This window comes from Nicotiana sylvestris, chromosome 7 (assembly GCF_000393655.2).
Source record: "Nicotiana sylvestris chromosome 7, ASM39365v2, whole genome shotgun sequence".
In the NCBI taxonomy this organism is placed as follows: Eukaryota; Viridiplantae; Streptophyta; class Magnoliopsida; order Solanales; family Solanaceae; genus Nicotiana; species Nicotiana sylvestris.
The window spans coordinates 121,249,767-121,321,855 of record NC_091063.1 but is presented as its reverse complement, the minus strand read 5'-3'; the positions used below and the strand labels follow the sequence as shown (position 1 = coordinate 121,321,855).

At 38.8% G+C, this 72,089-nt stretch overlaps 3 protein-coding genes across 3 annotated transcripts; all 3 read right to left on the bottom strand.

Moving 5' to 3' along the window:
• Positions 1-16,478: 16,478 nt before the first annotated feature.
• Positions 16,479-17,033, bottom strand: LOC138873703 (uncharacterized). Its single transcript, XM_070152180.1, has one exon. The coding sequence runs from the start codon at positions 17,031-17,033 to the stop codon at positions 16,479-16,481; it is 555 nt and encodes a 184-aa protein (XP_070008281.1).
• A 5,189-nt stretch (positions 17,034-22,222) lies between these two features.
• Positions 22,223-24,567, bottom strand: LOC138873702 (uncharacterized). Its single transcript, XM_070152179.1, has 4 exons — positions 24,324-24,567; positions 23,670-23,734; positions 22,838-23,116; positions 22,223-22,696 (listed from the first exon to the last, which is right to left on the bottom strand). The coding sequence occupies exons 1-4, from the start codon at positions 24,565-24,567 to the stop codon at positions 22,223-22,225; spliced, it is 1,062 nt and encodes a 353-aa protein (XP_070008280.1).
• Positions 24,568-33,305: 8,738 nt separating this feature from the next.
• LOC104236544 (uncharacterized) lies at positions 33,306-35,649 on the bottom strand. Its single transcript, XM_009790487.2, has one exon. The coding sequence runs from the start codon at positions 34,574-34,576 to the stop codon at positions 33,620-33,622; it is 957 nt and encodes a 318-aa protein (XP_009788789.1). The 5' UTR covers positions 34,577-35,649; the 3' UTR covers positions 33,306-33,619.
• Positions 35,650-72,089: the final 36,440 nt, after the last annotated feature.

The window sequence follows — 72,089 nt, the reverse complement described above, 5'->3', positions numbered from 1 at the left end:
CAATCGTACCGGAGTCTAATCCTTTCATTTTTTGGACAAACCCAGATTGTCTAGTGTGTTCGCTTCCACATTCTCTTCCCTCGAGATATGCGTCATTGACCATTCCCTAAACCGAGCAAGCAGAGTCTAGACTTTCACAACATACTATTGCATGAGTTCCTCTTTGGCTTCGAATATCCCGTAGACCTGATTTACTACCAATTGAGAATCACATTTGATTTTTATGACAAGATCAAATCTTGTAATCAAAGCTTCATGCTCTGCTTCATTGTTAGTCATAGGAACAGTTCATATGGCCTGCCTTAGGGTTTCTCCTGAGGGCGTGGTTAGCACTATACTGAGCCCAGACCCCTTTACGTAGGAAGCTCCTCCCGTGAACAAGGTCCAAACTCTTGATGTCGATTCTCACACCATTACTACTTCTTTGATTTCAAAAGGTAACAACCCTGGACTAAAATCTGCCACAAAGTCGGCCAAAGCATGTGACTTAATCGCAGTCCTAAGTTTGTATTCTATGTCAAATTCACTCATTTTGATGGCCCACTTGGCCATCCTACCTGAAAGTTCAGGTTTATGAAGAATATTCCGTAGGGGAAAAGTGGTCACCATGGCTATTGGATGTCACTGGAAATAAGGCCTAAGCTTTCGAGCGGCGACTATGAGAGCTAAGGCCAATTTTTCTAGATGTGGGTAGCGAGTTTCTGCTCCCGTTAAAATTTTATTAACGTAATAAATAAGAGATTGCATACCTTCATCCCCACGGACTAAAATGGCACTTACTGCTACCTCTGAGATTGCTAAGTAGATCAAAAATTGTTCACTTTCCTCCAATTTTGACAATAATGGAGGACTTGACAATACCTTTTCAAATCCCTCAAAGCCTGCTGACATTCCGAAGTCCATTCGATGTTGTTCTTCTTTTTGAGTAGTGAAAAGAAATGATGGCATTTCTCCGAAGAAGGGGAAATGAACCTTCTCAAAGCGGCTAGTCTCCCTGTCAAACTTTGAACCTCTGATAAGTTATGGTACTTTGAGTTTTGATGATTTGCCAAACAGTCTTGAGGAACCAGTTGTGATCAACTCCTTAGGTTCGATTCTCATAGGGAATATGGCTGATTTGTATGGGGAACAATGTTGAGATCTTGTTCTCATGGGGAATATCAATTCTAAGTTTGTCGTCATAAAAAATGGGGAAATTGATAGGTTACAAGTACCTTGGGCATAAGTACTTTACTTTATGTTTCGATGATCTAACAAACTACCATCCAGAACCAGATACGGAACCTGTTACACATCTACAAGACCTTGAGATCACAAAGTTCCAGGTTGGGATCCAGCGTGAGATATAACTCAACTCTTTAAGAGGAAGGAACAACTGAGGAAACAGGTCCCTACTAGTTCCCAAAGAGACTGTATGAAGTCAACTCTCCAGTAGGTAGTTGTAAACTTAAAGGAAACAATTGGGGAACTTAAAATGAAAAGTAGGCCTGAAAATTCTCAAAAGGGAAAGGAAGTTGCAAGTGAGGCACACATTAAGCTTGAAAGTGAGTTAAATTAAGTGAAGTCTAGTCTGTGTGCTAAGCTTGAGAGAAACAAACAACTTCAGGAATAACTAGGAAGAGTGAAAAGTGATCTTAAAAAATCACTTAAGTGGACCTGGTCCTCTGATGCTATCACAGCCTTGTACACAAACAATGGGGGAAACAGGCAGGGAATCGAGCTCCAAAGGGAAAAGACTCCCTACAACCCTTATAACAAGTACGTTACTGTACCTGACAATTGGCTTTGCACTCACTGTGGCAACGCTGGGCACTTTAAAGAAAATTGTAAGGTCAGAATTCAGTATCAACAGAAAAATAAAGTTTTTGCTGAAAAAGTAACTACTGCTACGGAACATGATCCTTCACATAAAAAATGTATAATGCCTGCTTGGACCAACAGAGACCTCATTCACCCCTTTTCTCATTGCAAGGACTCCTATAAAGTTAAAATTCAGTCGCTGCAGAACAATAAAGTTTTTGTTGAAAAGAGGCATATTGATGAGGAACCTGATTCCCAGAAAAGAAAATATGTGTTGCCTGCATGGGCAAAAAGAAGTTTGATCCACCCGTTCTATCATTACAAAGGACCCAGACTCGTTTCGTTTCCTAAGTCTAACTCCTGATTTTCTTGTGCAGGGAACAGTGAAAGGGAGCAGCCTACAATGGTACATGGATAGCGGCTGCTCAAAGCATACGACTGGAAGTACAAATGATTCTCCTTTCACTTAAGGCCTTGCAAGGAGAGAGTGTACCCTTTGGAAATAGCTAAAAGGGGTACACTCTAGGAGTAAGAAGGATTGGGAAGTCACTCACTCACTCAATTGAGAATGTATACTATATCAATGGCCTGAAGTACAGTCTCTTGAGTATTTCTCAGATATGTTACTAGGGAAATAAAGTGGAATTGGTATCAAAAGATACAAGAATGTTTACATTGCTAATTTTAAGTCCCTGCACAGTGGTGATCTAACATGCCTAAGTGTCGTTGATGATGATGCTGAGTTATGGTGGAGATGACTGGGCATGTGAGTTCTACTTGTTGAACAAATTGGTTATGGAGGACCTGGTTCATGGGCTGAAGCAGTCAACACTGCTTGATACTTGATTAACATGTGCATGATCAGGTCCCTTCTCAAGAAGTCTCTCTATGAACTGCTCAATGGGAGAATTCACAAATTCTCCTGGTAAAGCTATAGATATTGCAAATGGAAAGACTGATTTGATGAGTCAAGTCAAGCAGAAGGATAACGGAGATGTAGTAGAATCTCGAAAAGGCACAGAGGAACCTGGTCCCTTTATCACCTCGACTTGAGCTGAACACAGGAGTGCTGATGCAGCATTAGGTACTCCTGATGTAGAACAAAATAGTGGAAGTCATAATTCTGTTGATGTCAATGATGATTCACATATGAAGAACCTGGTCCTTCAAATTCTGAAGTTCAAGTATCCAACTAGAAGCAAAAGAGTTCACACCCCTTCAAAATGTAATCACATCCTTAGACTCTGGTATTCAACCTAGTTCTAAGAAAGACCGCTTCTGGACCGGCACACTTTCTGGGTTCATGCTTGATCTCATGGGGTACAAAGAAACAAACAATATGACTCTTTCTATTACTGAAGCTGAATATGTGGTTGTTGCTCCGTGTTGTGCTCAACTATTACAGATCAAGCATAATCTTGAATACTTTGGTGCATTTATAGCTTGAACCCGGTACAACACAAGAGGACAAAGTGCAATGACGTGCACATCACTTTTGAGGGATAATGTTGAAAAGGTTCTGATTTATGTGAAGTTCTAGAAGACGAAGGATCAAGTAGCAAACATCTTCACCAAGGCGCTGCGTAGTGAACATTTTGAAAGAAATCGTCTGGAGTTGGGGTTGATCAAGCTCAACAAAGGACCTGGTCCCTCGATGATTGTCTATGATAAGAAGGAAAGGTACAATGCTAAAAAGTGTTTTTAGGCGACATCTAATTCAAATATATATTGTTACATGTATACACATATGGCAGTTTCAGTAGAAAAACAAGCAAGAGTGACATTGCCTTTCTAGGAGTCTTTGCTCAAAATTTTCAAAAACTGTCATGGAACATGGTTCTTGTGACTCAGGTTAGTAGTTTCTTCAATACTTATATGCCTTTTTAAGCCGCTGAAGTGTCATGTCATTAATTTTTTTCTGCCTTTCTCCTGCCTCTCCTCCTAACTTTTGAAGTCCAAAAAAGTTAAACCTTTTCTGAACTGACCCATTACCCCAAAAGGCAATTCTTTATCTTACAACCAAATAAAACCGATTCTTTTATTCAAAACCAAAATCAACCTTGTCTCTAAATAATCCATCTTTCCAAATATGCCAGAAGTGAACCCAACCTCTCACTTTCCAAAATCCTAACTCCATCAGAATCAAAACCCCAAGAAGTCTTTGGTAGATTTTGATGGAAGTGTATCTCAAAGGGAACAGGGTAGATCTAATATTCTAGAGCATGAGGCTGAAGTTGTTGGATTTCTAGAAGCCTTGAAGGATGAAGAAATTGCTAAATGTGAGGACTAAATGAGGGACCTGATCCCTCAAGTCCTTCTCATGAAGTTAATTTTAATGATGATCTTTTTATCCTTGAGTTCTGTGTATAAACGGACTCTCGATCCAGTAAAAAGAATTGATGAAAAGTAGGCTGATTAATGATGAAGTGGTGTGACCTGCTGATGTAATTGTGGAAGAGAGAATGAAATAAAATCTTTACCTGTGAGAAAGAATTAAAAAAAGGGAGGGAGGGAGACATGGCTGAGAAAGATGCAGCAGATGATAAGTGTAAACAGATTGAGAAGAAGAAGAGGGAGACATGGCTGCTCAGGGATAGAAAGGGTAGTGTAAGTGAGGAACCTGGTTCCTTACAGAAGCAAAAGGTTGAGTTATCAGGTTTGGAGAGGTAGAAGACTCTAAAGTCTCAAAAAGTTCTGTTAGGCAGAGTGTTGACTCTGATATTACTGAAAAATGGAGGAACTTCTTGACATTGTTGAGTTTGAAAAATAGAACCACCTCTTTGTTCCTCCAAGACCCAATGTTTATGAAGCAGAAGTAAAAAGTTCTATGTTTTATGTGACACTCTGATGCTATATGGCATGGGACTGAGTTTGTTCTTGATGAGAAGAAGCTTGGGGAGATTTTTGGTGATCTGATTGATGGCTCAGCCTACTCAGATAGGTTGAGCACCAGGTTCTCATAGACCCTCGGTAGAATAGAATGCTAAGTTGAAGGGTGAGAAAATGAAAGGTTAAGGAAACAGGTGGAAGAACTGAGAGAGAAAATGATTGTTGATCAAAGGAGAGTAAATGAACGAATGGACAACCTCATCAAGGCCTTATCCCCTTACTTTTCCTCCTGCCTAGTGATCCATGTCTTTCACTCCTTCCAAATTTCCTTGACTTCTTATCTTCTTTTGATCCCCATATTTGATGACATTGGTACTTTTTTTTAAATTGTCATATTCTGTATTGTTGAATCTACTGTGCTTTTATTATAATTACTCCACTATGGGCAACCACTCTATTTTGTGCACTGACATTAACTTGTTGTTCTTGTTACTGTTTATGCTATGTTGCCCAAGTGGCACGAGTTAATGTTGCTGAACTTCTTTTTGGTTGTGCTTCTTCTGTTATTCTTTTCGATGATTCCAAAAGGGGGAAGTTATATAGGTGTGTCAATTTTGGGGAGGAACAGAATCGAATTGATATATTGCGTTGTGCATGAAAGATGGCTCTGATTCGCAGGGGGAACATTGTTGATGGCTCTGCTTCGTAGGGGGAATGTGCTGATAATATGTTGATTCTAGGTTTGATCTGCAGGAAAACATGTGAAGAATCTGTTTCTCAAGAGGAATATTAATTTTGGGTTTGTCATCATCAAAAAGGGGGAAATTGCTCTAAGTTACACTATGTCATGTTTTGATGATGACAAACGTTTTCAATGTACTAGGTACGGACCAGATGTGATCAGTACAGATAAGGAACCTGATTCTCAAGGGGAATAATTCTTGGTTTGTCATTCATCAAAAAGGGGAAAATTGATAAGTTATGGTACTTTGAGTTTTGATGATTTGCCAAACAGTCTTGAGGAACCAGTTGTGATCAACTCCTTAGGTTTGGTTCTCATGGGGAATATGGTTGATTCGTAGGGGGAACAATGTGGAGATCTAGTTCTCAGGGGGAATATAAATTCTAAGTTTGTCATCATCAAAAATGGGGAAATTGATAGGTTACAATTACCTTGGGCATAAGTACTTTACTTTATGTTTTGATGATCTAACAAACTTACCATCCAGAACCAGATACGGAACCTGTTACACATCTACAAGACCTTGAGATCACAAAGTTCCAGGTTGGGATCCAGTGTGGGATATAACTCAACTCTTCAGAGAGGAAGGAACAACTGAGGAAACAGGTCCCTACCAGTTCCCGAGGAGACTATATGAAGTCAACTCTCTAGCAGGAAAGTCACTGCCTACCACACTACTACACAGGAATAGTACAGCAGTCAACTTTCTATGGAAGACTTTTTACCTACCTTGCTTACATCATTGTAAGTGATGTCACACATATATAAATACCATCAAGGAAGGTAAAACAACTTACTTCATAAGAGAACTAGATAAAGGACATGAAGCATGCCTGGTACAATCATTCAAGTTAATCGACTCAAGATAATCTGGGCAGTGTGCTTTAGATTCACAGGAACCAGATTAGGGACCTGATCCCTTGGTGTTCCCCTGACAAAAGTATAGGTCAACTGTATAGATGGAAAGTAACTATAGAAAGTGACTGCTTGCAATAGTGCAGCAGACAATGCAACAGTGACTTCCCATTGAGATTGGACATCACTAAGGTAATGTCTTTTGTAGTATAAACCTTATGCAAGGCACAAGATTCAGGTTCCAACACTTGAAGAATCAGAAACGAAAATACTCTCTCAAAGTGCTTGAAACAACCTCTCTCAAGAACAAAGCTACTGCAACCTCAAGGACCAGATCCAAGATTGAAGATATCTTAAGTCCTTAGGTTTCTTGAGTCTTTATTATTTGTTCTTCAATTGTAACTCTTATCTTGCTTTCTTAGAAGCTGTGTTTTAAGAAATCCAAAATCACAAACCCTCCAAGTTTGTGTCTTGGTTAGAGTTAGTCGAGTTGTAAAGCCTTTGTAATAAGGGTTATTACAAAGTGGCTTGTAATAGGGTTATTACAAGTTAGATGGTTTAAAGTCTTTGTCACTAGAGAGTGACAAAGTGTCTTGTGGTGAGAATATCTCAAGTTAGTCAAAGTATTTGTAACTAGAGAGTCACAAAGTGGCTTGTGGTAAGAGTTCCACAAGTTAGTTGAGTTGAATCCTTTGTAATAGAGGTATTACAAAGTGGCTTGTAATAGGTGTTTACAAGTTAGTGAAGTTGAAAGCCTACAAGTGTAGGTCGTGGGTTTTGTCCCCTTGAGTTAGGATTTTTCCACGTAAAAATACTCTATGTTCTTTACTTACTGCCGAGCTACTGTGGTAACAATTAGAGAACCTAATTCACTGTACTGATTGGTTGCACAGTTTGTTGCTTACAGTAGGAACTGCTAGAGAATCTGGTTCTCTATACAGTGGGAACTTATCTTGTGTCTCATCTACATACTGGTTCCGCAGTTAGCACTGTACCAAGCTGATATAGGACCAGATCGCTATACAGTTTGGTCCCTTAGTATTTTCAGTGGAAACTCATAGAGAACCCGGTTCTCTATACAGTCTGGTGGACGCTAAGTTTCTAACAACCTCTTTCACGCTTGATAATTAGTCTGGGATGTCTTAGATGGCTTAAATTTTGTCGGGGTTAACCTTGATCCCCCTTTGTGACACCAGGAATCCCAAGAACTTACCAGAGCTGAACTCGAATGCACACTTTTCGGGGTTAAGCTTCATGTTATGCTTCCTTAATATGTTAAAGGTTTCTTGCAAGTGTTTAAGATGATCACCTGCGTTCAAAGACTTAACCAGCATATCATCTATGTAAACCTCCATAATTTTCCCTATTTGTTTTTCAAAAATTTTGTTCACGAGCCTCTGATAAGTGGCTTCGGCATTCTTAAGCCCGAAGGGCATCACATTGTAGAAACATCTGCCAAAGTTTGTTATGAACAAAGTTTTTTTCTTGATCCTCCAGGTTCATCTTGATTTGGTTGTACTCGGAGTAAGTATCGAGGAAACTCATTAACTTATGTCCGGCCGTCGCATCAATCATTTGATCGATATTTGGTAGTGGGAACTTCCAACACTCTCCACTGGATGATATTGGCCGAACTTCCTAGGTCCACCAACACACATTTAATTTTAAAATCTAAGAGATTTAAAGAGATTATCAATGCATCATTGTGCGGCAGCAATGGACTATCTGTGTCTTCCTACATGAAAGTAATGTCATCCTCAGCTTCTTCCCAAAGTCTCTTACTGTGGGTCACTAACACCCTTGTCTTTTTTGCTGTCGAAAATGTCACACCATTAATCTCGTTCCCCCCCGAAAATCATGTGATTGTCAAGCATGGGGGATCTTCTCCTACTTTCGAAGGTTCTGCATTATCAAGATTGCGACCATAGTTGCTTTTAGCCCGGTCACTTAAAAATGCTCTGAGATGGTGATTTTTCAGCAATGTCACCACCTCCTCGTGCAGATAACGTTGGTTCCATGATATTCGCACCACAAATTAGGATACCTTTGGATGGAATCAGATCTCATTGTCTTCAGGACCCATGCTTCTTTGATGTTCCTTATAGCCGACACCAGCTCCACTACGCTGACGTTAAAGTTGTATTTGGAAAGCTTGGGGTAGGAAGAATATTGAGAACCCGATGTCTCATTATCATGCATTGACATATTATTCTGGTCATGATCTATTATCCTTTCCGCAGCGAATCTGTTACACCCCATGTTTTCGTACATGAGAATGTTCGTAAGTCAATTGATGTAAGCTAGAAAATGAGATCAACTTTGAAAGTATATAAAGTAAGTTAATCATGTTACAATGAAGGTTACAAATATTTAAGATCATGAATACCAAGTACCAAGAGGGTTTGAAGGCTTCGAAGCTAAATGAATTGAAGAAAATAAGTTTCGTCGAAAGTCGACAAGTTGGGAATGTTGTAACATGTACTTTTTGGGCGAGAATAAGGTGTTTAAAATTATAAATAGATTATGTTATGAGTTATTTTAGTCGTATGATAGACGTGTGTTATGATTTAAAGTCAAGCGAGTTGTAGAACAAAAGTTGGAAAAGGTCATCACAAGTTATATTCATAAATGTGTTGAAACTTAGGTCAAATGTAACTGCGATTTTCTCCCAATATACTTAGAGTTATGGGGGGGTTTTGTTAGTTTATACGATTCCACCAAACTATAAAGTACCTGGTCCTATATGAGATGATGTTGAGAATGCTATAGAGACTGAAAGTAAAGAAGACAAGGGATTTTTACGTGGAAAAATCCCACACAAGGGGATCAAAAAACCACGACCTACTCTTGTAGGCTTTTAACTTCACTAACTTGAAATCTCCCTATTACAAGCCACTTTGAAATAACCCTATTACAAAGACTTCAACTAACTTGTGATGCTCTCACCACAAGCCACTTTATAACTTTCCTAGTTACAATGGCTTTAAACTTATGACTATTCCTAGTCACAACATAAACTCGGAAGTTTACAAATTTTTTGGTTTATTCCTAAGACATAGCTTCTAAAAAATCAAACTAGGAAATACAATGAAGAACAAATGACAAGATTACAACTCAACTACAGATGTACATAAACTCAATAAGAAACTGATCCTTAGTGGAGTTGTCTTCTTGTTCTTGACACACCAGTGACTTCAAGGCCGAATAATACATTGTTATGATTGAGAGAATATCACTGAATGCACAAAGATGTTGTTCCTTACACCAGGTTGATATATCACAAAAGACACTACAATAGATAGTGATGTCAATTCTTAGTACACACTTCTTCCCAGTGAGAAGTGACTGTTGTACTGTCTGCACAACCACTTTTGTGCAGTTGTGTTCCAGCTGGATAGTCGATTTGTACTTCTGTTAGAGAACACTAACGAACCAGGTCTTAGTTGTGTTCCTCTTCTGTAGCAGTTGCGAGATGGTCACCTTCTGCTGTTACGTTCCAACTGTTCAATTGGCATGTACTTCTGTCAAAAAACCCTAAGGGACCAGGTCCCTGTTGTGTTTATCTTTATAATGATTGTGTATAGTCACTGAGTTTTGCTTGCATCAGAGAACCCTAAGGGACTAGGTAACCAGGTCCCTGTTGTGTTCCTCCATGTGGTATTTCATTCATTTGCGGATACCATGTGGGCCAGGTTCTCTATCTGGTTCTTCACAACAAGTTTGTTAGATCATCAAAACATAAGAAGCATAAGGCAAAGACCTTGAAAACCCATCATATTCGCCCTTTTTGATGATGACAAACTTAGGCATGAATAGTATTTGTTTAGAGCAGAAATAACCAGATAAGATACCAGAAACTACACAAGGTTCCCCCTTAATCTCAGATCTCTTTTTTTTGTTGATTCCCTCTTAACCCCTTAAGAAAAGTTCCCTTCAATATTTCCCCCTGAATCTTATATTCTATTCTTCCCCCTTTGGCATCATTAAAAAGAGCACAAGCAGGTATTTAGAATAAAGAAGTCTAACACAGCTATCTCATGCTACATATGTGCACACAACATGACAGAAAAGAGAAGTCAGAGGAACTCAGCATTGCATAGGCAAAAATGGGAGCTGTTTTATTAATGTTTACAATGAACTAAGCAAGACAGGAACAGTAATGGTGAATTCCAACATGCCATCACAAAAACAAAAGCAAACAAAAATAAAACAGTAGCCACAGAAGATTAGAGCAAAAATAGTTGGTCACTAAGAAGATCCTAGGGGACACTAGAAGAAGGAGGCTTGGAAGAAGAGACAACAATGGTTTTGAGAACCAGGTCAAGTAGAGCATTTGCAGACAGTTGTTTTTCAAGTAATTGTGCCCGAAGTCTATCATTTTCCTTTGTCAGTCGTGCAACTTCTTCATTAACAGAATCAATTCCTTTAACTGCTTGACTGAGTTGTGTCTCCAGTATGGCATTTCGAGCCCTCAACCTTCAGATCTCTTCAGAAGCTACATTTTGAGCGTTGATCAACTGAGGAATTGTCGAGATGCTTCCACCAACTCTTTCTATACACTCACATTCTTCTAAAGTAGTCTTGGAGAAGGTTTGCTTGCGTGTTCCTACTCTGGGATTCCCCAAGGGGACCTTGTAGAATCTGAACACCTGAGTGAGGAGAAAGCCATATGGTAGCCCATGATTCCCACCTTTAAAGTTTGCCACCTTTTGCATATGATCTATCATGATTGCTGGCATTGATAGGGACAAATGCATCCAGTGATTCCATTAAGACCATATCCAATTTTGTAGCAATAAATCGCCTCTCATAACGAGGTAAGAGCACCTTATTGACCAGTTCAAAGAGAATCTGATACTTAGGAAGCAATACCTTCTTATGCACCTGTTCCCCCTGCTAAATAGCTTGCTCCTTCATGATGGCTCTCCTAAGGTTTACACTACAGACACCCTTGACAGAAAACATTCCTTCACATGGAATTCTGAGAAACTTTCCCAATGTTGAAGCATAGAGTACAATGTCTACTCCATTTACTAGCGCACAAATGTGTTCCCCCTCAACAGTGAAGAGAGATGCGTAAAATGTTTGTACCACATCTTCGTACACCAGAGGCATGCTCCCTTCAAATAAGTGTTCCCATTGTTGAAATTCCACAATCTCTAGAGTTTGTCTCATACCGGCTATATCCAAAATTGCTGGATCAAATGTACAACCCCACAAGACTTTCTGAGTTCTTAATCTCTGCTACCAGAGACCACTATCACAAGGTATAATCCTCAGTGCACCAGGTGCTATAACAGTTTCTCGTTTCCATTTGCTAGACCCTTCAACAGACTTGCCTTTCCATCTTACTATCCATACAGTATCATCTTCAGACATAGCTTGCTCAGTTTGAATCCTTTTTGACTTGCTACTTCCCCTCACGGATGACCCTTTTTGTTGCTCAATAGTTTCATCGGAAGCTTTATCTACAGACTTTCGATCTTTCAAAGATTGTTGTACCAGGGAACCAGGTTCCCTTGGAACATTTTTGTCAATCCCACCTACTGGAACACTCTTGTTAGTGACAAATTCCCTTTGATTCATTATCCTTCTATTCCTTTTAGTGACACTTCTCTTACTTTTCTGTAGTGTGGACTCAAAACTCTCTTGCTACTGTGACCTGATAGTGGGTGACTTGAAGCAGAATTCTACGAACATAGAATGATCAGGAGGTGTAGGAGTGGGTTTGCATGGAAAAGAATCAGGTTCTTTAGAAGGTTTTTCTGAGAACGTCTCATGAGCCAAGGACTCAAGGAGTACTGTGGTTTTTACATCTCCTAGGAATGAAGTTTCTTCCCCTTGATACCCTGATGGGAGATATGCTCCTTGACTCATCAAACTCTTAGCAACAATAGCCATGATGCTATGTGCTTCTTCCTTTTTTGGTGACTCTAAGAGAGTCACTAAGTCCAAAATAGAGGAGTTCAGGTATTGGTCAGGATCATCCTCAGGAACTTCTGACACTTGAGAGGCAAAACCTCATGAGTGTACGTTGATGAGATTAGAGGAATGGCTACACATAGGGTTTTAAAATGACAGAGAATAGGGTTTATCAGAAAAAGGAAAACTATAGGAAAGGAGGAGGCGCTAGGAGTGGGTAAAGTAGTAGAAGAAGTTAAATAGTGAAGCTCTGGGGATGATTTCAAGGATGATAAGGAAGTGGGAGTGGTGTTATCGGTGGGAGAACGAGGTGATTATTCAATTGCCATTATAGGAGTACGTAGAAGATAAGTAGAGTGAGAGTGAGAGATGAAGAAAGGATTACATCTACCCAAAAGAGATGAAGGTTGATGGCTTGTTGTGAGAGAGAAAGAAGGTTTTATTGGAAGAAGGGATAATGATAGAGGAGAGAGAGAGAGAGAGAAATAGGTTCTGAATAGTTTTGAAAACGGAAGTAGGTTTGTGGGAAAGCGTTACCGTGCAGAGGGGGTGAAGGGATTTGAAAGACAAGACAGGAGATGCAGACTTTGAAAAGTCAGATGGTGTGGCAGTTGAGTTAATTTTGTTTTTTTTTGTTTTGAGAAGGCATGCAGAATAAGCACATTACTACTAACATGGGTTAGAAGAACCTGATGCCAGAACAATTTTTTAAAAAGGTTTTAGCAGCTCCTCTCTCGCAGTTCATACTGTACCTTTAGCTTCTATGATCGTCATGCGTGTTTACCTGCAACGGTATTGATGTGAGTTAGGCTTGGTCAGAAAATGCTTTGGCTAACTTTACCTAATGGTGTCTTGCATAGCCAACTGATGAAGAATCAGGTTCTTCATTAGACTCTCATGACCCTATCTTCACCTTGTCTATTCCTGAATATTCTCTACTCAACGCTTTGATGAAGATATCTAGAATTTGGTCTCCTGTTCTGCAAGACTTCCTACAGATCAACCCTTTCTCCATATTGAACCTCAGAAGATAATGTCACTCCTCAATGAGCTTGGTCCTCTTGTATTGAACTGCTTGGAGAAGACATACCATCAGTTTCGAAGATACCCCATGGTCTTCCAGTTGCTGCTCAATTCATAGGGTTTGAGTACATCAGGATGCTCCCGCTACACATTCTTCTTCAGTTGTTGACGTGACCATTGAGTTTTGTTTCCTTGTCTCCCAAGGGATAAGGCATGACATGTCAAGTGAACCGTTCCAGAAGTGCTCTTCCTTTTCACAATACAACCTGCACAGTTAACATCATCATACCCAACATGATTAAAAACTGTCACCTGAGGGGTAATACAGGACCGGGTCCTGAGTTCCCTTAAGGTATCTCAAATTTCTTTGGGCAGCCTTCAAGTAGGATTCCTAAGGACTTGACTTTTTATTCTATTCTGGAGTGGGGATACAGAAGGGAATTTTTTTTTAAGTTTTAAAATTCTTATCTAATTCTAGAATACAAAAGAGTGATTGAATTGTCACATAGATGAGAGTTTTGTGTTTTCATTTTGGGACTGAGGTTTGATTGGTAAGGGAAGTTGGGAGGTTAATTTTGATTTCCCCACACTCATGTTCTATTGCTTGTGGAGTGCCATGAGCTGCATCTCCACTCTTTCTTCAGCTTCAGTGGTAGTAAGTGAAGTACCAGGTTCCTTGTGAGAAGTGGAAGATGATGTTACACTGTCTTTCACTTGTCTCCTTCATCTTATTCATTATGTCAGCCTCTTTATTTGAAGCCTCATATATTTCCCAGGTACCTAAGTTGGTTCATCATATTGATCATCACTGTTTCTTCCTTGGTTAGAGGAAGATGTCTTGTTGAATACCCCATGAGCACTCCCTTCCACTTAGTGTGCCCTTATTGTAGACTTTGTGGCCTTTGCTTTGTGGAGAGTATCCCAGAAGGATTTCTTCATTTGCCTTTTGCATTGAACTTCCCAAGCTGGTCCTTCCAATTGTCGAGAGCATGCCATTTTTTAGTCAAGAAGGTATTTTATTCCATTTGGCAGTTCACAAAGGGTTTTGATTCAGGAGGGACCTGATCAGACACCTGTTCACCAAGTAGAAAGCAGTATTTGCTACTTTTGCCCAGAATTTCTTGACGATTCCATAGTCGATGAGCATTGTCCATGCCGCATCTTCTAGTTCCGTTCTTTCTTTCAGCAATACCATCTTGTTGTGGAGTTCTTGGTGTGGAGAAGTTGTGCGTGATCCCCCTTTTTTTGCTTTCACTTGAATCTTTTGACAAGAGCTATTAACACCTCGAGAGTCTCCTCCTTTGTTTTGTGAACCGTGTCCAGGCTTGAGTTTGGCAGACCACACAACAGGTCCTTCTGAGTTAATTTATTCAGAGGTGATAAGCTTTCATACACCAATCTTTCATGCCAAGGTTCCTACTTCACCCATCTCATACCACCAACTTATGGAGATTCATAGTTAAAAGAGTGGATGTTCTTGTTTCTTTTGTCCACTGAGACCACTTGGCTAGTTATCATATTGGTAAATGTAATTTTAGGCCATTCACATAGTACACGTTCCCACCTGAGTGCCAAAGAACCATTCCAACTTTACATTCACCGAGAATGTACCCTCTACTTCCTTTTTAAGGATACATTCCCTTCAAGCAGGGCTTTCAGTGAGAGAAAATTCATGATGTTTTCAATCACATGCTTTAAGCATCCATAGTCCATAGTCTATCGCAGTCCGCTTCCTCTTACTGCTCCTTGCACATGCAAATTAAGGGTTAGGTTTAGGAACCCAAACTAGTTTGGGTCCCTTGTTATGATAGAAAGGATGAATGAGGGCTTTCCTAGTCCATGCAGGCAACATCGTCTTCTTGCGAGTGGTACCTAGTCCTTTGTTAATAGTCACTTTATCAGTAAACACTTTGTTTTTCTGAGCAGACTGAACCCTGGCCTGGAAATTTTCTTTAAAATGCCCGTTGTTCCTACAGTGGGTACATAGCCAATTATCAGGTACAGTGGTATACTTGATGTGAGGGTTGTAAGGAGTTTTCTCCCTTTGGAACCCGATGCCCTGCCTGTTTCCACTATTGTTAAGATACATGGCAGTGACAACATCTGAGGACCAGGTCCACTTTAGGGATTTCGCAAGATCAATTCTTACTTTCTCCAATTTAGCTTGAAGTTGTTGATTCTTCTTGAGTTCAATACATAGACTGGTTTTCACAATAGTTAATTCTTTTTCAAGCATGATGTGTGTCTCACTAGCTACTTCCTTCCCTTTCCCAAGAATCACATTCCTATGTTTTCTATTGAGTACCTCAATGGTTTCCTTTAGATCGGTGCATATCACTAAAAGGTCATCCCTCTCTTCCTCAGTAGCTGCAATTTTTCCTCCTAAAGAGTGTTTCTCATTGCTAAGACCTTCTATTGTTTCTTTTAGATCAACAACTACTACCATCAGGTCGTCTCTCTCATTTTCCACACTAGTTATTCTTTCATTCAAGGCTTCCTTTTCTTTTTCCAGATTAGCTATGGTCTCATTTAGGTCTATTACACATACCACCAGATCATCTATAGATTGTTTGGCCTCTCCTAATTCTATGGTCAGGATCTCCTTATCATTAACAAGGCTATAATAGGCATCAATTAGGACATTAGCTAACGGCCTTAGCTTCTTAGAAGAGTAGGATTTCAGATTTCTCTGAACATCCTTGAAGTTTACCTCATCGTCTTCATCTTCTTCATCATCATCAGACTGAGCCATCAGTGCGAACAGTGAATCATACTTCATTGCTTTAGTTTCCACTGCCATCATGGAACTGTTTTCTGCATTTGGTTCTCTTTCGGATTCACTAGAGGAGTATCCCCAAACAGCAAGAGCCTACTTAACAATATTGTTAGCAGCACTTTTTCAATTGAATCATTTGTCTGGAACCAGGTTCCTTTTTGCTGCTTTGTCAGGATTTTGCTTGTATTGCTCCTATTTCGCAAGTGGGCAGTCTTTGATGAAATACCCTAAGTTTCCACATCTGTGATAGAGATCATTGTTCCTTGCTTTACTTTAACTGCCCCACTTTGGTATACCAACATTTCTTTGAACCATCTTTTGAAATCTCTTAGTAAGATAGGCCATGTCGCTATCTTCATCACTCGAGTCACTGCTTTCAGCTTTGAGTACCAGGTTCTTTTCCATCTTAGGCTCTCTTCTTTCACTGTCTTTCTTTCTTTTCATATTGTATGTCTTTATATTACCAATCAACTCATCCATGGTCAGAGTTTGTAGATCTTTAGCTTCAGTGATGATATTTACCTTACTTTCCTAAGAACCTGGTAGAACACTGAGGATTTTCCTTACAAGCTTGTTTCTGGGAATGACATCTCCAAGTGAATAAAGATCATTTATGATGGAGGTGAATCTTGTGTGCATATCTTGTATAGACTCTTCATCCTTCATCCTAAAGAGCTCATATTCCGAGGTGAGCATGTCGATCTTGGACTGTTTGACCTGAGTAGTTCCTTCGTGTGCTGTTTGAAACACTTCCCATATTTCTTTGGCAGTGTCACAAGCTGAGACTCTGTTGTACTCATCAGGTCCTATGCCACACATCAAGATTTTCTTGGCACGATAGTTCTTTTCTACAGCTTTTCTGTCAATGTCGTTGTACTTTTTTCTACCTTTCGACACCATTGGTCCTGTTTCTTCAAGCTTCTTCATGGGGACATATGGATCATCACAAATGATATCCCATAGTAATGAGTCTTCTGCCATCATAAAATCATGCATGCAGATCTTCCACCAACCATAGTACTGATCATTGAATCTGGGAGGTCTGTAGGTTGATTCTCCTTCCTCAAAGTTGGGTGGAGCAGCCATTGAGATCCTTTATAGGTGTTAACCTTTTAGAAAGAACCCGATCTGATACCAATTGTTAGCTAATATGATTCCACCAAACTATAGAGTATCTGGTCCTATATGAGATGATGCTGAGAATGCTATAGAGACTGAAAGTAAAGAAGACAAGGGATTTTTCTGTGGAAAAATCCCACACAAGGGGATCAAAAAACAACGACCTACTCTTGTAGGTTTTTAACTTCACTAACTTGCAATCTCCGTATTACAAGCCACTTTGCAATAACCCTATTAAAAAGACTTCAACTAACTTGTGATGCTCTCACCACAAGCCACTTTATAACTCTCCTAGTTACAATGACTTTAAACTTATGACTATTACTAGTCACAACATAAACTCGAAATTTTACGGATTTTTGGATTTTTCCTAAGATACAGCTTCTAAGAAAGAAAACTAGGAAATACAATGAAGAACAAATGATAAGATTACAACTCAATTATGTATGTACATAAACTCAATAAGAAACTGATCCTTAGTGGAGTTGTCTTCTTGTTCTTGACACACCAGTGACTTCAATGTCGGATAAAACACTGTTATGCTTGAGAGAATATCACTAAATGCACAAAGATGTTGTGTCTTACACCAGGTTGTTATATCACAAAAGACATCATAATAGATAGTGATGTCAATTCTTGGTACACGCTTCTTCCCAAAGAGAAGTGACTGTTGTACTGTCTGCACATCCACTTCTGTGCAGTTGCGTTCTAATTGGATAGTCGATTTGTACTTCTGTCAGAGAACACTAACGAACCAGGTCCTAGTTGTGTTCCTCTTCTGTAGTAGTTGCGAGAAGGTCACCTTCTACTGCTACGTTCCAGCTGTTCAGTTGGCATGTACTTTTGTAAAAAAAAACTAAGGGACCAGGTCCCTGTTGTGTTTCTCTTTATAATGATTGCGTATAGTCACTAACTTGTGCTTGCGTCGGAGAACCCTAAGGGACCAGGTAACCAAGTCACTGTTGTGTTCCTCCCTGTAGTCGTTCATTCATTTGCGGATACCATGTGGGCCAGGTTCTCTATCTGTTTCTTCACAACAAGTTTGTTAGATCATCAAAACATAAGAAGCATAAGGCAAAGACCTTGAAAACCTATCAGTTTTCCACTAATCAAATTGAAGCTCTATGAGTCTATTTTCTAACGCATTAAAACTTTTATCAATACGACATCGGAGTAGATATATATGTATTTTTGTGAGTTAGCACAAGTTTCTAGGTGAAAAGTAGGTGTTCACCTACTTAGTTAAATGAGATCCCAAAAAGAAGCAATATTGAGTCAGCCAAAGAGTCCATTTAAGGGCTTATCTCCTGCAATATAAAGCTCATTATATATCACAAATAACTAGACCTAAACCTGATAACTTATATGAGTCCACCAAACTATAGAACACATGATCCTTTATCGGTTTCTACTGAGAATACTTATGAAGTAGTAAGTAAAAGAGACAAGGAATTTTTACGTGGAAAATTCCCACACAAGGGGATAAAAACCACGACCTACACTTGTAGGCTTTCAAATTCACTAACTTGTAATCTCACTATTACAAGCCACTTTGTAATAACTTTATTACAAAGACTTTAACTTAACTAACTTGTGATACTCTTACCACTAGCCACTTCGTGATTCTCTAGTTATAAAGACTTTAAACTTATGATTAAACCTAGTCACAACATAAACTTAGAAAGTTAACGGATTTTGGGTTTCCTAAAACATAGCTTCCAAGAAATCAAGATAGGAGTTACAATGAAGAACAAATGACAAGATTACAACTCAACTACGGATACATATAGACTCATTGTGAAACTGATCCTTTAGTAGAGTTGTCTTCTTGTTCTTGACGCACTAGTGACTTCAATGTCGGATGAACACTTTAATGCTTGATAGAATATCACTAAATGTACAAGTGAATATATTGTGCCTTGCACTAGGTTGTTATACTACAAAAGACATCACAATGGTGATGTCAATTCTTGGTACACGCTTATTCCCAATGAGAAGTGACTATTGCACTGTCTACTGCACTATCGCATGTACAGTTGAGGACAGTCACTTTCTACAGTTGTGTTCCAGCTGTATAGTTAACTTGTACTTCTGTTAGAGAACTCTAAGGGACTAGGTCCCTATTGTGTTCCTCTTTGTAACAGTTGCGGACAGTCACTTTTTGCTGTTACCTTCCAACTGTGCAGTTGACTTGTACTTCTATTAGAGAACCCTAAGGGACCAGGTCCCTATTGTGTTCTTCCTTGTGGTTGTTCACTCATTTGCTGGAGATCAGAGTGGACATTGTTCATTTGAAATGTATACCAGGTGGGTCAGGTTCTCTATTTGGTTCTTGATAATAAGTTTGTTAGATCATCAAAACATAAGAAGCATAAGGCAAAGACAATGAAAACCCATCCCTGCAAACTTCCTCCCAAAAATTACCCACAAACCCTAATTGATTTTCTCTCCCTTTCAAGTTCCGATTGAGGGTAAAACCTAGAGTTTGAAGAACCAAGATATGAGCTGAGTTATCCAACAAATAAGGTATGTTTACAGCTTTCTTTCATCCATTTTTTCTGTTGTAAATTCATGGTAAGTTGTTCTATAGTTGTAAGAACTCACGGGACGGTGATCGGAAGCCGGGAGTTCGAGTTATTCACTTGTAGCGGACTGTTTTGTGGACTGTTTTGTGTTGTTGTTGGGATACATCTTTTACTACTGTTTTATGGAGTTTTGGAGGAGTAAGGGTGTGGAGAAACACCACATATATTCAAGGTGGAGGGCTGGTCGTTCGTTATAACATTTTCGGGTTGTTTGACACTACTACGGTAGTCGTTTTGTGTATGAAGAGATCGAGGTGTGTTGGGCTATTTTGTAGTATTTTGTGGTGTATATAATGTTGGAAAATAATGTAAATATGTTGATATTGTTGTGTTCTTGTGCCATTGGTATTATCTTGAATTTGGAGGAAGTAAGGATTATAGGGGAAATGCTGCCCGTTTTTATACAAAATAAACTTGTCGTTCGTTGAGCGATAGTTGTACCTTTCGTAACTTAAGGATAGTATTACTGCCATTGTTTGATGTTTTAGACTTCAATACCACACAAGAGGGGGTGATTTGTGTGGTGCCCAATTTTCGCTTAACTTAATTATAGAAGGACCTGGTTCTTCTATGTGTTCCAACTACTACTGTTACAAAATGATAAGTAAAGAAAATAAAGAACACAGAGATTTTAGGTGGAAAACACCTACCTTAAAAGGTGAAAAAACCATGACTACCTTCCAGTAGGATTTTCTCAAACACTCCACTAAAATCCCTGATCCAAAAACTGCATTTACAAAACTCTTTTTTAAACCGAGGATTAACTCTAATCCCGTTGTGGCACACAGCCTTAACTATTGCGACAACTTCAAGTTAACTTTAACTTGAAAACTCTAAGTACCTAATACATTTGCTTCTATAAAAGCTGAAAGGTACAATGTAAAATCACCTACTACAATTGAACTAGAATAAAAGATAGACATTTGGAACTGGTTCTTCTATCTGGTTCAAGTAGCTTCAAGATTGCACGCTTGAATCACACATAAATTGCTTGCAAAATTACCTTGCTATTTTGCTCTGAATTCATGTTTAACTTCTGCTTATGTGCATTATCCCTTTTTGATGATGACAAACTCTGTACTTTTTACTCACTTAAACCCTGTAAGAACTTAGCTTAATTATCAATACAAAGTTTAGAAAAATTCACTTATCATCAAGGACCATGTTAATTAGGTTATAAATATCACTTATTCAGAATATGTAAAGCACAATATCTCTTCCCCCTTTTGGCATCATCAAAAAGTTGCATACACAAAGTGTGAGTCCCAGATTTTAATAAGTACTCATGGCCACTGGGGCAACTGCAAGTGCAATCATGGATTAATCATCAGTAATCAAGCAAACATATTTAAACTATCAAGGAAATATTAACATTTAATCAAGAGCAAAAACAATAGATATCATTGATAGAAGATATGTTACTACCACAATCCACAACCAGAAAGCAAAAATATTCAAAACATGAGCAAAAAGAAAGAAAAATCCCTAATCCGGGTCACTGAAGGTACTAGACAGGTTCGTGAGATAAATGCTAGAATTCCTAAGGCTTGGGGAGCTAGAGGATTGGTTTTGGGCTTGGAGAATATTCAGCATATTGTGAATAATCCCATTATTCTTCTCCTTTTCCTTGGTAAGCTCAGTTCTGAGAGCATCCCTCTCAGATTCAACCTCTACCAAGCGAGCCTTCAGCCTAGCTATCTTAGCATCCTTGGCCTCACTTTCCTGAACTAAAGCCCTGACTTTACTATTGATAGGTGCCTTCTTGGATGAACAGGTTCATTTGGAATGGCATTGACTAGATAGTCACAAGCAATCAGAGTATTAATTCCAAAGTAGTCCTTGCTTGTTGCCATTTCCCATTTCTTCAGAGGCACCTTGCATCGATCCAGAACAGTAGTCAGAATAAATCCATAGGGGGTAGCATGGGCCTTGGAGCCATTGATAACCCTATATAGTAGCTTGATGATGAATGTCGGCCAGCTGATTTGCCTCCCACTTTCAAGGCACTCCATCAGAACTAAGTCCATATAGTTAGCAATATGCCTTCTTTCCTGCCTGGGCAATAGGCACTTGTTGACAAACTCAAAAAGGACTTTGTGTTGTGGCCTCATTTCACTCTTGTGAGCAAACTTGACCTCATTTATTTCTTTAACATCACAGAATCTCCTAGTGATTTCAAGAGCAGGAGGAAGGGAGTCCAGACTTGGCCATCTTTGTCTGGTGTAGTCATCATATCCCTCAGCAGGGATGTCAAGAATCTCTCCCAGCTTCTCTACATCAAATGTCACTTGAACTCCTTTTACTTGGATGGTGACTCTGCCTTCTTTGACCTCAGCATTTGCCATGAATTCAATGATCTCATTCCTGGCTAACCTTCCATCCATCTGAAGGACCATGTCCTTCCAGCCCTGAACAGCTAGAGCATCAACCAAACAAACCATTCTTGGTTCCACTAAGTCTTTCAGCAATCTTCCCTTCAAAAAAATCTTTTTGCCAAATTTGGCCAGCTTGTCTTGTTCACCATCAGACTCACTTTCTTCTTCACCACTCCATTCCTCATCTTCAGAAATTCTAAGTTATTTGCTTTTTCACTGCAGACCTTGTCCTCTTAGTCAATGAAGGTTCAATAACCTTAGACACAGATGAAGACTTTTTGGAAGAAGTCTTGGACATTTTGGGCTTGGGGGTCTGAACCTCCATTGTTGTATGGTCCTCCTGATGGACCTGTTCCATCTCCTTAACATCAACAACTTTAGAGGACTCTTCAACCTTACCTTTTCCTTTATCCATCCTCTTCTTCTTACTTTCAGCCAAAGCTTTTTGTAGGTCACTCTCACTCTGTTTCACCCTGCTTCTTGTGGCTCTTCCCTTTGGCAAGGGAGTTTTAGTAGTTGTTGGAGAGGAAGCCTTTCGTGTCTTTGAGGGTTTAGCAGCACTGGGGGCTTTTGGTGTTGTAGTTCTCCTTTTCTTTGGATCATAACTGGCACCTACTTTCTTTATAAGGTCTGCTAGGGTTTCCGTTATAGATGAACCAGGTTCATCTGCCTATGAACTTAGATTAACCAACCCTTCAGCAGCCTCCCCAGAACCACTTCCCCCTAACTTCTTGCCACTTTATTCCATAGTTTCATGTACAACCCCACAGATAGCTGGTAACAACAATTCAGAAGTGGGTGAAGAACCAACCACTCCTTTCCCTTTTCCCCTCACATCAACACATACACCCTCTCTCTCTTTTTCTTTTTCAATATTTTTTTTACCATCACTCCTTTCCAATTCAGGAATTTCTACATCCCTAACAGGTCCAACCAAAACAAACCTATTTTCTAAATTTTCTGCCAAAGCAGAACTTACCTTAGAAAGGAGGTTTTGAGTCTTCTCAGAGTCAGACGACCCGGGTCCTTCCCCCTCACTCGCAGATTTGAATGAATCATCTGAGTTCTCAGAATCTTGGGCTTGGTCAGCCTTCAATTGTGTGTTTAATTTCTTTTAAATTGCACCTAAGGCTACAGTTTTTCGTGCTAGCATTTTAACACGTTTTTTCTTAGGCTGGGGGTTTGTACTGGGTGGAAGAGGTGTGGAGGAACCAGAAGGGGGTGGTGGTGGAGGAGTCCCTGGGTTATCTTGAGGGTTTGACATTGTAGCTGATGGCTTGAGAGAGTTTGTGAATTAAGCGTTTGGAGAAGAAAACACTTTGGAGTAAAAAGGGATTTTTGACGGTTTAGAATAATGAGAGTGGAAGAAGGTAATAATGGGTATTTAAAGAGAGAGAGGGTCATTTAATGGATAATGGTAGCTTTAGCAGTCAACTAGAGGTCTAATCAACCTGAAATTGCAGGTTGAACGAACGGTTAGGCTTCCTAGGATTTTAGGCAATTTTTGTGGTGAGAATTCTAATAAGGATTGAACTGGTTCAAAAACAAATGGATAGGATTTTCTAATGTGTTGAACAATGGTAGGACTCTGCTCACGATCTAAATATTTATATTTCTAATTGTGCAGAGTATAGAAAACATACCTTGGCATTCAGATTAACCAATACCGATGAATTAGGTTCTTCATTTAAAATTCTCTTGATCATGCCTCAATTTACCACAATAGAGAAAATTTTGTTAAAGATCAATGAGTCATATTAACACATGTCACAGGAGTATACTATTTACAGTATGAAGCTGAGTAAAAATTAATCTAGATATTTACACAAGTTTCAGATTTCCTAGCCAAAAAAACTTTTTTTTTTCATTTTGCATTTTGAGCTGGTCCCATTAGGTGATCTTAATTATCCCTAATTCTAACATGTTCCTTTCAAAGTTTTCTCTACTCAGTGCTTTAGTAAAGATGTCAGCATTTTGTTTATCAGTAGCACATAATTCTATGGTAATCAATCATTTCTCATAGTTGTCCCTGTAGAAGTTATGTCTAACATCTATGTGCTTAGTCCTCTTATGATGAACTGGGTTCTTTGTTATACTTATAGCACTAGTGTTATCACAAAATATAGGAATACACCAAACTTCAATGCCAAAATCTATCAGCTATTGTTTCATCCATAACAATTGAGCATAACAAGAGGCAGCAACTACATATTTAGCCTCAGCAGTGGATAAGGCTACTGAATTCTGCTTTTTAGTGTCCCATGATACAAGCCATGAACCAAGAAAATGAGCCATACCTGAGGTGCTCTTCCTGTCCACAAGGAAACCTGCATAGTTAACATCAGCATACCCCACTAGATTAAAATTACTACCTTTAGGGTACCAAAGACAAAGATCAATAGTGCCTTTAAAATATCTCAGTATCCTCTTGACAACAGTCAAGTGAAATTTCTTAGGATTTGCCTGAAAACGAGCACAAAGCCCTACACTGAAAACTATGTCAGGTCTGCTAACAGTAAGATACAAAAGTGAACCAATCATACCCCTATACAACTTCTAATCAATAGATGAACCAGGTTCATCTATGTCTAATTTAGTAGTTGTTGCAAAGGGTGTATCTATTTCCTTTGATTCATCCATTTTAAACTTCTTAATCAACTCTTTTGCATTTCTGCTGATGGATCATGGTTCCATTTGGGTTTTATTTGATCTATAAACCTAAGAAAAAGTTAAGCCCACCCATCATACTCATTTCAAACTCACTCCCCATTAATTTGTCAAAGTCCTTACTTAGTTTGTCAGTGGTTGCCCCAAAATTTATGTCACCAACATATATTTGTACTACAAGGAGATCCTTACCTTTTCCCCTCAGGAATAGAGTACTATCAATTTTACCTCCCTTGTAGCCATGTTCAAGCAGGAATTTGGACAGTCGTTCATACCATGCTCTAGGAGCCTTCTTGAGTCCATAGAGAGGTTTGTCTAATTTGTACACATGTTCCGGACACTCCTTACTCTCAAACCCTGGAGGTTGTTTGACAAACACTTCTTCTTTTAGGTATCCATTCAAGAAGGCACTTTTGACATCCATCTGATGAAGAGTGAATTCCATGTGTGCTGCAAAGGCTATGAGGAGTCTTATTGCCTCCAGTCTTGCAACTGGAGCAAAGGTCTCATCATAATTTATGCCCTCCTCTTGGCTATAACCTTGGACCACCAGTCTTGCCTTGTTCCTTGTAACTGTTCCATCTTCATCAAGCTTGTTTCTGAAGACCCATTTAGTGCCAATTACTGATCTATCCTTGGGTCTTGGAACTAGATGCCAAACTTGACTTCTCTCAAACTGATTGAGTTCACCTTGCATTGCATTTACCCAATCTGCATCTTGCAAAGCCCAAGCAACATTTTTAGGTTCAATAAGAGATAAGAAAGCATCAAAAGCACATAGATTCTTTAATTATGATCTAGTTTTAACACCAGATGTTGGATCAGCAATTATGTTCTCAATGGGATGAGAACTTTGATACTCTAAGGTTTCACAACCAACTGGTTTCTGTTTGATGTTTCTCCCATGTTTTGTTGCTGACGTACAGGGTCATGGATAGGTTCCATTAGGGGATTGGTTTCAGTTCTTCTTTATTCAGTTCCCCCTATCAGGTTTCCCTATATGGAAGAACCTATTCCATCACATGTTCCTTATTTTGGTGCATCTTTAGCTTGAGCTGTGACTTCACTCAATTCTTTTACCAGCCCAAGAGCTTCATCTTCATGTTCCTATCTCTCAGAAAGAATGTTAGTTTTATCAAAAACTACATGTACACTTTCTTCTACACACAAAGTTCTTTTGTTATACATTTTATAAGCTTTGCTATGTGAAGAATATCCCAAGAATACTCCCTCATCACTTCTGGGATCAAACTTACCTAGGGAGTCCTTTCCATTATTGTGCACAAAGAACATGCATCCAAATGCCCTAATATGGGATATATTTGGTTTTCTCCCTTTAATTAACTCATAGGGAGTCTTCTCTACAAGATGTCTAGTCATGCATCTATTAATGATGTAACGTGCAGTATTTAGAGCCTCTGCCCAGAAGCTATGGGGCAGTTTACTAGAAAGAAGCATAGTACTAGCCATATCTTCAAGAGTCCTATTCTTTCTTTCAACTACTCCATTTTGTAAAGGAGTTCTAGGGGCAGAGAAATTATGATCTATACCATGTTCATCACAAAATTCAGCAAACTTAGCATTTTCAAATTCAGTTCCATGATCAGACCTGATTGATGCAAGTTGATTACCTAGTTGTTTCTGAAGTTTTCTAAAAGAGGTAGTAAACATGTCAAATGTTGCATCCTTAGATGTTAAAAACAGTACCCAAGTAAACCTAGAGTAATCATCAACAAGTACCATAACATATTTCTTACCACCTCTGCTCAACGTTCTCATTGGACCACAGAGATCCATATGAACCAGTTTCATCATCCTGGTTGTGCTTACCATTTTCTTGCTTTTAAAAGATGATCTTAGCTGTTTCCCCTTGTACAGGCCTCACAAACTTTGTCTTCCTTGAACTTGATGTTAGGTAACCGTATCACCAGGTCCTTGGAGACTAATTTGTTGAGTTGATTCAGACTTGCATGACCAAGTCTTTTTTGCCACAGGAGGGGATCATTGTCCAACACACTTAAGCAAGTGAGTTCATTTTCTGAAAGAGTGGACAAATCTACAATGTAAATATTGTTAACTCTTTTTCCCTGCAAAACAATCTTATCAGTGGTAAGATTAATCACAAAGCATTTTGTAGAAGTGAATGCTACCAGGTTACCTCTGTCACGCAGTTGCGGTACACTGATTAGGCTATATTTCAAGCCATCTATCAATTAGACATTCTCAATGGAATGTGAGTCTGTCTTACCTACCTTTCCAACCCCAATGATCTCACCTTTCTTCCCATTTCCAAAGGAGACATTACCTCCTTTAGATCCTTAAGTGAAAGGAACTGGTTCTTGCTTCCAGTCATATTCTTTGAGCAGCCATTATCCATGTAACATATTTGGTTACTTCCCTTCACTTGGACCTGCAAAACAAAATCAGGGGTTAATCTTAGGAACCCAAACTAGTTTGGGTCCCTTTTTATAGGCAAATGGGTGAATTAAATTCCTTTTGGCCCATCCAAGCACCTTATTTTTCTCTTGAACAAAGGTTTTGTTCTTTTGACTAGCCTTTTCTTTTGCATTATATTCACTTTTGTAATGACCAGTCTTGCCACAATGTGTGCACATTTTATTTTTAGGAAGTGTGATGTATTTGCTTTTGGGATCCCACTTAGGTGTTGGGGTCATATATCCAAATCCTCTATTGTTGCTACTGTGGTGCTCTTGTAGCCAGGATAGTGCATCAGAAGACTTATTCCATTTGCAAGTTCTATCTAGTTCATGTTTCACCTTGCCTAGATCTTCTTTTAGGACTCTTATCTTCTCATATTTCTTGTACAACTCATCCTTCATCTTTCCTAGATTTTCTTCTAAGGTGAGATGTGTGTGATCAGCTTTCTTCTTATCTGTTCCTAATTTCAGTTTTAAATTTTCAGACCTAAGTTCTAAGACACTGGTGTCAAATTCAAGAACTTGGTTCTTCAACTCAGCATTTTTACTATCACTTTCACTAACCCTAAATTCCAGATTTTTGCACTTGGCATTTAGGATCACACATTCCTTAGACAGTTGTTCCTTCTCATTGTTTATGACCTCAGACTCATCAATGAAGTCTAGCAATAATTCAGATAACCTTTCTTTAGACAAAAATTTAATATTGTCTTTGAGATGAATAACACTTACCTCTTGTTCATCATCTGATTCTCCAATGGCCATAAGTGCTTGTTCATCTCCAGCTTCATCTTCTGACTCCTCATCTGAGGTTTCTCCCCAAGCAACAACCATAGCCTTTGTTGATCTTTTATTCCTTTAGGGTTGAACCTGTTCCTTCTTCCTGTTTCTTCGTTCAGCCATTTCCTTATTCCATTCAATTTTCCATTGGGGACATTTTTGATCATGTGGTCAGTCTTACCACATTTGTAGCAGCCCTCGTTGGTCTGTTTTTCAGGAACCCTTGATTTGTTGAAGTTTGCACCTATTGCAGAACCCTTTCCTCTCATTAGGTACTTCTTGAAATCCCTTATGATCATAGCCATTTCATCATTCTCCAAGTCTGCACCATTAGCAATTCTGAGAGCCAGGCTTCTTTCCTTCTTGGGAGCATCCATCTTCATGGTTTAGCTTCTTAATTCATAGGCAGTGAAATTCCCAATTAGTTCATCCAACTTGAGAGTAGCAACGTTATTTGATTATTGAATAGCCGTGATTTTGCTTTCGCAAGTTACTGGCAAGAACCTTGTTAAGATTTTCTCAACCTTGTCTTTTTCAAGGATAATTCTTTCAAGAGACTTAAGTTCAATTGTTAGTATTGTGAACCTTGTGTACATCTCTTGGATGGTTTCTCCTTCCTTTATGGTGAAATTCTCATATTGAGAATATAACAATGTTCCTCTTGATCTCTTTACTTGAGGAGTTCCTTCATGGGCCACTTGTAGGGTGTCCCATATCTCCTTAGCAGTGGTACAACTTTGAATCCTGTTGTACTCGTTTGGACCTAGTCCACACACAAGTCATTTCTTAGCCTTGACATTCTTTTCCCATTTCTTTAAATCTTCAGCAGTACAGTCAGCTCGTGTCTTTGGCACGTCCACTCCTTCAGCATTCTTCTTTGTAGTAGCCAGGGGACCATCGGTAACTATGTCCCAGAGTTCATAGTCTTCTCCTATGATGTGGTCCATCATCATGTTCTTCCACTAGGAATAGTACTGGCCATTAAAGAGCGGAGGCATAGTAGTGGATTGCCCTTCCCAGTTTCCAGGTGGTGCACTCATCTTGATCTGTTCCTAAGATGTTAGCCTCTTCAAGGATAATATGACCTGATACCAATTGATATTTTAGACTTCAATACCACACAAGAGGGGGGTGATTTGTGTGGTACACAATTTTTGCCTATTTTAATTAAATAATGTCCTGGTTCTTCTATGTCTTCCAACAACTACGGTTGCGGAAAGATAAGTACAGAAAATAAAGAACACAGAGATTTTTACGTGAAAAACACCTGGCTCAGAAGGTGAAAAAAATCATGACCTACCTTCTAGTAGGATTTTTCCAAACACTCCACTAAAATCACTGAGCCAAAAACTGCATTTACAAAACTCTTTTGTAAACCTAGGATTAAGTCTAAACCCGTTGTGACACACAACATCAACAGTTGCGACAACTTCAAGTTAACTCTAAGTACCTAATACAATTGCTTCTATAAAAGCTGAAAGGTACAATGTAAAATCACCTGCTACAATTGAACTAGAATAAAAGATAGACACTTGGAACTGGTTCTTCTATCTGGTTCAAGTAGCTTCAGGATTGCACGCTTTAATCACACATAAATTGCTTGCAAAATTGCCTTACTATTTTGCTCTCAATTCACGTTTAACTTCTGCTTATGTGCATTACCTGTAAAAGATAACAACAGTGATATTTAAGGGGTTAGTAATTAGAGATTGACTGGGATACAGATGCTACTCTTCTGCGGTAGAAGAGTTCTAGTTGATCTCATACTCTAACTCTATCCTCTTCCTAAACTGTGTTCTCTTAGAGTAAGGAGTCTTTCTCTCCTTATCCAATATGCAACCTTTTCGATCAGATCAGGAGATATTACTTCTGATAAGTTAGATTTATCTCCTTCACGTGTATCTCACATGTTTTAGGTTGATCACGACTGTTCTTCACAAGATGGACCTGGTCCATGTCTGAGTTCCTTTGTCATTTTCAAAACTTCACATTTACTTGGGCCAACATTGCTGTAGATTAAGGTGAGAAGAGGCGAGTTCAACTTGGTGATTTGAAAGATTGTGTTAAGGTATGTTAAGGCTAAGCCCTTCCTTCATTTTGGCATAATCTCGTAATTACATGTGTTTGATAACGAGGCATAAAGAGAAGTTCATACTCCCGAATTTATATACACTATCCTAAACTCATAAGTTATAGTATTCTCCCTTATCGGGACTTCATATTCAGTTTAGTTTTGTCTTCTGTCAGCCAAGAGAGCAGAGAGTCTATATATATATATATATATATATATATATAGTATTATATGCATATATAGTATTACAGTATTTTCACCACCATCGAGCTATAATCGATGGGCAGGCCCCTATTGGGCAACCTCTGATCAGATGGTGAGTTATATACCGAGCCTACTGTGATCGAGCGCCTATGAGCGAGTCCAGAATGGATAAGATACAGAGCCTAGTATGGTCGAGCGCCTATGAGCGAGCCTACTACGGTAGATCAGTTACTCATACCGAGCATTATAAGGCCGGACATCTATTTTACTTACTATATTAAGATAGTTGAGCCAGTATAAGCATGTAAGCATATCTTCATATTATCTTTGACTCCCAGTTACTTTCAGTTATTATATTATCATTTCAGTTTCATCTTTCAGTTATCTTGTTGCCTTACATACTCGGTACATTATTTCGTACTGGCGTCCCTTTTTCTGGGGACGCTGCATTTCATGCCTGCAGGTCCTCGTTGACAGTTGGACAGACCCTCCCAGCAAACAGATTCAAATATTAGCTTGGTTGGTAAGCTCCACTTCCTCGGAGTTGCCAGGTCTAGACCTTGGAGTCCATTTTATATATATAGATTTGATGGGTAGGTCGAGGCCCTGTCCCGACCATGGTACAATTCAGTTAACTCTAGAGGCTTGTAGACGAGTCCTGTATAGTTTGTATATCAGTAGATGTTTATGGCGGCCTCGTCAGCCTCCACAGTTATATATATATATATATATACATATATGAGCTTTTGGGTATGTTTACCCCACAGATGAGAGAGACATTATTTTCAGACGATTCAGAATATAGGCTCATCGGCCTAAGTTAAGGGTTACCCCTCCAGAGTCTACAGTTATAGAGTGGTATGCTCGAGCCGAGTCGGCACTAGGTGCTGGCCACGCCTCTCCCCAGGTTCGGGACGTGACAGAATCTATCTGCCAATTGAAAACCTTTGCCGCGTCCTTCGGCCCGCTCATAGAGCAAAAACCGACCCGTTGAAGACTGTCGATCTGTGTCGAAATCATACTTCAATTTCTCCTTATTCTTTTCTCGGTCCCGGCTATTGGTTGACGCTGGAAAGCCGAGCTGATCATCTTCAATTCTTATCTTTAACTCGTACCAGTTGTGAACATCCGCGCGTGATATTGCCTAGAACTCGAGCAGAATTTCTTTCAATTTTCGGGAAGCATCAGAACTTCTCAGATTCAACCCTTTAGTAAATGTTTCTGTTGCCTATTCATCTAGTACGGCCGGGAGCAACATCCTTTCTTTCTGGAATCGGGTCACGAAATCCCGCAGCAATTCGGACTATCCTGAATATGTCAGCCTTTCGGGCTTGTACCTTTCTGGCCCCCGCATGGGCCTTAATGAAAGAATCTGCGAGCATCTCGAAGGAATCTATAGAATGCTCGGGCAAGAGTGAATACCATGTCAGGGCCCCCTTCGTAAGGGTCTCCCCGAATTTCTTGAATAAGTTTGACTCAATCTCATGTGGAGCCAAATCGTTTCTCTTCACCGTCGTTGTATAGGTGGTGATATGCTCATGGGGATCTGAAGTCCTATCATACTTTAGCACATCTGGCATTTTGAACTGCTTCAGAATCAAAACTAGTGTCGCGCTCGGTTTGAACGACATTTGGGTGTACTTCTTTGAATCCGATCCTTTCAATACAGGTGGTGTGCCCGGATTTTGATCTATTCGGGCATCTATTTCCCTCATAAACCACATAAGTTCGATTTTAAAGGGACAATTCTCATTGTTGTTACCGCATCCGCTACCGTTCCCCCTGGCCCTATCAAAACCGACTTCGCCCCTTGGGGTGTTGTTATCGACCCTCTGCGTTGTTTGATTTGCGGAAGCACCGGGAGGAAATAGACCTCGTCCATTCGCGTTGTTGGAAGCACCCGGAAACGCCTGCCTTAATTCCGTCATAACCTGATCCTGTCGCGAGAGATGGCCCATAATGGCCTTTTGTTGCTCCCTTAGGATCCTTACTATTTCAACGGCGTGCTCGTCTTCAGCATCATCAGGTGTTGCCTCTCGAGCATGTCGTCGATATTGCCCGCCGTGATTTTAGCGTGGCCTCATCCCCCTCGTTGCGGGTATCACTGATGGAATCTTCGTGTTGAGGCTGATTTTCTTGGGCCTCAACATTGTGTGCGATGATGACATCGTTATCTGCATTTTTAATGATTTTTGCTAAGAACAAAGAATCAAACAAGTTAGCAATAGATGCAAGGATCAACTCAATTACACAATTGTCTAAGCCCCATGGTGGACGCCAAACTGTTTACCCATAAAACGGTATAGTTGAATTTATACGTAGTTTATAGACAACAGGATTGATTTGATCTTAAAATGATAAATAAATTAAATAAAAATGTAAGACTTAGCCTTGAAGTTGAGATAAAACAACAAAAATCTTGACTCCGGGAACAGAGCTTCCGGGGACAGTAATAACAATATAAATAAGCAAGAAGGTAAATTGTATTAAACTTTGAACAACGTCTAATATATGTTGGTCAGAAAATTCCTGTCCTTTACAATGATTATAGAGCTCACTATTTATAGCTGTACTTAGGAAACAAAGTCCTAGAATGAAGCCCCTCTTTAATGATAATTATGAGGGCCCTTGAAGAATATGTAACGGTAGGCAGTGAATGTCATATTCTCTGTAACGGACCATATACTTAATACTGTAGAATATTCTCCATTAAATGTTACCGGGTGACAGACATTTATTTCGCCTTTATAAATATCATTTTCTCCGATAACAAACGAAATCGTTGCCTTTGGACTCGACTATCTTCTGTCTTCAGCCCCACGTATCGCTTTCCCATGGGATCATTTAATATGAACATATTTTACCCTAAACAATTAGCATCTAAATAATACCTGAATAATTCTTACATGCAGTACTTTTGACCTGAAGAAAAACGGAAAAATCTAAGAGATCTCGTAAATAAGACACTCTGTTTCTTTTTGCAACGATATCGTTGTAAACTGAATTTCCCAGCGACTGCCAAAAGCAAAAGAACACAAGGCTATCACATAATCACATTCAATTTATATATTAGGCTAATACATCAGAGTAACCTGGTTGCTGAAAGAACTCATAGATAATGAAGAAGAATGCCATCAAAAAGATTTATTCATTGTCAATATCATCACAATTAAACTCACCTTATCCTACAATGCACACAACAATTTATCATCACAAATACGAATGCTTTCCGTGAGAGTAACAGATTATCATTTACAGGATAACCCTGAGCTACTGACACTGCTACCAGAAGCCTAGTAAAAAATTCAATAAGGCAACAAAATGAAAAATAAAACACCGAGAAAGAGAGGTATGTTGAAGAATATCTAACTGCAACAAATGAAACATGAATGTGAATGTCAATGTGTGAGGCAGCTTGTACAGAATGAATTGACTAAGGCATGTATTCACTCTCTAGGGTTGGTTGTGTTCGTGTCACAGTAGCAGCTGGTGCTTTTGTGCTCCCAATTCTAGTCATATGCAATGCTTCTCCAACCTCCGCAGCCCTCTCCATCTGTTGCATTTTCTTCCTTCTCTTGTACTTGCCCACCCAAGCTATCAGAAGGCCTAACAAAAACAACAATACTAATCCTCCTGCAACCGAACCAACAATTATCCCGACCTTTGACTTGTTTTTCTTTCCCTTACCTGCTGGTACGCGTGCTTCCTTTGGAGGGCCTCCTGGTGGTGCAGGAGAGACTGGAGCAGGAGAAGGAGCGACTGACTCGACAACAATAGAGAAATGCCCCGGTAGAAAGGTCGTGCATATGTTGTCCGACAATACACTGCTGAAATTCACTGATCCTTTTAAATCAAATGAAACACACATAGCAGATGATCCAACAGGCGCCGGCTTGACATCTGAAAACCTTATTGAGATGGGCTGACCAGAAGCCCTGATATCCAACTCAGGCAAGTTAATTGCTGAAAGGTTTGATGCATCATAAGCAAGAAGACCCACCACAGGAGTCAAGTACATGTAACCAGGTAAACTATAATATCTTGCAGACCAATTGCCCAAATTTTGGTAGACCAATACAAGCCTCTCAACATAAGGTTGCTCAACGACCCCAACAGGTATCTGAAACTCTTTATATGTTGGAACACCTCTGGTCCATAAACTGCCACTCCTGAGCCTCATGGCTGACACCTTAATCCCTGTCAAATTCAATGGCACATCTCCATCATAAACAACACCTGTCCTTGGACGGGCAAATGCACGATAAGCATAATCTTGGAGGAGTGCATCTAATGCCCTTGCAGCTCCCAGGGAAGAACAACTCCCTAAACGTGGCAAGAAACATAGCCACAATAGAAGAAGAAGCATCGAGAGACTTTCAAGAAGCCCCATCGATGCTTCACAGTTTCAGACAACCAGTACAATCTTCCTCAGCCCTCACGCTGCAGATCCGACAACTCACAAAGACAAGGTCAACCCCCAAAAGACAGTACTCTACTTATATGGTGACAAGTCTTCAGATCCAAAATAAGCCATTAAACAAAAAACCTGGCCGACCATGTCATCTACTTTTAGTGCTTGACGTGGCTCCAACTTCACACTTAAAGTAGTATTTCAAAAGCCACAGATGGTAGCAGAATAATCTAGTACAGCATATGAAATGCGACAACAACTGTATCAAAAAGATCCATTCTTTAGGGGGGATGGATAAAGCAAGCAGAGCTAGCACTTTCACCCGTTAACAAAGTCACAAGCTCTAAAACACCTTTTTTACCTTTGTATTTCTTACTCAGTAAAGAGACTATCGTAAAGATAAGAGCTTAATAATCCCTGCGAAACCCTAATTACTCAACTTCCTTTATAAATCCTTACCCAAAACCGTAATATTGACTTGATTTAATACTCAGGTTAGAGCATTTTACGGAGATAGAGCAATGTAGATTCGTCAGATGACCAAATATTTTCTACTATCTGTGAGTTGATAAGATAATTACCTGAGCTAAGGTTACCAGTATCACTTTCAAAACCTTAATCCACGAGACTCACGCTTAATGTGGAGAAAATTGATTGTAGCGGAAGCTTAAAAGCAAGTTTGGCATTGCTATGAGGCTAGAATCACCGAATCAGACCGCTCCAAGAACCCTAAAAAATGCAAAGCATTCTGCATTCTTTCTAACTTCCGTAGAGAAACAGGATTGAGAGATCCATGTGCTACAATTGAATAGGCACACGACGTCGTTTTAGTAAGCAAATATTACAGTCTGGGCGAATCTCCGGCGGCCGGAAATATGGAAACGGAGAAGATTAAATCTAGAAGTTTCTTTGTACAGAGAAGAGAAGAGAAGAGAAGATAAGCTTGGCGATGAAATGGTGGGGAGAGTGTAGTGGGGTGTGAAGAGAAGGAAGAAAAGTGAATGAAGGCTAAAAGACAGAGTGAGAAACAATACAGTAGAGTGGGCCTTTTTTGGGCTAAAATGTGAATACACTTTAATAATTAGTACTCCTTATTTTTAACTTGTTGTATTATTATTTTAATACATCAATATATTTACACACACCATCTTTATACAGCTGTATCATCGCAGTATACAGTGTGAAATGTGAATAATGGAAACAAAGAATCAAGTCAAAGAGGAACCCACTTCAGTCAATGAGTACTTATTTGTGAATATTTTATAGAAAAAAGAGTTGCAGCGAGAAAATTTATGGGAAATTTTTGTAAAACACTATCTTTTACTAGTAATTAGTCATCTATACATGTCATTTGCTATATTACGGATTATAGATACATTTTCTGTGGTTATAAGATGTATTTGATGTATTTAAGTTATTGTATTCATGAATATAGTAGCAAAAATAGGCGTGAAACGGGGAAGTCTAGCTAATCAGTTGTTGTATTCGACTGTATTCATGGCGTGAAACATGGAATACAGCTAGACAGATTATTGTATTCGACTATATTCACGGCGTTAAATAGGGGATTACATTGTTTTTAAAACAGAGAGTGAATCAATTAACAGAATAGACTCCTAATATAACTCAACAAACTCAATTATAACACACAAAAATTGTATTTTCAGTTATAAAAAAGATTCTCAACCTAAAAATAGCCCAAAAACATAGCAATCATCAGAGAAATTATATAATACATCTGAATATATAAATTATATTAATTAAAAAAACATATGAATACATTCATGGCATATAGCGAGACGGTGAATACAATAAAATATATAGAATATAGCAGGATACATTGAAATACAATGAAAAAAAATAGTGAATATAATGAAATACATGGAATACAACGAGATACATTGAATTACAATGACAAAAAAAAAGATAATGAATACAATGAAATACATGAAAATACATTGAAATATATTAATAGAAAATCAAGTTGCTCAGCCCCAAACTTCGTCGTCTTTGTTCAAGAACAAACCCTAATTTCCGGCGAATCCGCCGTAGCAACGTTTGAAGGTACAACACGCAACACCTTTGAGATTTGAAGGTACAACACGCGACACCTTTTTTCATTACCTGCTACCCAACGTTGCTTGAATTATACAAGGGAGCAGCGGATGTATCATAGCCAAAAAAGTGATTTCCAAATGAGGGACTCCGATTTTGAACTCTTGTCATTTTCCTTGCTCATTCCAGCATTTGTACATTCACAAAAGTGTTGATTAAGATAATTTTTATTGCCTTTGTACGTAGAGTCTTCTAAACCTGCAGAAGCACCAGCACCAGCATCACAAATAATATCTCTAACACTTCTATGGTTTTGCAGAAGTAGCCATTCTATAAAGATTCTTGCAGAAAAGTCTGTAACTTTTGCGCCCAAGAATACAAATACCAAGAAATTAAAAGGGTATTTTTTCAAGAAGTGAATGAAAATAAAGAAAAAGAAAACTTTAGCAAAAATTAGGAAAACCCAGGTGTGTTACATCATATACAAATACTACCCTTTTGGGGTTTCAGATCGGTAGACTTAGAGATGGACCAGTCCACTAACGTGATTAGGGGTTGTGATTTTAGGCTACATATTAACTCGGTACTGGGTATGAATGCTGAAGTGGGCTTTGCACAAATCCGATGGAAGGAGGAGGAGATCGGAAATTTTAATGGGATGAAGGAAGAGAATGAGATGTATCAAAGTAGAGAGAGGCAGAAAATAGTGTAACTGATTAGCGTATTTAGTGGCTTAGGGCTAGGAGGTAACCAAAATTAAATATTTTGCTATAAACCTTAAAAGGTATCTATAGAATATAATTTTTTTAAATGATATTTATTTAAAATAAATAAGGTGTTAACCTTTGCTATAGGAGGTAAAAATTCCAAAATTTATTGAGAATAAATCACGAACCGCTGTTCATGACATTTGTGCTCCTCGATCTAAAGAGAGACACACGGGCGCATGACTCTCACACACCTTTCTTGCTTCCCAAAAGTCATACCGCTGCAAGTCTCCCCCACCCCCAAAAGTGGCTTCTCATTCTCCTACGCGAAAAGCTAAGTTTAGCAAAGGGTAGGAGCGACAAAATAATGGGTCAGGTCGGATATGGTTCGGGTCGAAAACAGGTAATAAAAAAATAAATAAATTATCCGACCCGGACCATATTTAATACGGATAAAAACGGGTTAACCGACGGATAATATGGGTAACCATATTGATGTTCTATACTTCAACACGTCACAAGAGGAGGTGATTTGTGTGGTGCCCGATTTTTTGTTTAATCTGATTATAGAAGGACATGGTTCTTCTATGTGTTCCAACTATTACTGTTGCGGAATTATAAATACAGAAATTAAAGAACACAAAGATTTTACGTGAAAAACACCTAGCTCAAAAGGTGAAAAAACCACGACCTACCTTCCGTAGAATTTTCCCAAACTCTCCACTAAAATTATTGAGCCAAAAACTACATTTACAAAAACTCTTTTGTAAACCTAGGATTAACTCTAATCCCGTTGTAGCACACAGCCTCAACTGTTGCGACAACTTCAAGTTAACTCTAACTTGAAAACTCTAAGTACCTAATACAATTGCTTCTAGATAAAGCTGAAAGGTACAATATGAAAACACATATTACAATTGAACTAAAATAAAAGATAGACACTTGGAATTGGTTCTTCTATCTGGTTCAAGTAGCTTCAGGATTGCACGCTTGAATCACACATAAATTGCTTGCAAAATTATCTTGCTATTTTGCTATCAATTCATGTTTAACTTCTGTTTATGTGCATTAACTGTAAAAGAGAACAACACTGATATTTATGGAGTTAGTAAATAGAGATTGACTAGAATACTGATGCTACTCTTCCTTGGTGGAAGAGTTCTAGTTGGTCATCCTCTAACTCTATCCATTTCTTAAACCGTGTTCTCTTTGTGTAAGGAGTCTTTCTCCTTATCCAATATGCAACATTTTCAACCAGGATCAGGAGATATCATTTTTGGTAAGTGAGGTTTATCTCCTTCATGTGCATCTCTCATGCTTGAGTTGACCATATATGTGGTTCACTAGGATGGACCTGGTCCATGTCTGAGTTCCTTTGTCAATCTTCAAAACTCTCCTTTACTTGGGCCAACAAATTCTCCCTTTTTGATGATCACAAACTCTATGCTTTTCACTCACTTAGGCTTTGTCAGAACTCAGCTCAAATATCAATGCAAATTTAGAATTTCACTTATCATCAAGAACCAGGTTCATTAGGTTATAAACATTACTTATTCAGAATGTAAAGCACAATATCTTTTTCCCCTTTTGACATCATCGAAAAGTTGCATAAACAAAGTGTGGTTCCCAGATTTTAACAATTATTCATGGCCACTTGGGCAACTGCAAGTGCAATCATGGATTAATCATCAGTAATCAACCAAACATATTCAAATTATCAAGGAAATAAACAGTCAATAAGAGCAAAAACATCAGATTTCATTAATAGAGAATATGATGCTACGACAATCCACAAAAAGAAATAAAAACTATCAAAATATGAGTAAAACAAGAAAAATCCCTAATTTAGGTCACTGAAAGGTCTGGACAAGGTTCAGAAAATGAAGGCTAAAGATCTTAAGGCTTGGAAGAACTAGAGGGTTGGGTTTTGGCTTGGAGAAGGTGCAACATGTCTTGAAGAATGCCATCATTCTTCTCCTTTTCCTTTGTGAGCTCAGTTCTGAGAGCATCTCTCTCAGATTCAACCTCTGCTAAACGAGCCTTCAGCCTAGCTATCTCAGTATCCTTTGCTCCACTCTCCTGTACTAGAGCTCTGACTTTGCTATTTATAGGTGTCTTCTTGGATGAACCAGGTTCATTGGGAATGACAGTGACCTCATAGTCACAAGTAATCAGAGAGTTGATTTCAAAGTGATCTTTGCTTGTGGCCATTTCCCACTTCTTTAGTGGCACCTTACAGCAATCAAGAATGGTAGTCAGAATAAACCCATAAGGAGTGACATGGGCCTTGGAGCACCCTGTCTGGTAGCTTGATAGTAAATGCAGGACAGTTGATCTTCCTTTCACTTTCAAGACACTCCATCAAATACAAGTCCATATAGTTAGCAATGTGCCTTCTTTCCTGCCTGGGCAGTAAGCACTTGTTGACAAATTCAAACAGGACTTTGTGGCATGGCTTTATTTCACACTTATGAACAACTTTGGCCTCATTCACTTCTGTGACATCACGGAATCTTCTGGTGATTGCAAGGGCAGTAGGAAGGGAGTCCAGACTTGGCCATCTTTGCCTTGTATAGTCATCGTATCCTTCAGAAGGGATGTCAAGAATCTCACCCAGCTCCTTAGCATCAAAGGTCACTTGAACCCCTTTCACCTGGCTGGTAACTCTGCCATCCTTGACCTTTGCATTGATCATGAATTTAATGATCTCATTCCTTGCTAGCCTACCATCCAACTGAAGGACCATGTCCTTCCAGCCCTGAGCAGCTAGAGCATCAACCAATCGAACCATCCCTGGTTCCACCAAATCCTTCAGAAGTCTACCCTTCAAGATTTTTCTTTTGCCAAACTTGGTCAGCTTGTCTTGTTCATCATTAGATTCACTCTCTTCTTCACCACTCCATTCCTCCTCCTCAGTAATTCTAACTTGTTTGTTTTTCACATCAGACCTTGTCCTCTTGGCCAATGAAGGTTCAGTAGTCTTAGACACAGATTAAGACTTCTTGGAATAAGTCTTGGTCTTTTTGATCTTGGGGGTATGAACCTCCACAGTTGTGTGCTCTTCCTGATGGACCTGTTCCATCTCATCCACATCAACAACCTCAGCAGGCTCTGCAACCTTAGCTTTCCCTTTATCTATCCTCTTCTTCTTGCTTTCTGCCACAGCCTTTTGTAACTCACTTTCACTCTGCTTCATCATGCTTCGTGTGGCCCTTCCTTTTGGTAGATAAATCTCAGTAGTTGTTGGAGAAAAAGCCTTTCTTTTCTTGGAAGGTTTTGCAGTGCTGGGGGCTTTTGGTGTTGGGGTTCTCCTTTTCTTTGGATCATAGCTAGAACCCACTTTCTTCAGAAGGTCTGCTAGGGTCTGCTCAATAGATGAACCAGGTTCATCTGCCTGTGAACTAAGATTAACCAACCCTTCAGCAGCCTCCGCTAAACCACTTCCCCATGTCTTCTTGCTACTCTCTTCCATAGTTGCATGTTCATCCCCACATATAGCTGGTCTCACCAATTCAGAAGTGGGTGAAGAATCAACCACTTCTTTCCCTTTTCCCCTCACATCACTACACATACACTCACTCTTTTTTTTCACTTTTATTTTTACCACCTCTCCTTATTGACTTCGGCATTTCCACATTCCTAACAGACCCAACCAGAACAAACCTATTGTCTAAATTCTCAACTAAGACAGAACGTACCTCAGAAGGGGAGTTTTGATCCTTCTTAGAGTTAGAAGAACCAGTTCTCTCCCCCTCACTTGCAGATTTGAAGGAGTCATCTGAGTTTTCAGAATCTTGGGTTGGCTAGCCTTTAATTTTGCATTCAATTTCTTTAACAACGAACCTGTGGCTACAGTTTGCGAGCAAGCATTTCACTTGCCTTCTCCTAGGTTAGGGGGTTGTGCTAGGTGGAGGAGGGGTAGAGAAATCAGAGGGGGTAGGTTGTGGAGGAGTGCCTGGGTTATCTTGGGGGTTAGACATCCTTGCTAATTTTGGAAGAGGAATTCTGAATTGGGATTTTGGAAGAGAGAAGAATGGAGAGCAGAAGAAATTCGACGATTTAGAGAATTATGAGAGTGGAAGTGATTGTGATGATGGGTTTTTAAATAGAGAGGTTTAATTAATGACTAACGGTAACATTTTTGTAGTCAATTAGAAGTCCAATCAACCTGAAATTTCAGGTTGAATGAGCGGTTAAGCTTCCCTAGATTCCAGGCGTTTTATGTGATAAGGACTCTATTAGAGACGGAACTAGTTTAAACTTTAGAGGGATAAGTTTTTATGACGATTTTGAACATGGGTAGGACTCTGCTCATGAATTAAATATTAATATTTCTAATTGTGCAGAGTGTAGAAAACATACCTCATTATTCAGATGAACCAGTACTAATGAACCAGGTTCTTCATTAAGAATCCTCTTGATCATGCCTCAATTTACCAAAATAGAGAAAATTTTGTTAGAGATCAGTGAATCATATCAACACACGTCACAGGAGCATACTATTTACAATATGAGATTGAGCAACGATTAATCTAGATATTTAAACAAGTTCCAGATTTTCTAACCAAAATTGTTTTTTTCATTTTTTTTTATTTTTTTCATTGTGCATTCTGAACTGGTCCCATTAGGTGATCTTAATCATCCTTAATTCTAACATGTTCCTTTCAAAGTGCTCTCTGCTCAGTGCCTTAGTGAAGATGTCAGCAATCTGTTTATTAGTAGCACAAAATTCTATAGTAATTAGTTATTTCTCATAGTTGTCCCTCAAGAAATAGTGTCTAACATCTATGTGCTTAGTTCTCTTATGATGAACTGGGTTCTTAGTCATGCTAATAACACTAGCGTTATCACAAAAAATAGGGATGCAACCAACTTCAATACCAAAATCCATCAACTGTTGTTTAATCCACAGTAATTGAGCACAACAGGAAGCAACAACAACATACTCAGCTTCAGCAGTGGATAAGGCCACTGAATTTTGCTTCTTAGTAGCCCATGACACAAAACATGAACCAAGGAAGTGTTCCATACCTGAGGTACTCTTCTTATCCACAAGGAAACTTGCATAATCAGCATCAACATATCCCACTAGGTTAAAGTTACTACTTTTTTTGGATACCAAAGACAAAGTTCAGTAGTGTCTTTCAAGTATCTCAATATTCTTTTGACAGTAGTCAAGTGAGATTCCTTTGGATTAGCTTGAAATCGAGCACAAATCCCTACACTGAAAACAATGTCAGGTCTGCTAACAGTAAGATACAAAAGTGAACCAATCATACCCCTATACAACTTCTGATCAATAGATGAACCAGGTTCATCTACGTCCAATTTTGTGGCTGTTGCAATAAGAGTGTCTATTTCTTTTGATTCTTTCATTTTAAACTTTTTAATAAACTCTTTTGTATATTTCTGCTGATGGATCATGGTTCCATTTGAGTTTTGTTTAATTCGCAAACCTAAGAAGAAATTAAGCTCACCCATCATACTCATTTCAAATTCACTCCCCATAGGTTTTGCAAATTCCTTACTCAGGTTTTCAGTGGTTGCCCCAAAAATTATGTCATCAACATATATTTGTACTACAAGAAGATCCTTACTTTTTTTCCTCAAGAAAATGGTACTATCAATTTTATCTCTCCTGTAGCCATGTTCAAGCGGGAATTTGGACAGTCGTTCATACCATGCCCTAGGAGCCTGCTTGAGTCCATAGAGAGACTTGTCTAATTTGTATACATGTTCTGGACACTCCGTGCTTTCAAACCCTGGAGGTTTTTTGACAAACACTTCTTCCTTTAAGTAGCCATTTAGGAAAGCACTTTTGACATCCATCTGGTGAAGAGTAAATTCCATGTATGCTGCAAAGACTATGAGGAGTCTTATTGCTTCCCATCTTGCAACTGGAGCAAAGGTTTCATCATAGTCTATTACTTCCTCCTGGATATAGCCTTGAACCACCAACCTAGATTTGTTCCTTGTAACAGTTCTATCTTCATCAAGTTTGTTTCTGAACCAGATGCCATTTAGTGCCCATTACTGATCTGTCCTTGGGTCATGGAACCAGATGCCAAACTTGAATTCTTTCAAACTGATTGAGTTCATCTTGCATTGCATTCACCCAGTCTGCATCCTAGAAAGCCTCAGCAACATTTTTAGGTTCAATAAGAGATAAGAAAGCATCAAAAGCACACAGATTCTTTAATTGAGATCTAGTTTTAATTCCACATGTTAGATCAGTAATTATGTTCTCAATGGGATGATAACTTTGATACTTGTAAGGTTTCACAACCAACTGGTTTCTGTTTGATGTTTCTTCCATATTCTGTTGCTGAGGAACAGGCTCATGGACAGGTTCCATTTGGGGATTAGATTCGGTTCTTCTTTGTTCAGTTCTCCCTGTCAGGTTGCCCTGGATAGAAGAACCTGTTCCATCACCCGTTCTTTCTTCTGGTGCGGCTTCATTCAACTCTTTTACTAGCCCAATAGCTTCATCTTCATGTTCCTGTCTCTCAAAAAGAATGTTAGTTTCATTAAGGACTACATGTACACTTTCTTCTACACACATAGTTCTTTTGTTGTACACTTTATAAGCTTTTCTATGTGAAGAATATCCCAAGAATACTCCCTCATCACTTCGGGGATCAAACTTACCTAGGGAGTCCTTTCCATTGTTGTGCACAAAGCACTTGTATTCAAATGCCCTAAGATGAGATATATTTGGTTTTCTCTCTATAAGTAACTCATAGGGAGTCTTCTCTACAAGAGGTTTAGTCATGCACCTATTAATGATGTAACATGCAGTGTTTACAACTTCTGCCCAGAAGCTATGGGACAGTTTACTAGAAAGAAGCATAGTCCTAGCTATATCTTCAGGAGTCCTATTCTTTCTTTTTACTACTCCATTTTGTTGAGGAGTCCTAGGGGCAGAAAAATCATGATCTATACTATGCTCATCATAAAATTCAGCAAACTTAGCATTTTCAAATTCAGTTCCATGATTAGACCTAATTGATGCAAGTTGATTACCTAGTTGTTTCTGAGTTTTTCTAACAAATGTAAAATGTTTCATCCTTAGATGTTAAAAACAATGTCCAAGTAAACCTAGAGTAATCATCAACAAGAACCATCACTTATTTCTTACCACCTCTACTTGATGCTCACATTGGACCATAGAGATTCATATGAACCAGTTCCATCGACCTGGTCGTGCTTACCACTTTCTTGATTTTAAAAGAGGATCTTACCTACTTCCCCCTTGCACAAGTCTTACAAACTTTGTCTTCCTTAAACTTGATGTTAGGAAGCCCTATCACCAGGTCCTTGGAGACTAATTTATTGAGTTGACTTAGACTTGCATGTCCAAGCCTTTTGTGCCAAAGGAGGGGATCATTGTCCAACACACTTAGGCAAGTGAGTTCATTTTCTAAAAGAGTGGACAGATCTATAATGTATATATTGTTTACTCTTTTTCCTGCAAAACAATCTTGTCAGTGGTAAGATTTATCACAAAACATTTGGTAGAGGTGAATGCTACCAAGTTACCTCTGTCACATAGTTGTGATACACTGATTAGGCTATATTTCAAGTCATCTATCAATTAGACATTCTCAATGGAATGTGAGTCTTACCTACCTTTCTAACCCCAATGATCTCACCTTTCTTACCATTTTCAAAGGAGACATTACCTCATTTGAGGTCCTAAAGTGAAAGGAACTAGTTCTCGCTTCCAGTCATATGTTTTGAGCAGCCACAATCCATGTACCATATTTGCTACTTCCCTTCACTTTGACCTACAAGAGAAAATCAGGGGTTAGTCTTAGGAACCCAAATTAGTTTGGGTCCCTTTCTATAGGCAAAAGGGTGAATTAAATTCTTTTTAGCCCATCCCGACAGCCTATTTTTCCCTTGAACAAAGGTTTTGTTCTTTTGACTGGCCTTTTCTTTTGCATTACATTCACTTTTAAAGTGATCAGTCTTACCATAGTATGTGCAGATTTTGTTCTCAAAAAGTGTGATATACTTGCTTTTGGGAGCCCACTTAGGTGTAGGGGTCCCATAGCCAAGTACTCTCTTATTGCTACTGTGATGTTCTTGTAGCCAAGATAGTGCATCAGAGGACTTATTCCATTTACAAGTTCTGTCAAGTTCATGCTTAAGCTTACTGAGATCTTCTTTAGGACTCTTATCTGCACATCCTTTTTGTATAACTCATCCTTCATTTTTCCTAAATTTGTTTCTAAGGTGAGATGTATGTGATCAACTTTCTTTTTACCTATTCCTAATTTCAGTTTTAAATTATCAGATCTAAGTTCTAACACAGTGGTGTCAAGTTCAAGAACCTGGTTCTTCAACTCAGTATTTTTACTATCACTTTCATTAGCCCTTAGTTCCAGATTCTTGCACTTAGCTTTTAAGATTACACATTCCTTAGGCAGTTGTTCCTTTTCATTGTTTATGATCTCAGACTCATCAATGAAATCTAGTAGTAACTCAGATAGCCTTTCTTTAGACAAAAATTTAATCTTGTCTTTGAGATGAATCACACTTACCTCTTGTTCATCATCTGATTCTCCAATGGCCATAAATGCTTGTTCATCTCCATTTTCATTTTCTGAATTCTCGTCTGAGCTTTCTCCCTAGGCAGCAATCACAGCCTTCGTTGATCCTTTGTTCTTCTTGGGATGAACCTGTTCCTTCTTCATGTTCCTTCGTTCAGTCCTTTCCTTCTTCCATTCTATTTCCCATTAAGGACAGTTTTTGATCATGTGGTCAATCTTACCACATTTGTAACAACCCTCATTGGTATATTTTTTAGGGACCCTTAGTTTGTTGTAAGTTGCACCCCTTGAAGAACCCTTTCCTCTCATTAGATACTTCTTGAAGTCCCTCGTGATCATAACCATTTCATCTTCCTCTAGATATGAACCTTCAAAAGTTCTGAGAGCCAGCCTTCTTTCTCTCTTGGGAGCATCCATATTCATGGTCTGTCTTCTCAGTTCATAGGTAGTGATATTTCCAATCAACTCGTCCAACTTGAGAGTGGCAATGTTCTTCGATTCCTGAATAGCAGTGATTTTGCTTTCCCAAGTAACTGGCAAAACCCTTGTCAAAATTTTCTCAACCTTGTCTTCTTCAAGGATAATCCTTCCAAGAGACTTAAGTTCGTTTGTTAGTGTTATGAACCTTGTATACTTCTCTTGGATGGTTTCTCCTTTCTTCATGGTGAAATTCTCATATTGAGAATATAGCAGTGTTCCTCTTGATCTCTTCACTTGAGGAGTTCCTTCATGAGCTACTTGTAAAGTGTCCCAAATTTTCTTAGTAGTAGTGCAGCTTTGAATTCTGCTGTACTCATCTGAACCAAGTCCGCACACAAGCCATTTCTTGGCCTTAGCATTCTTTTCCCACTTCTTCAAGTCCTCACTAGTGCAGTCAGCTCTAGTCTTTGGCACATCCACTTCTTTAGCATTCTTCTTTGTGGTAGCCAGGGGACCATTAGTAACAATGTCCCAGAGTTCATAGTTCTCTCATATGATATGATCTCTCATCCTGTTTTTCCACCAGGAGTAGTGCTGACCATTAAAGAGTGGAGGCCTCGCAGTGGATTGTCCTTCCTAGTTTCCAGGTGGCGCACTCATCTTGATCTGTTCCTAAGGTGTTAACATCTTCAAGGATAACCCACTCTGATATGAGTTGATGTTCTATACTTCAATACCACACAGGAGAGGGGGTGATTTGTGTGGTGTCCGATTTTTCGTTTAATCTGATTATAGAAGGATCTGACTCTTCTATGTGTTCCAACTACTACTGTTGTGGAATTATAAATACAGAAATTAAAGAACACGAAGATTTTACGTGGAAAATACTTGGCTCAAAAGGTGAAAAAACCACGACCTACCTTCCAGTAGGATTTTTCCAAACTCTCCATTAAAATTACTGAGCCAAAAACTGCATTTATAGAAACTCTTTTGTAAACCTAAGATTAACTCTAATCCCGTTGTAGCACACGGCCTCAACTGTTGCGACAACTTCAAGTTAACTCTAAGTACCTAATATAATTGCTTCTAGATAAAGCTGAAAGATGAAATATGAAAATACCTACTACAATTGAACTAGAATAAAATATAGACACTTGGAACTGGTTCTTCTATCTGGTTCAAGTAGCTTCAGGATTGCACGCGTGAATCACACATAAATTGCTTGAAAAATTATCTTGCTATTTTTCTCTCAATTCACGTTTAACTTCTGTTTATGTGCATTACCTGTAAAAGAGAACAACATTGATACTTATGGAGTTAGTAAATAGAGATTGACTAGAATACTGATGCTACTCTTCCTTGGTGGAAGAGTTCTAGTTGGTCATCCTCTAACTCTATCCATTTCTTAAACCGTGTTCTCTTTGTGTAAGGAGTCTTTCTCCTTATCAAATATGCAACCTTTTTGGTCAGGATCAGGAGATATCATTTCTAGTAAGTGAGGTTTATCTCCTTCACGTGCATCTCTCATGCTTGAGTTGACCATATCTGTGGTTCACTAGGATGGACCTGGTCCATGTTTGTGTTCCTTTGTCAATCTTCAAAACTCTCATTTACTTGGGCCAACACATATTATCCATGACTTCTTGCATATGATCACCTTTGGGAGAATTTTTAGTCTCCCTAATTTGAGTAACTCCCAATTTGAGGCTTTACAAATGTAAAAGTTAGACACATTGGTTATCCATTTTCTAAATGGATAATATGGTTCTTATCGATATTTGACACGTTGTTAAAAAGTTCATTATTCAATCCATTTTTAGTGGATAATATGTGTGGTTAACTGTTTTCTTTGAACCATTTTGCCACCACTAGCTATGGGTGGTAAATGGGGCATTTGAGGTGTATTTGGACTGGTCATAATGGACTGACTCATTAAATGAGTCATTGTCCAACCCTGCCTAAAGTTCATAAAAATAGCACGGGTTAGCCAGTTTTTGGACTGATCATTCAAAAATAGCCAACGTTTGCAAAGTCATTGAAAAATAGCCACTATTTTACTACAACATGAAAAGTTCCAGCATAATTTACTGGAGATCGGTGCACCTGTGTAAGAACTTCCAGCATATTATGCTGGAACTCCAACACGCAGAAAGTTTCAGTATATTATGCTGGACCGGTATATTATATTGGAACTCCAGTATATTATATTGGAGTTCTAGTATACTTCTGTTGGAACTCCAGCATAATATATTGGATTATACTAGAATTCCAGTATATTATACTGGAGTATTTTTTCGTGTTTTGAACAGTATTTTCGTTCAGATTTATCTATACATGAAAAGTGGCTAAATTTCGATTACTTTTGAAACTGTGGCTATTTTTGAATGACCACTTGTAAATCTGGCTATTTTTGTATTTCTTCCCTAAAGTTCACTTGGGTTAAGATGGATTGCGTCAAGATGAGCTAAAAAATAAGTTGTAACCCAACCCGCCCAAATTGACCCAAATCTTTGCAATGTTCTTAACTTTTGAGCAGTCATATATAAAAATTATCTTATGTTTTGGAATAAATGTCAATTCATGCTAAATAATTTCTTTCCTCAATTTGGATTTAGAATTTTATTTAATAGTTCTTTATCTTATAATAATAACAAAGATCACAATAAAAAAAAAAGTAGCAAAATTAAAACTTTTCATCCACCCCAACCCCACCCTATCCCGGAACCCTATCCCTACCCTGAATAAAAATATTATTTAGAGTACTTTATTAATATTGTAGATAGAGTATTTTCTTTTTCATTTCAATAGAATGAATATTTTCTTTTTATGATGTAGAAAAAATATTTTCTTTCATTTCAATAAAATAAGTACTTTCTTTTCATGATGTAGAAAAAATATTTTCTTTTTCATAAAATGAGTATTTTTTTCATGTTGTAAAAAATATTTTCTTTTGTTTCAACAAAAAGAGTACTTTCTTTTCATGATGTAGAAAAAGTATTTTTTCCCACAAAATGAGTACTTTCTTTTTTGTTGTAGAAAAATTTTTCTTTTAATGTTGTAGATAGATTATTTTATTTTTCATTTCAACAAAATAAATAATTTTTTTATGATGTAGAAAAAGTATTTTCTTTCATTTCAATAAAATAAGTACTTTCTTTTTATGATGTAGAAAACATATTTTCCCCCACAAAATAAGTACTTTCTTTTCTGTTGGAAAAAAGGTATTTTCTTTTTCACTTCAACAAAATAAATATTTTCTTTTTATGATGTAGAAAAGGTATTTTTCTTTCATTTTAATAAAATAAGTACTTTCTTTTCATGATGTAGAAAAAGAAGTTTCTTTTTCACAAAATGAGTACTTTCTTTTCATGTTGTAAAAAAAATATTTTCTTTTGTTTTGACAAACAGAGTACATTCTTTTCATGATGCAGAAAAAGTTTTTTCTTTTTCACAAAAGTACTCATTATATTGAAATGAAAGAAAATATTTTTTCTACGTCATGAGAAAAAATAATCCATTTTGTTGATATGAAATAAAATGCTTTTTCTACATCATGAAAAGAAAATATTCTAAATAATATTTTCATATATTTAGGGTGGGGGTCGGGGGAGGGGTGGGGTTGGGTGGTGCATGGGCGAGGGGAGGGGGAGATGGGAATAGGGGTGGGATTAGGGTTTGGGTGGGGGTAGGGGTGGTGGGTGGGGTGGTGGGGGTTGGGAAGGTTGAAAAAAGTTTTGGAAAATGTTTTTCCTTATCTTGATAAAGAAAATATTTTCTATTAATTAGAGAAAAACAAATTCATAAAAAAATATTTTCCAAACATTTACACCAATCAAACATGGAAAAATTCAAAAAAAAAAATCAAAACATGGGTCAAGGTAGAACTTTAAAATTGAGCATCTACATGAGTCAAAGTTGGGCATCATCATGGGTACATTTGCGCTGATGATTTTTGATGGATTAACTTGGGCTAGACCAAAACAGCCCATCTTAAAAATTGTTCAGCCCAAACCCATTAAAACTTAGGCCGGTTCAGCGGGTTTGACCACTTAAGGGGTCATTACGGGATGGGGGTTAGGGGGAGGGTGGGGAGGGGTTTCGGGGTAACTAAAACTACTACTAGTGGTTCACGTGTATAATAGCAAGGAGAAGTCTTTGTAGTTTGTTCCCTCGTAAATTCCCATCAAATATATTTTCAACAACAAATTCCTTTTAATTCTCTTAAATTTTCATCTGTACAACGAAAGGAGTTAATGAAGAAGTCATTGATTATAGAAGAAGGTTGTTCCTACAATTATTCGGATTTGACGAGAATGATAGCTTTAACAATGACAACCCGACTAGAGAAGCGGGTGATAGTCGATGGATCAACCAAGAAGAAATTTTTTGTATCTCACCTACCAACGATGACTCTATCCTGGAGCGGGTGGCAATCGATCGACCAGGAGGATATTTATCGTGTCTCAGCTGAAATGATGACCCTAATGTAGTCAATATTTTGGAGAACAATGATTGTGAACCGGGTGATTATGCTAATAAAGACGAGATTGGTAGTCCTGAAATATTAGAATGCCGAAAATTAGAAATGATTTTTGCTAATTTATTTAATTATTACAAAGAATATGCAAAAGACAAAGGATTCATTATTGGGAGAACACACAAAAAATAATACTACTACGCTGCTTTCACATGTGACAAACCAGGGAGCTTAACGACGTGCAGTACAGTAAAAAAACTGAATATGGAGCTAAGATTAACACTATGATTCGTGGTGATAATGGAAGTTACAGCTTAGACAAGGTTGTTACGTTGAAGAACAAAATTATGATTTATACATTGTGTTTACCTTGAAAATGGTATTAATAATTATATTTGATTTTGTGGTTCTAAAAATATATGATTACTAGTTGTTAGACAATAAATGCTAAGTGTAAGTAAAGAGAATAAGATATGCAAACCAATGTTTTCGCAAGACTGGGCCTCGAGCTCGCTAGAACAGGGGGCCTCAAGGTCTAGTTAGGGCAGTTAGCAATGAACAATTGATGAAGAAATAATGATATCGAAGGCCTCGAAAATAGCCTTTTGCGGTTAATAATGGGTAATAGATGAAGAACAATAAGTGAACAAGGAATAGATCTGTAGAGTAATTGTTGAACATGTTTAGACAAGAAAAGCAGAAAATGTTCTATTGTATTGAATATTCATGTATGTTACAAAATGACAAGGGTCCCCTTTATATAGGAGGGAGAATCCCAACATAGTATATGTCTAATAATGACGAAGAAATGCTATTGGTACAACTATATAATGGCTCAATACGGATTTGTACTATTCTTGCAGACCTGGTCAGCTCTAACCACGTGTCCTTAGGAGATTTTCCGCCTTTTCATGATGATTATCGATTTGTACTGCTCCGAGATTGACCATAGTGAACCTTCGATATGCTCCCTCGAGGGATGCACCTCGGGGTCACACTTCAATTTCTGCTTTGAGCTTCTCGAGGTCGGGCGTGGAGTGCCACAGTAGCCCCAAAGTCGAACTCCCTAATTTTGGCCGTATACATATAGCCCACGCATTTCTTAGAATGAAATGATAAGAAACGATCTTGAGTTCTTGCATCTTCGATACCCCCATTGTGATGTCAGCCACGTGAGATCATTAAATGATGTGACAGAAAAGTTGTACATAGGTCTTGTCAACACAGCTCTAGAAAAGCTCATGAACCGCTACTGGTCGCCCTTTCAACTCCTCCAATACACTTAGATGACTCTTATAAATACTCCAATTCCCTTTATTTTAAACCTTTACAACATCTTCAAATCTTTGTTAACAGTTTCCTGTCTTCATCTTTCTTCTGTGTTCACTTCTTCGTCAACTTACATTGAAACTTTGCTATAACCATGGCCAAAACTTCTAAGATAGTACCTCAAAAAGAGGAAGCCCCTTCTTCGTCACGCTCGTCTAAGAGCAAAAAGATAGTGCCTCCTCATATTGAGGAGTGTATTCCTGGGCCCTTCGCGACATCCTCCGATTTCAAAATTGATAAACCTTCTTCGGTACCGGGCCGATGCAAGCCCATGTCTTGGTACATTAGTCTAATAACCGACATAGAGAAATTGAAAATAGATTGCCGCTGGGGAGAGGCGGTACAAGTAGAGATCCCTTTATCGGGAGAGGATATAACTACACATAGAGCTGGTTTCCTCAGCGTATATACGTATCCCTTTACCTTAGATCCTATAGATTCTTCTTCTCCACCGATAGACCCGGTGATCCTCAATTTTTGTCGACAACATCGAATGACGCTTGGTCAAATTTATCTCTCTTTTTGGAGAATCGTCTATTTGATTAGATATTTCTCGGACATGATCGAGGGGATGCCTTTCACCCTCGATCAACTGATTAGATTGTATAGCCCTCGTCTCTATCAAGGGGGCCTAGTCAAACTGTAGCGTTGATCTACCAAAGCATTTTTGCCAGCATCGACGAAGATAAAGACCGGGGGTGGATGAGCCACTTCATTCGAGTCAGGACTTCGGACCTCATCCCTGCCGAGAAGATGCCATTCCCTGAGGAATGGAATATGAGACGTAAGTGTCATTACACCGAGCATATTTTATCATCTGGATGTCCTCTTTTCCTCTTTCGAACTAATTCCTTTCTTTATTGAATTGATTCTCCTCCGGTTGCGTAGCCATCGTGTGTTTCCCTGGCGCAGTCAAGGACCTCCCGGGTGGGTTAAACTCTTAGACTCCACCTTCTCATACGACAAGCGTGTTTGACGTGATTTGGCCAAAACTCGATGGGAGGTCAAAAATCATGGTACGCTCTCACCACTATTACTTCTAAATTCCTTATAATAAATTTCTTGGCGGTATGTTTGACATTTTACGCTTGTGCTGGCCTTGGGAAACCGTTTCAATGAGACCGCCTCTTCTTGGCGAAGAGGAGACCCAAAAACCCACCAAAGATAGAAAGAGAAAGAAGGAGACATCGGCGGAGTCCCCGAAACCAAAAAGAGCTAAGGCTCGAAAGCCTAGGGTCGATGCAACGGTCCTAACTACGGCAGCTGCTAAGAGTCTTCATGCTGAAGATGAAGACAATGACAGTTGCCCACTGGTACATAGGGCAAGACGAAGCGCTGATGCTTCAAAGGTTGCCGGGCAGAACACTACCGAGTCAGAGGTGGCCGATGCGGTCCCGCCTCATATTGAGTGTTGATACCTAATTTTTCCCTATATATTTTTAATATGCAAAATAATTTCAAAATAGCATATATAAGCACGTCCAAGGATTTTATTATTTTTCCACAATTTTTAAAGGTTTTTTTAATTGATTTATTTCCCTCTTTTATCCATAAAATCCCAATAATTATTTCTCAAAATTATTATTTTGATAATTCATCTATTGAATTTTTATATTTATGCCAAAATATGGCTAAATTAATTTTTACATATTTTTACAATTTCATTTAGTATTTTTAAAGCTAAATTGCACAAAATTACAATATTAGCCCTTTTAAGGTTTAATTAGGCTTTATATTCATGAAATTGGATCCTGTATTTTTGAATTATTAATTTTGTATTATAAATCGTTTCAGCCTTTTTAAATTAATTTTCAGAAACTATTTACTATTTTTATAAATTAAAAGGGAAAATGGCTATTTAACTTGTAAGCAAAATTTGGCTTTCAAATCTAGCCCAAATCAAACCCCCAATTCCTTGGTCCAATTCCAATTTTAACCCAAGCCCAAACCAGATCCCCAGCTACCCCATTCAATCTAGACCATTGATCATTCAGATCAACGGTCCCCGTTCCACTTGCCATAATTAAACACAAACGACCCCCTAACCTAACTCATTTCCCACCAACTCGCTGCCCTTGAATCCCCTTCCTCTCTAATTCTCTCTACAACCTCATTCAAACCCTAACCACCGCCACCCAAACCAACCTTAATCCCCTTCGATCCTCCCCTAATCCATGGACTCCCATGGCTGTTTGAGACGTGTACTCGTCTCATATGTCTCCTGGTTGCCTGTTTTTGTGATTTCATGGAAAGATCTCGAAGAGATCTAGTCCAGACCTTGCTCAACTTCTATCCATGGTCTTTTTCTAACTATCCATGGCCGGATCCATGGCTTTTCCGGCTAGATCAGTAACTTTTCGAAGTTTTTCTCACTTTTTATGGTTCTCTGAAACCCTAGCTTTAAATCTTTCCGATTTTCTTTCAGATCTGTCTTAGTTCTGTGCATGTTATGAACCATTTGGTGTTTTCTCAAAAGTTTTTCCGATTTCTTTCAAAATGACTCTTCATCTTCAACGATTAGGGTTTTCTTAACCTCTTTTAAAAGACTTCTCCTCTGATTTTTCAGTGTTGTCTTATGATTTTACTACATTTAAATAGTTTGTTTACGATTTCTTCTACCTGGTTCATTGTGTTGAGAACCCTAAGTATCTTTGGTTTTATCCGGGTTTCTGGAACTGTCTTTGTTTGTTTTGTATGTATACTTGTTTCGATTGAGTTCTTTGTGTTTAGATCCTTTTCTTTGTTGATTGATTCTAAGTTCTTACCGTTTTTTTACTCAACTTTGTTAAAACCCTAATGTCTTAAAGGTTTTCCTCACTTATTACTAAGAGTTTTCTTTACCTGTTACTATGTGATAGACTGGTTTCTTCGTTTTGGTTCTATATGTGAGCCATGACTACTTGACTCTGTTGATTACCATGCTTCGAGTAGTCTTTAACCTATTCATGTCGCTTCTGTATGTTTATGTTCATCTAGTTTTCTCTTTTTTGTCAATATGTCTGACACTACATGTCTGATACGCTTGTTCACTCTTTTCTATTTGTATGACGAAGTGCAGAATCATAACCCCTTCTTGATTGATCTTGATTTCCTTAAGTTACGGTTTGATTGCAAGGTTTTTTTATAAACCCAAATTTTACTCATTTGTTTAAGTTGATTGATTCCCTTCCTTTATTTGCTGTGATGTTTTACCCCTGCTGAATCATTTCCCCAAATTAAGTATATTCTGTACCTAGACTCAATTATATACTCTATACTTTTACTATCCCTTATATGGTAAAAAAATCAATCTTTCTCAAATTAATTTTTCGTCCCTCAATTATTCATGTTAGTATCCGTTTGAGCAGTAATTCCTTGATTAAAGGGAAGTACTTCTATTAATAGGATTCTGATTGCGATTATTTTCATATCGGTGTTAAACCTTTACTTGTTACCTTATTTTCTACTCGTTTTAAAAGCTATAAATACTCTACCCTCTCTTCTTCAAGCACACGAACAATTGAGTTCAGAACACACACTTACACACTCAAACTCTCTTTCTCTACTACTACTTGTGCTACTGCTTTGTCTAGCCGGCTGAAAGCCAAGGCTAGACTGTGGAGCTCTGATTGCTTTACCTTTTTCTGCACTTTGCTTCTTCAACTGGTATGTTTTTAGTTTAAATACTGAAACTCAACTCTATGTTTCCCTTGTTTGTCAACCCTTGTCTCTTTCTGCACTAACTTAATGACCCATGTTGTTAAATAGTACTTCTTGTTTACTGCTTTACTCAGCATGCTTAAAATTCTGTCCTCCTTTGTTCAAATGTAATTATCATGTTTACTTGTTCCTGTTTATGTCCTTCAACTAGCATGTCTTTTAATGCATAAGATTTATGACTAATTATGTGTTTCTAATTTGGGTCCTCTATGTCCCCAACCCTTACTTCCCTATTTGTAACTACTGAAGCTGTACTACCCTCTGAACTTATTCTGTATGTGTTGATTGTTGCTCTTATCCCCTGTCCCTTTTAAAACTATTTACCCTAAGCAACTCTTCTGTTGCTGGTGCAAATTTATTTCAAACCAATCATTTTCAAAACTGTTTTCCAACTCAATTTTCTTAAATATATGTCAAGCACTCTCGCACGTACTCTTAGATCATTAGGTTTTACCCCTCTTGTGTGAGCCTTACTTTGGGACCCTTTAGCTCCCTCTGAACCTGGACACATAAGAGTTGGCCCTTCCACATTGCACTTACTCTTGGTTATGCAATTTGGGTGTGAGTACTGCCCGGGACCCCTTTGAGGTCCTTAAGGAACTCTGGTATATCCAGATATGAGAAAGGCATTGGAACAATATTGGCATTTGAGGTGGTTTATTACATAACTCAGAGAGTAAGTCAGAATCAGGCTTCCTGTAGTTGTAACTTCTTACTTTTCATTTCTTATGTAATTCTATCATGGTCTGTAATAATTCGTAAACAAGTATTGGGGTGGCTAGTGAAAAGGGATGGGAAAATATGCATGCTATAGTTGTTAAAGGGTAGAAAACATGCTATTAGGTTTATATTCTTAATTGTGCAATAGAAACCATGTTTAGGATTCATACATGCATTAGAAAACCATGTTCTTAGGACCTATATTTCTTGCTTCAGCACTTCATTCATTACTCCATGCTTTATGTCTATCACTTAGAAATCCTGCTCTTAGGGCAATAACAACACTGGTATAAAAAGTTGTTATTTCAAAAATTCTGCAACTCTTGTTTACACTTAGAAATCATGCCTTAAGGATTCTGTTTTCAACAACCTTGCAATTTGCATGTGCATATTAGATACCATGTTCTAGGATCCTGTTTGCACATTTGTTTTAAAAAAATGCCTAGTTAACTATTGATTCATAAAAAGGGTAGTAAAGTAATAATTTTCACATTGTGATGTTTTCTAAATAAAATTGGCAACAATCTCTGCAACTAGAACAACATGTTTTAGGTAATAAAAATAATCTCCAAACTATCTTAATGACTTGGTGTTGATACTCAATCTTTTCCCTTTATATTTTTTCAATATGAAAAATAACTTCAAAATGGCATATATATGCATATGTGAGCATATCCAAGTGTTTTATTATTTTTTCATAATTTTTAAAGGTTTTTAAATCAATTTATTTCCCTCTTTTATCCATAAAAATCCAATAATTATTTTCAAAATTATTATTTTGGTAATTCATTTATTGGACTTTCATATTTATACTAGAATATAGTTAAGGTATTTTTTTCATATTTTTACAAATTTATTTAGTATTTTTAAGCTAAATTGCACGTAATTGCAATATTAGCCTCTTTTAAGATTTAATTGCGTTTATATTCATAAAATCAAGTCTATATTTTTAAATTGTTAATTATATATTAGAAATCATTTTAGTGCTTTCAATTTGTCTTCAGAAATTAATTTACTATTTTTTATAAAATGAATAGGGAAAATGGCTATTTAAAATCTAGCCAGATTGGCTTTCAATTTTAGCCTAAATTGAGCACGAAATCAGACCCAATTTCCCAGCCCAATTGCAACTCAAATCCAACCCCTAACCCAATTTAAACGACCTAACCGGATTCCCCACCTAACCCCTTTAATCCTAGCCGTTGATCATTTAGATAAACGGCCAGTATCCGCCCTTCTATAATTAAACCCAAAAGACCCCTTACCTACCTCATTCTTCACCAAACTCCGCCCTTGAATCCTTCTTATCTCTCAACTCTCTCTGAAACCTCTCATGAACCCTAGCCGCTGCCATCTAACCCTACCCTAATCCACCTCAACCCCTGCCTAATCCATGGCCTCTCATGGTCATTCGAGACATGTATCAGCCTCCTATTACTCCTGGGTGTTTGTTTCTGTGGTTTCATGGCCAGGCTTTGAAGGGATCATGTCCAGTACTTGCTCGACTTCAATTCAGGGCATTTCTCCTGCCATCCATGACCTTTCTCCGGCCATTCATGGCCTTTCAAGGCAGATCCTTGACTTTCCTGGTTAGATCGGAAACTTTCAAGGTCTTTCTCACCTTTTCTGGGTTTTCCGAAACCCTAATCTTTAAGATCTTTCAACTTTCTTTCGGATCTACTTTAGATCTGTACTTGCTATGAATTTCTTAAGTGTTTTCTCGAAGATTCTTCAACTTTTCTTTCAAAATGACTCTTCATTTTCTCTGATTAGGGTTTCTCCTAACCTCTCTTTTAAAAATCTTTTCTCTGATTCTTGATGTTGTTTTATGATTTTACTATGTTCAAACTACTTGTTATGCTTTCTTTCTACTTGAGTCAGCATGTTAAACTCACCCGAGTTCTGAAACTGCACGTTTAAATGGGTACTTGTTCGATTAAGTTCTTCGTTCTTGCTTGACTTATTTGATTTTGAGTTTTACCATCTTTTAAACTCGATTATTGTGGAAACCCTAGGTCTTTTGGTCTGAGACTGCTTGTTTGAATGTATACTTGACTCGATTAAAGGTTCCTTGTTTCAAACTCTCTTTTCCTTTATGTGACTTATCTGATTTTGAGTTTCACTATCTTTTTAACTCAACTATTGTTGAAACCCTAACTTCTTAAAAGGTTTCCTCACTTGTTACTGTGAGACTTTTACTTGTTTTGACTCTCTTCTTCACTTTGGCTATACGTGTGAGCCCTGACTATCTAACATTGTTCACTACTGAATCCTATGCTTATTTCTGCTACTATTGTATGTTGTTTCTTTTGCTAATGTGCTTGGCCTCGCATGTCTGATGCTTCTGTTTACTCTATTTATATACTGAAGTGCAGAATCATGTTTCTTCCTTGATTGATCTTGGTCTTGTGACTGATTGCAAAAGCTTTTCTTTTATGACTCCTAATTTCACTCGCCTATTTAAAATTAATTGATTTCTTTCCTTTACTGTGATGTTTTACCTTACTGAATCCTTTCCCAAAATAAGCATATTTTTGTACTTAGACTTGATTGTTTACTGCATGCTTTTACTACCCCTTTTATGGCAATAATCAATCTGTTTCCAAACTGATTTTCTTTCCTTAATTAGATCTGCTGCTACCCGTTAAACAGTGATTCCTTAATTAAAGGGAATCACTTGTGGTAATTGATTCTGACTTGTGATTATTTCCATGTTTGTGTTAAGACTTTACTTATTACCTTATTCTTCACCTGTTTTCAAAACTATAAATACCCAACCCTTTTTTCTTTAAAACACTCGAACCATCTATGCTCAGAACACACACTTCACTCAAAACTCTCTCTTTTCTATTACTACTTGTGCTACTGCTTTGTCTAGTCGGCTAAAAGCTAAAGCTAGACTGTGTAATCTTGCTTATTTCTTTCTTTCTGCACTTTGCTTCTCTACTGGTATGTCCTAGTTAATCTTCAAGCATCAACAACAACATGTTTTTTAGCTGTTTCAGTTTCCTTCACTCTTGCCTGCTTCTGCTTATGTTTATGCAATCAAGTTACATTACTAAACATGCTGTGATCTGCTCCCTCCCCTTTTAAATTATTGTTTTCCCTTCTGTATGTACTCTGTCAGTCACTTGTTATGTGATTTACTGACTTATGAATCCCAAACCCCCATATCCCTCTATGTGTTTGTGTTCTCTGGCTGGTTTGTGGGCATGCCAGCATCATCTATTGTTGTGCATGTCCAAACCTGACCCTTCCTGGAGTCATATGCTTCATGCAATGTATTCCTAAAACCCCTGACCCCTTTGTGCAATCACTAATTCTGTGTAGTTTAAGTTTTACTACTATTGTTTTCAAATCACCCTTACCCCTTACTATTCTCAACCCAGTTTTAAATAAATCTCTATTCCGCACTTCCACTATACTCTTAGAACCTAGGTTCTGCCCCTCTTGTGTGAGCCTTGCCTTGGGACCCTTGAGTTCCCTCTGAACTTGGACACATAAGGGCTGAACCTTCTACACTACGCTCATCTCTATCTGGTTATGCAAATCTGGGTGTAAGCACTGCCCGGGGTCCCTTGAGACCCTTAGGGAACTTTGACACACCCAGGTCTGACAAAGGCTTTGAGCATCATTGGTATTTGAGGTGGTTTATTCCAAAACTCATAGAGGAAGTCAGAATCAGGCTTCCTATGGTTGTAACTTCTTATTTTTGCACTTTTCTTATGTAATTCAGTATTTGGTCTGTAATGATTTGTAACAAATATTGGGGTTGGCTAGTGAAGAGGGATGGGGTAATTATGCATGTTTTAGCTATTAGGAGGGTAGATACCATGCCTATAGGATCTGTTTTTAAATTTTGCATGTTTTAATTCTACACTTAGATAACATGCCTACAGGATCTGTTTTTTTTTAAAAAAAATCTGCATGTTTTAGTTCCACACTTAGACACCATGCATGTAGGATCTAAATCATGTCTACAAGGTTAAAATTAGATTTGAAATTAGATGACATGTCTATAAGATTAAAATCAGTATTTTTAATAGAAATCATGCCTATAGGAATTTCACTTTAATCAAATAAATCCTGCCTACTTCACTGCATACTCAATTATATACCATGCCTATAGGACCAAAATCAGCTTTTAATATGTAGATATCATGTCTATAGGAATTAAAATCAGCAATAATAGAGAGCATGTCTATAGGATCTGAGACCATTTTATTTTAATTAAAATCAGTTTGACTCTACTATTCTAAGTTAGTTTAAACAATCTACTCTTTTTATTAATACGATTTAGATATCATGCCTATAAGATCCAAATCGCCTGTTTAAAATTAACTGCTTTACTGCATTCCTAATCAGTAATAGATATTATGCTTATAGGGCATCACCAATACACATTTAGGCAAGCCTTAGGTAATAACGATAAAACTGAATCTGCCCTTGTTTAATTAGCAACTGCTACAACCAGAAGGCAGGCCTGATTTAGACTTCTTATCTGAGTTATGTAATAAATCGGTCTGCTTCAACAATTAAAACACCCCTTCCCTAGTACTTTAAATTCTGACCCTAACTATGTTTAAGTCATGCTATTTATGTGCATTGTCTGCAGAGGTGTACATGAGCCTCTTATTTGTTTATATGTTTTCCCCTAATATGCAGTCCTATGTATTTTGAATATAGCCTTAGTATTTTTACCTTTAAAAACTCAAGAGTCAGCCTAAAATCCTCCCTCTTATAGGAATAGTAGTCCTAAATTCCTCAGGGACTAATAGGAATGTGACGGGTAATAGCATGCAATAGAGGTCGAGACCAATCCGCGCTTTAATACCTTAACGGGGTGGGAAGGGTATATATGGATATGATGACCAGTGCGCTAATACCACGTGTATCCCCTCTTCTGAGGTGTGTCATACCGGGTATCACATTGATGTGATCCATATTATAAATAAACCTAGGACCCCCTTTCTTTTACATTCTCAAGTATTTGTAGAATTGTAACTCCTTTTTTTCAAAATTCGCCTTTTAATTGTTTTCAAACTATTATGTGTTCAAACTCAAATCCCCTACTATTTGAGCATATACTTGTCTATCTGTTAATTGTACAAAATTCACAAAACTGTCTGACCAGGAACCACACTAGTGGATCCTGAGGGGTGCCGAACACCTTCCCCTTGGGATAATTTCATGCCCTTACCCTATCTCTGGTTATCAAGCAAACTTAGAAATGATCCCTATAGGTGTCCTAATGCACCTTAAACCATTGTGCGGCGACTCTTCAAATGCAAAACTCAGTTCCTAAAAGGAATGATTGTCCTATACCCAAAATGTCATAAACCCGATTTTTCGATGTGAAAAGGGAAAAAGGGGGGCGCGACATTTGGAACAATTGTTGCATCTCGCTTTGCACCTAGGGAAGCCTTAGGTAATGACTTAAATAAAACTGGAATTACCTTTGTTTAATTATCAACTGTCAAAATCAGTAGACAAACCTGATTCGGACTTCTTTTCTGAGTCATGTAATAAATCTGGTTCTGATGTTACCACTTAAACACCCTGCTTAGGATTTTGAATTTAGACCTTAACTGTGTATAAGTCATGCTATCTATGTGTATTATTTGTGGAGGTAACTGAGCCTTCTTCTTGTTTTTTGTGTTTTCCCTCTTTTAAATGCAGTCCTACTTGTTTTGTATCTCGCCTTAGTATTTTACCTTTAAACCTGAGGGTCTACCTAGAACCTCCTTATAGGATAGGAGTCCTAAATTCCTCCGGGACTGATAGGAAGGGACGAGTAACAGCATGCTATAAGAGTCGAGACCAATCTTCGCTTAATTACTTTTACGGGGCGGGAAAGGGTAGATATGGATATGATGACCGGTGTGGTAATACCACGTGCATCCCCTCTTTTGAGGAGTGTCATACCGGGTATTGCATTGATGTGATCCATATTACAAGCAAACCTAGGACACCCCCTTCACATTCATAAGCATGCTTAGATTGTAACTCTTTTCAAAACCTTGCTTTCATTAATTGCTTTAAAACACTTGTGTATTTAAATCCCCTGTTATTTGAGCCCTACTTGTTAATTGCGCATATTCACAAAAATTATCTGGCCGGGAACCACACTAGTGGATCCTGAGGGGTGCCTAACACCTTCCCCTTAGGATAATTTCAAGCCCTTACCCTATCTCTGGTTATCAAACGTAGTTGTAGATAAACCCTGTATATATTGCCTTATATCAAACGTAGTTGTAGAAATTACCTTGCTTTCATTAATCACTTTAAAACACTTGTGTATTTAAATCCCCTATTATGTGAGCCCTACTTGTTAGTTGCGCAAATTCACAAAAATTATCTGGCCGGGAACCACACTAGTGGATCCTGAGGGGTGCCTAACACCTTCCCCTTAGGATAGTTTCAAGTCATTACCCTATCTCTGGTTATCAAACGTAGTTGTAGATAAACCCTGTATATATAACCCTGTAGATAACACATTCCCCTTACATATATATTGCCTTATGTAATATATATTGCCTTATATATATGTATGTATGTATGTATATATATAAGTAAGATTAAAAACTCTTCTAATATAATACACAAAATGAGGGTTAGAAGGAAAACTATATGGTAAGCACATAACAGTAACCATTTTTGTCAATTCTTCACGATCTTTATTTGGATCATAATATAAAATGTCATCGGTAACAGTGTTAATTCCCGGTTGAACTAGATTTGAACCTCTACTAGGGTTAACCATACTATCTACACTTGTCCCCTCTTGCGCAACTTTCATTTGTAAAAATCTAGCTTTATCTCTAGGGTGTTTCAATATGTGTCTAGTCAAACTGTCTGTACCGCTACGGTCTCCAGTAAATTTATGAACTAGTTGAGACCCACAAGTGTTACACTTAGCCTTATTTTTTTCTCTTAGTTGAGTAAAAAAATGCCAAACAAGAGATGTTTCGGGCCATTTAGAAGGTTGTCTATTAAAAGTAGAGGTTACTACAGGAGGGTCAGGCGGGGCATCAGTTAGGTTATTAACAGAACTAGTAGGTGTATCATCTAAATCCGGTTGCATTTCATCTAAATCATCATTTTCCTCATCATTTTCAAAGATAGTTTCATTAGGATAAAGAGCATTCATAACTTCTTCATTTAATTGTTAACCCGGTGAAACATCATGGCAAAATTGACTATCGGAAAATTAAAAACAAGGGTTATCACTATCAAGAATAATAGGTGGAGGAGGACGGGTAACAGGTCTGGGTCGGGGAGCCGGGGAAGAGTAGTAGCTTAGCTACTAGATTCACCAATTTTAGATTTTCCCTTACCCTTACCACCAAAAATATTTTTCAAAGAAAATGCCATATTATAATTGTACTAAATAAAACTAACAAAACTATAATATTAAAAATTAAGAGTTGGAACGAGTTTACCGAATTGACGAACAACTTCTTGAAAATTGAATATCGTTGGAGACTTGAATACTTCAATTCACCAACTTCACAATTTTTCACGAAATTGCAATAATAAAGTAAGAAATTATAGAAGAAAATTAGAGAGAGATTGATGAATTTGTGAGTAAAAATGAAAGAATGGGGGGGGGGGTATTTATAGTTGAGAATTGGGAAAAACTGTAATTATAAAAAGTTTGAGGTTAAAGCAAATTGGGGGCCAAATGGCTATTTTTTAAAGTGGCCAACGGATAAACTTTGAAGGCCAACAGCTAGATTTTAAAAATCTGACCGTTGGTCTTTTTTTTAAAAAAACATATTTAAAAGAAATTAGCCGTTGGAGCCCGTTAGGCCCGGATGAACCGACCCAGGCCCGCCTGTCGGTCCCGGACTCATGGGCTAATTGTCTTGAACCGGCCCACCACGGGCTTTTGCACCACTAGAGCCCAGGCCTGGTTGAACCGGCCCGTTTGGCCCGTTAGGCCCGCGGTCCTGGGCCGGTCCCGAGCCAGGCCCGGGCCACAATACAGCCTTAGCCCTAACGCACCTTAAAAATTGTTAGGTGGCGACTCTTCAAAAACGCAATACCCAATTCCCCAAAGGAAATGAGTCATTACACCCCATGAATGTCGAAACCCAGACTCCTCTCCGCGGAAGGGAAAAAGGGGGCCCGACATCATGGCGACTCTACTGGAGATATTTAGGCTTTTACCATTTCATACCGTTTTTGTGAATTTGTGCCCCTCCCTATGTGCAATTAGTTGTTTAATTTTTTTAAGCATTCAATTTCTTCTTCAAAAGCAAAACTGACATATCTTTCTTGTTTCCTTCCTTTACTGTTGCTTTAAATTAAGAAACTATTGTATTTATCGCTTTCTTAACGTGCAAATACATGTCAACATGCTTTTAATTATTGCATAATCATGCTCAACATCATACTCTACTCGTGCCAAACAAATACTATAGCAACGCTTGATGAGTGGTTGTGCTCTTCCTATATCATTACCCCCTAAATTCGGAAAAGCATATTTGCGGTAAAACTAGTCGATCAGCGGTGCAGTCGACTGTTCCATGGCTTCCCCATTGAGTTTTCCGCTCAAGGGTACTAGTCTAAAACCCCATAGAAACCTTACTCTGTTTAAATTATGCATGCATCATGGTCAAACCTAGTCGGGTCAGTTATGTTGTCCACATAATGATCCTTTAAGATAGCCCTGTCCAAAGGTCCACTGGGTTTTCCTAAACCCAAACGGACGTCATCACGTTCTGTGCATTTATTTGGAGAACTAAATGCTTCATGCTAATTGTTGATATTAAATAGTCGAGTCTGGTGGGGGTAAGGGCCTAACCTTGTTTGTCTTGCAGAAATATGAGGCACAAAGTCCCCAGATTCGGCATGGTCACCAACATCACCCATGATTGCTAAGCTGGTGGAGAGATTTACATTCTAGTAACCAAACCCTCGTCAGAAAATATCTGGGTAATCTACCATCCCTCTTGAAGGTTCAGCCTAACAACATGATCATAGAAGCTGCTACATTATTTTGGGATTGTGAAAGGGCCGTGTTCCGCTTTGGGGACATTGAGATGATACCTTTTCTAGAAGAGATAGGAGGACTAGCCGGTCTGGTGTGGGAAAACTCCGGGTTTGTTAATGCTTGAGAACCGCAAAGGTAGGGGTTTCTTTAAAATGATGGGTTTGAAGAAGAATGCAGAATTGGTATGCCTGAAGGAATCATACATCCCTTTTGACTACCTGTATGAAAGGTATGGTCACAACAAATCATACCGTATCTACCCTGACGAGTTTGCCATCACGTCCTTGAAACATATCCACCGTAGGGTTTTCGTCTTCATGTTTTGCTCCCTGGGTCTGATTGTGTTTCCGATGAAGAAAGGGAGAATCCATACTAGGCTGGCTATGGTAACCAAAAACCTAATTGAGAGGATTGGTGGGCAGACATTCAACATTGTACCTATGATCATTGCAGACATGTAATGAGGCTTAGAGAAGTGTCAACGAGGAGCAAAATATTTCGAATGATGCAATCTACTACTTCAGCTTTGGCTCATGGAACATCTCCAAAAAGGTGAATACCGACAAGAAATTCAACGGCGGGAATGTGATGACCGCATCTCTTTCCACCATCCAAAGCGAATGAATTACATCCCCGACATGTTTGCTCAGCCTGAGAATGTCAAAGGATGAGTTGAGCTCTTTGATAATCTGACTGAAGTACAGGTTCAATGGATGTTCGAGTGGTTTCCGACAGAAGAGTTCATCGCCCGATCTAGAGATGCACCTTTCCTGATACTGATTGGTCTAAGAGGAACATACCCTTATGTCCCTCTTCGAGTTATGAGGCAAGCAGGTAGGAAGCAAGTCATACCTAGGGTCAACAAGATGAGCCATTTCTGAGCTGACTTCCAAAATGATGACAGTCCCTACAAGTGCCAATCCCAACATATGTGGCACTGCAAGATTGTAATGGGGAAAGACACCATCGAGCCAGACAGATATCATGCTGTTTGTACTCCTTTCTATTCTGGTTGGTTGGAAGACAATCATAATGGTCTGGGCCATCCAGGGTTCGTTTGAGGTCACAGAATTATAGATGAAAAGGCCGAGGCGCAAGTCAAGTACAACTAGCTACGCAAAAGGATCCGTGAATGCGAGAGCGAACACCAAGAGATACAATAGTCTAACCAGAAGTTGATTGAGCAATGGAAGTACATGGCTATCAGTACCAACAAAAGGCTAGGATGCTTGGAGCGAGGCATAGTAGAACTGGAAAGAAAATTTCTCAAAAGGGTTGAAGATTGTCAAGAGGCTGAAGAGACCGAAGGCAGACATCTAGCGAGAGCGTACCTGTTGCTGGGACTTCACGAGTTGGGGAAGCTGTTCGACGGAGCCAGGGATGCCGAGTTTGGGGAGGGTCCTTCTGGGACCAAGTAGATAGGAGTTTATCTTTTTCGCTTTATCAATGTAATAAGGCCAATGGCCATTAGTGACTTTTATTTCTTTCCTATTTAGTGTCGTTTTGGGATTCGTCAATTTTTATCAATAAAATGAGACATTTAGCATTAAAAGTTCTCCAAATCAATTTGTTGCTAGGCCTACCTCGAGCACAAAGAGGTTCCCAAATTAGGACACGCTTTACATTCCCGCACTATGTGTTTAAATATTACAATACTTTTTTATAATCCTCAATGACTCGATTACCTTTTGTTTTATTTTTGTTTTTTATTATTCCTCTCCCCAAAGGTTAGTTCGTGCACTCTGGCTTCATTATCTTATTTCACAAGATCCAAGGCCCCTCCACCCATTCCTCCTCTTAGTCCTATCAAAGGCAAGAACAAAGGCAAAATGAAAGATTTAAGCAACATCAGGAAGGAGAACATGGCCGAACGGGTAGAGGCCACTGATAGCTAGGTTATTCAGGTTACAATCAAGAATGTGTCACAGCTTGAACAGAATCTGTTGAAATTCCAGGAAGAGCTCGATCAGGTTCAGAATCTGGCAAACTTGTCATTTTCCCTCAGCACCCCAGATGTCAACTTCCCCAATACTCAAAACCCTACACCTCCTCAAAATATCCCAAAACAATAGAATCATCCCGCTTCTCACCATCACATTGCTCCACCAAAGAATCAATGTAACACCTACCATACCCCAAACAACACTTCACTACTCATCCTAGAACCTCAAAACTCCACAAACGACCATTTCCACACCCATACACCAGGCCACCATAACACTCCTATCTACGTGGAGACCATGCCACACTCGACCCAACCTATCTCATGCACACCCGAGTCTGATAAAAAGGATCTGCTTATCAGGAACTTGGCCGAGGAACTTAAGAAACTAACCAGCTGGATTCAGGGCGTTGAGGGAAGCAAAGGAATCGAGGGGTTGAACTATGAGGATCTTTACATACAGCTTAATGTCGAACTGCCCGAGGGATACAAACCTCCTAAGTTTGAAATGTTTGATGGTACGGGTGATCCAAGGGTCCATCTGATGACATATTGTGACAAGTTGGTTGGAGTAGGGAAGGATGAAAGAATCCGCATGAAGCTGTTCATGAGGAGTTTGAAATGAGATGCATTATCTTGGTATATCAGCCAAGATCCCAAGAAGTGGTCAAGCTGGGTAGGCATGGCATCTGACTTTATAGATAGATTTGGGTTTAATACATAGAACGCACCAGACGTGTTCTATATATAGAATTTGAAGAAGAATCCCACGGAGACATTTCACGAGTATGCTACTCGTTGGAGGTCTGAAACTACTAAGGTCCGACCTGCCTTAGAAGAGGAGCAAATGAACAAATTCTTCGCTCGGGCTCATGACCCACAGTACTATGAGCGGCTGATGATGATTGAGAACCACAAGTTCTCTGACATTATCAAATTAGGTGAGAGGATTGAAGAAGGTATCAAAAGTGGTATGGCTACAAACATCGAGGCCTTGCAAGCTACAAATAAAGGCCTTACAGTCAGGTGGTGTGTCCAAGAAAAGGGACGTAGGGGCCATGATGGTTGCACAGAGGACCAAGTCTCCCCTTAAATACCCAACTTACCCAACACCTCCACTCACATACCAGCCAACCCCAAATTACCAAGCACCCTCACCTTCATACCAAGCTCCGCCACCAACTTATCAGTCATCTCTACCTCCTACATATCAACCTACTTCACCCAGATACTCCCAACCCGCTGATGTTTACCAAACTTATAATGCTCAACCCTCCTACTATCAATCACCCCCTACACGCCAAAATTTCCTTAGACCCCGACCTAATTTTGTTCACAGACCTCCAAAACAATATATAGCCATTGCTGAACCCATTGATCAGCTGTATGAGAGACTCAAAGCTGCTAGTTATGTCACCCTCATCCCTGCTGCAACCCCTGAGAATCCTTCCCAATGGGTTAACCCAAACAAATCCTGTACATACCACTTCGGCATGAAAGGGCACACCATCGATGAATATCGTTCCTTGAAATACAAGATCCAGTCTATGATTGACAACAAGATCATTGTGGCAAAAGAACCTGCTCCAAATATCCGTAACAACCCTCTATCAGACCATAAGGGCAGAGGTATCCACATGATTGAAATAGAAAATGACTGGGATATCGACGGATCAATCGGGTTGATCGCAGAAGGTGATGACACAAAGAAGCCAACAATTACTCTCAATCCAATCATAGTACAGATCCATCCATCTGAGGACGCTGAGGTGAATATGTCTGTACCACTTGAGTTTGAAGCAACACCATCCGCAAAGATACCAACACCAATTGAGGTTGAATTCGTGTCGCCGACAGATGCACCCGTACCATTTGAGGTTATAGTCTTGCCACCCAAGGCACATGTTCCGTTCGGAGTAAGGATAGCCACACCGATCCCAGTGGCGATGTCAACCATGACATCATTCTATACAAATGTTGTACCATAGGACTACACAGTCGAGGCAAGAAGGAAGGGCAAGGTTAAAATTGAAGAAACTGCCGCAACACAGGGTATGACGAGAACTGGTAGGGTTTATACCCCTAAGCATCTAGCTGAATCAAGCAAGCATGCCTCCAATCAGCCACCCCTCATTGAGACAGGTCTGGATGACCTTTGGAGGAAAATACAGGCCAAGGAATATTCGGTCGTCGACTAGTTAAACAAGATGCTAAAATATCCATTCTCTCTTTGCTGCAAAATTCTGAGGCGCACAAGAACACTTTGTTAAAGGTGTTGAATGAGGCATACGTACCAAAGTAACATCACTAGCGGGGAAGTGGCTAATATGGTAGGACAAGTTTTGGAAATCCATAAGATCACCTTTCATGAGGATGAGCTGCCACCTGAAGGGCTGGGGCACAACAAGGCACTGCACATCACCGTGAAATGCAAAGATTATTTCATCACCAGAATTTTGATTGATAGAGGTTCCAGTCTTAACATTTGTCCGATGGAAACACTCAAGAAGTTGGGTAAACAACTGCATGAGATAAAGGATGGAGCAATCAATGTGAAAGCCTTCGACGGTTCTCAGAGGTCCACCATTGGTGAGATTAGTCTGTGCTTGCAGATGGGACCGACCTGGTTCGAGGTCGATTTCCAAGTAATAGATGTACCAGCATCTTACAACCTGCTGTTGGGATGACTATGGATTCATGCTGCTGGGGCCGTAGCATCAACGTTGCATCAGGAAGTAAAGTTCGAATGGAATCACCAGGAAGTGATCATTCACGGAGATGGTAGCAACCCTATATATAGTCGGCAGACCATTCCGGCGATCGAGGGAAGAACGAAGCTGGGTGGAAAAACTTACCACCATATTTAATGGGTCAATGCTATCAATAAAGACAAATGGTGGGATAGCAAAATCGAGAGTATACTAAGTTGGAGTGGGTACGAACCTGGCAAAGGGCTCGGCAAAAACCTCCAAGGATCTATGCCCATAAAACTCAAGAAGCATGGCACTACCTTCGGTCTGGGATATAATTACACCTGGGAAGAATTCAATAACTGGTCGCCACCATGGCACGGTCCGTACTACCCACTAGAGCAGCCAATACCACATCTGAAGCAGACTTTCCAATAGGCTGACATCATTTATGGGTCGGATGAAGAAGAAGCACTTGCGGCAATAAAGAACTTGTTTCTAGAGGACAATGATATGGACTGTTGTGTTATTATCGAGGAGGAGGGGGAGGAAGGCCCTTACATATAGGCTATGAGCAGAGGGGCATATCTCAATTTTGGACCATCAGGACAACCAAAGCCCGACGAGCCTCGGGGTAGCAAGGCTAAAACAAGCATTATTCACTGTTTTGTTTACTAAATGATTTTCTTTTCGCAATTTCAATTTCCTCAATAAGATCATCAATGTGCAAACTAGTTATTCAATTTATCAAAAGCATTTTGACTTTTCTTATGAATTAACACTTACTGCTATCGTTTTCTCTCATTACTTTACTTATATAGCATTATTATTACTTGTCTTGATGAACCAACGACTGTGACATGAAATGAGACAACACAACAAACGGACATCGATTCAGAGGAAGATAACATACCTGACGAGATTTGAGAACTTTGAGAATAGACCTAAGTCCAACCTGGACGAGACCAAAATTGTCAACCTGGGGGATACAACAAACGTCAAGGAAACACGAATTAGCATTCACCTATCGCCATCAGAGAAGAAAGAATACACAGAATTTCTAAAGGAGTATGACGACATATTCGCCTGATCGTATGATGACATGACTAGTCTAAGTACGTCCATCATGGCTCACAAACTGCTAACCGATCCAACGTGTCCACCGGTAAAGCAAGAGCTCAGAAAGTTCAATCTTTATATGAGTTTGAAAATCAAGGAAGAAGTAAACAAGCATATCAAAGCTAAGGTTCTCAGGGTAGTAGAATACCCGACATGGTTAGCCAACATTGTGCCAGTGCCAAAGAAGGATGGGAAGGTCAGAGTCTGCGTCGACTACTGTGATCTCAACCGGGCCAATCCGAAAGACGACTTTCCTTTGCCAAATATGCACATCCTAATTGACAATTGTGCTAAGTATGAGCCACAGTCATTCGTGGATTGCTTCGCTGGTTATCATCAGATCTGGATGGATGAGGAAGATGCTGAGAAAATGGCTTTCATTATGCCATGGGGAGTGTATTGTTACAAGATGATGTCATTCGGCTTGAAGAATGCAGGGGCCACCTACATGAGGGCCATGACTACCATTTTCCATGATATGATACACAAGGAGATAAAGGTATATGTAGATGATGTTATCATCAAATCCAAGAAGGTCACTGACCACATGGAAGATCTGAGGAAGTTCTTCAATAGACTGCGGAGATACAACCTGAAACTAAACCCCGCAAAGTGCGTATTTAGTGTTCCTGCTGGGAAATTGTTTGGCTTTATTGTAATCTGCCGAGGAATAGAGCTGGATCCATCAAAAGTCAAAGCCATTCAAGAACTACCACCGCCAAAGAACAAGAATGTGATGAGTTTCTTAGGAAGGCCTAACTATATTAGCCGGTTCATAGCA

What these genes read in the sequence shown, in the direction of transcription:
- LOC138873703 (XM_070152180.1), bottom strand. Translation starts at nt 17,033, where the DNA reads ATGGCTGCTCCACCCAACTTTGAGGAAGGAGAATCAACCTACAGACCT.
- LOC138873702 (XM_070152179.1), bottom strand. Translation starts at nt 24,567, where the DNA reads ATGATTGGTTCACTTTTGTATCTTACTGTTAGCAGACCTGACATAGTT. An exon ending in GGACAGGAAGAGCACCTCAG is followed by an intron (nt 23,735 to 24,323) that starts GTATGGCTCATT and finishes TGGTAAATTGAG; the next exon opens with GCATGATCAAGAGAATTTTA. An exon ending in GGGGAAAAGGGAAAGGAGTG is followed by an intron (nt 22,697 to 22,837) that starts GTTGGTTCTTCA and finishes CTAAGTTCATAG; the next exon opens with GCAGATGAACCTGGTTCATC.
- LOC104236544 (XM_009790487.2), bottom strand. Translation starts at nt 34,576, where the DNA reads ATGGGGCTTCTTGAAAGTCTCTCGATGCTTCTTCTTCTATTGTGGCTA.